The following is a 72,089-nucleotide window of genomic DNA, read 5'->3' on the forward strand; positions in this document are numbered from 1 at the left end:
TTAGACATACTATACTATGACTTTTTTCGACATACTATACTATGACTTTTTAATGACTTTTTTAGACATACTATACTATGACTTTTTTCGACATACTATATACTATGACTTTTTTCCAAATACCATACTATGACTTTTTTATGATTTTATGTCGACATACTATACTATGACTTTTCATGACTTTTTTCAACTTACTATAATATGACTTTTATCATTTTTTTGACGTATTATACTATGACTTTTTCATGATTTTTTTTGACATACCATACTATGACTTTTTTTTGACATACTATACTATGACTTTTTATGACTTTTTTCAACATACTATACTATGACTTTTTTTTGACATACTATACTATGACTTTTTATGACTTTTTTCAACATACTATACTATGACTTATTTATGACTTTTTTCAACATACTATACTATGATTTTTTTATGACTTTTTTTGACATACTATACTATGACTTTTTTGAGACTTCTTTCGACATACTATACTATAATTTTTTTTCAACATACTATACTATGACTTTTTATGACTTTTTTCCAAATATCATACTATGACTTTTTTATGATTTTATTTCGACATACTATACTATGACTTTTCATGACTTTTTTCAACTTACTATAATATGACTTTTATAATTTTTTTGACGTACTATACTATGACTTTTTCATGATTTTTTTCGACATACCATACTATGACTTATTTATGACTTTTTTCGACATACTATACTATGACTTGTTTGAGACTTTTTTCGACATACTATACTATGACTTTTTTATGACTTTTTTTAACTTACTATACTATGACTTATTTATGACTTTTTTCGACATACTATACTATGACTTTTTTTGACATACTACACTATGACTTCTTTTTGACGTACTATACTATGACTTTTTTGACTTTTTTCAACATACTATACTATGACTTATTTATGACTTTTTTCGACATACTATACTATGACTTGTTTGAGACTTTTTTCAACATACTATACTATGATTTTTTTCAACATACTATACTATGACTTTTTAATTACTTTTTTAGACATACTGTAATATGACTTTTTTCGACATACTATACTTTGACTTTTTTATGACTTTTTTCAACATACTATACTATGATTTTTTTATGACTTTTTTTGACATACTATACTATGACTTTTTTGAGACTTCTTTCGACATACTATACTATAATTTTTTTTCAACATACTATACTATAACTTTTTATGACTTTTTTCCAAATATCATACTATGACTTTTTATGATTTTATGTCAACATACTATACTATGACTTTTCATGACTTTTTTCAACTTACTATAATATGACTTTTATAATTTTTTTGACGTACTATACTATGACTTTTTCATGATTTTTTTCGACATACCATACTATGACTTTTTTTGACATACTATACTATGACTTTGTTTTGACGTACTATACTATGACTTTTTTATAACTTTTTTTAACATACTATACTATGACTTATTTATGACTTTTTTCGACATACTATATACTATGACTTGTTTGAGACTTTTTTCGACATACTATACTATGACTTTTTTTGACATACTATACTATGACTTCTTTTTGACGTACTATACTATGACTTTTTTGACTTTTTTCAACATACTATACTATGACTTATTTATGACTTTTTTCGACATACTATACTATGACTTGTTTGAGACTTTTTTCAACATACTATACTATGATTTTTTTCGACATACTAGACTATGACTTTTTAATTACTTTTTTAGACATACTATACTATGACTTTTTCGAAATACTATACTATGACTTTTTTATGACTTTTTTCAATATACTATACTATGACTTTTTTTTTGACGTACTATACTATGACTTTTTTATGACTTTTTTCAACATACTATACTATGACTTTTTTTTTGACGTACTATACTATGACTTTTTTCTGACTTTTTTCAACATACTATACTATGACTTATTTATGACTTTTTCCGACATACTATACTATGACGTTTTTGAGACTTATATCGACATACTATACTATTTTTTTTTTCACTTTTTTCAACATACTATACTATGACTTTTTATGACTTTTTTCCAAATATCATACTATGACTTTTTTATGATTTTATGTCGACATACTATACTATGACTTTTCATGACTTTTTTCAACTTACTATAATATGACTTTTATAATTTTTTTGACGTACTATACTATGACTTTTTCATGATTTTTTTCGACATACCATACTATGACTTTTTTTGACATACTATACTATGACTTTGTTTTGACGTACTATACTATGACTTTTTTATGACTTTTTTTAACATACTATACTATGACTTATTTATGACTTTTTTCGACATACTATACTATGACTTTTTTATGACTTTTTTTAACATACTATACTATGACTTTTTTATGACTTTTTTTAACATACTATACTATGACTTATTTATGACTTTTTTCGACATACTATACTATGACTTGTTTGAGACTTTTTTCGACATACTATACTATGACTTTTTTATGACTTTTTTTAACATACTATACTATGACTTATTTATGACTTTTTTCGACATACTATACTATGACTTGTTTGAGACTTTTTTCGACATACTATACTATGACTTTTTTTGACATACTATACTAAGACTTCTTTTTGACGTACTATACTATGACTTTTTTGACTTTTTTCAACATACTATACTATGACTTATTTATGACTTTTTTCAACATACTATACTATGATTTTTTTCGACATACTATACTATGACTTTTTAATTACTTTTTTAGACATACTATACTATGACTTTTTCGAAATACTATACTATGACTTTTTTATGACTTTTTTCAATATACTATACTATGACTTTTTTTTTGACGTACTATACTATGACTTTTTTATGACTTTTTTCAACATACTATACTATGACTTTTTTATGACTTTTTTCAACATACTATACTATGACTTTTTTTTTGACGTACTATACTATGACTTTTTTCTGACTTTTTTCAACATACTATACTATGACTTATTTATGACTTTTTCCGACATACTATACTATGACGTTTTTGAGACTTATATCGACATACTATACTATTTTTTTTTCACTTTTTTCAACATGCTATACTATGACTTTTTTCCACATACTATACTATGACTTATTTATGACTTTTTTCGACATACTATACTATGACTTTTTTATGACTTTTTTTGAAATATTATACTATGACTTTTTATGACATACTATATTATGACTTTTCATGACTTTTTTCGACATACTATAATATGACTTTTTTCGACATACTATACTATTACTTTTTTATGATTTTTTTGACATACTATACTATGACTTTTTTCGACATACTATACTATGACTTTTTATGACTTTTTTTGACATACTATACTATGACTTTTTTGAGACTTCTTTCGACATACTATACTATAATTTTTTTTCAACATACTATACTATGACTTTTTATGACTTTTTTCCAAATATCATACTATGACTTTTATATGATTTTATGTTGACATACTATACTATGACTTTTCATGACTTTTTTCAACTTACTATAATATGACTTTTATAATTTTTTTGACGTACTATACTATGACTTTTTCATGATTTTTTTCGACATACCATACTATGACTTTTTTTGACATACTATACTATGACTTTTTTATGACTTTTTTTAACATACTATACTATGACTTATTTATGACTTTTTTCGACATACTATACTATGACTTTTTTATGACTTTTTTTAACATACTATACTATGACTTTTTTATGACTTTTTTTAACATACTATACTATGACTTATTTATGACTTTTTTCGACATAGTATACTATGACTTGTTTGAGACTTTTTTCGACATACTATACTATGACTTTTTTATGACTTTTTTTAACATACTATACTATGACTTATTTATGACTTTTTTCGACATACTATACTATGACTTATTTATGACTTTTTTCGACATGCTATACTATGACTTTTTTATGACTTTTTTTAACGTACTATACTATGACTTTTTTATGACTTTTTTTAACATACTATACTATGACTTATTTATGACTTTTTTCGACATACTATACTATGACTTGTTTGAGACTTTTTTCGACATACTATACTATGACTTTTTTATGACTTTTTTTAACATACTATACTATGACTTATTTATGACTTTTTTCAACATACTATACTATGACTTGTTTGAGACTTTTTTCGACATACTATACTATGACTTTTTTGACTTTTTTCAACATACTATACTATGACTTATTTATGACTTTTTTCGACATACTATACTATGACTTGTTTGAGACTTTTTTCAACATACTATACTATGATTTTTTTCGACATACTATACTATGACTTTTTCATTACTTTTTTAGACATACTATACTATGACTTTTTTGACTTTTTTCAACATACTATACTATGACTTTTTATGACTTTTTTTGACATACTATACTATGACTTTTTTGAGACTTCTTTCGACATACTATACTATAATTTTTTTTCAACATACTATACTATAACTTTTTATGACTTTTTTCCAAATATCATACTATGACTTTTTATGATTTTATGTCGACATACTATACTATGACTTTTCATGACTTTTTTCAACTTACTATAATATGACTTTTATAATTTTTTTGACGTACTATACTATGACTTTTTCATGATTTTTTTCGACATACCATACTATGACTTTTTTTGACATACTATACTATGACTTTGTTTTGACGTACTATACTATAACTTTTTTATAACTTTTTTTTAACATACTATACTATGACTTATTTATGACTTTTTTCGACATACTATACTATGACTTTTTTATGACTTTTTTTAACATACTATACTATGACTTTTTTATGACTTTTTTTAACATACTATACTATGACTTATTTATGACTTTTTTCGACATACTATACTATGACTTGTTTGAGACTTTTTTCGACATACTATACTATGACTTTTTTATGACTTTTTTTAACATACTATACTATGACTTATTTATGACTTTTTTCGACATACTATACTATGACTTGTTTGAGACTTTTTTCGACATACTATACTATGACTTTTTTTGACATACTATACTATGACTTCTTTTTGACGTACTATACTATGACTTTTTTGACTTTTTTCAACATACTATACTATGACTTGTTTGAGACTTTTTTCAACATACTATACTATGATTTTTTTCGACATACTATACTATGACTTTTTAGTTACTTTTTTCGACATACTATACTATGACTTTTTTCGACATACTATACTATGACTTCTTTTTGACGTACTATACTATGACTTCTTTTTGACGTACTATACTATGACTTTTTTGACTTTTTTCAACATACTATACTATGACTTTTTTATGACTTTTTTCAACATACTATACTATGACTTTTTTTTTGACGTACTATACTTTGACTTTTTTGACTTTTTTAAACATACTATACTATGACTTTTTTATGACTTTTTTCAACATACTATACTATGACTTTTTTTTTGACGTACTATACTTTGACTTTTTTATGACTTTTTTAAACATACTATACTATGACTTTTTTATGACTTTTTTCAACATACTATACTATGACTTTTTTTTTGACGTACTATACTTTGACTTTTTTCTGACTTTTTTCAACATACTATACTATGACTTATTTATGACTTTTTTCGACATACTATACTATGACGTTTTTGAGACTTATATCGACATACTATACTATTTGTTTTTTCACTTTTTTCCACATACTATACTATGACTTATTTATGACTTTTTTCGACATACTATACTATGACTTTTTTATGACTTTTTTTTAACATACTATACTATGACTTTTTATGACATACTATATTATGACTTTTCATGACTTTTTTCGACATACTATAATATGACTTTTTTCGACATACTATACTATTACTTTTTTGAGACTTTTTACGACATCCTATACTATGACTTTTTTTCGACATACTATACTATGACTTTTTTATGATTTTTTTGACATACTATACTATGACTTTTTTCGACATACTATAGTATGACTATGATTTTTTTCTACTAAAGAACATGCTGCTCATTACTGTCTTCATCTGCATTATAAAAGAAGACATGTTTGGCATCTGTTATAATGTTGACATGTCATTTTTGTGTTTAGTTTTTATTTTGCACCACTCAGATTGTGATTTTTGACTCCTCAGTATGTCCGCAGCAGCATGAGTCCTCCATGTTGTTTTATTTTGTGTGTTGCAGTTAAATGTCATAAGTTGTGTAATGAATTATAAATAACCTGAAATAATAAAGCTCCCAAACAAAGTGCAGATTGTAAAGTTTTTATTTTATTTTGAAACAACAACAAGCTGTAAAATCCCAATGTACACTTCCTGCTCAGCAGCAAACAGCAGACGGACTAGCTGGTGAACATAGTGGGGCATTTAGGAGGAGAAGGCCACTAGGTAAGGGGCCGGGCTGCTCCTCGGAGACATGAAAGCGAAAGGGCTGCCGTTGTCCCACCTGTAAAGAGGACAATCCTTTTGCTGAAAGGAGAGGCGGAACAGCAACAGCTGGAAGATGGACGAAATTGTCCCCCTCTTTCTGAAGTTGAGAGTACCTGGAAGACAAACAGGCTGGTTTTAGGCTCCTCATCAAAAGATAAATAACAGTACAGATTACAACACACCTTCATGTTAAACTCTTACCACTGCGACAGGGTTCTCTGGTTGGATGAGAGACCACTGTCCTTGTGATGAGTCGGTCTACTCTTTTGTCAGAAAGTCCCTGAATGCTCCTTGTTTCCTGCAGGACCTGGGTCAGCTTCAGGACATGCTGACATCCTTGCTTTTCAACATACTATACTATGACATTTTTCTGACTTTTTTCGATATACTATACTATGACTTTTTATTACTTTTTTCGACGTACTATACTATGACTTTTTAATGACATTTTTAGACATACTATACTATGACTTTTTTATGATTTTATGTCGACATACTATACTATGACTTTTCATGACTTTTTTCAACTTACTATAATATGACTTTTATCATTTTTTTGACGTATTATACTATGACTTTTACATGATTTTTTTTGACATACTATACTATGACTTTTTTTTGACATACTATACTATGACTTTTTATGACTTTTTTCAACATACTATACTATGACTTTTTATGACTTTTTTCAACATACTATACTATAACTTATTTATGACTTTTTTCAACATACTATACTATGATTTTTTTATGACTTTTTTTGACATACTATACTATGACTTTTTTGTGACTTCTTTCGACATACTATACTATAATTTTTTTTCAACATACTATACTATGACTTTTTATGACTTTTTTCCAAATATCATACTATGACTTTTTTATGATTTTATGTCAACATACTATACTATGACTTTTCATGACTTTTTTCAACTTACTATAATATGACTTTTATAATTTTTTTGACGTACTATACTATGACTTTTTCATGAATTTTTTCGACATACCATACTATGACTTTTTTTTACATACTATACTATGACTTTGTTTTGACGTACTATACTATGACTTTTTTATGACTTTTTTTAACATACTATACTATGACTTATTTATGACTTTTTTCGACATACTATACTATGACTTTTTTATGACTTTTTTTAACATACTATACTATGACTTTTTTCGACATACTATACTATGACTTCTTTTTGACGTACTATACTATGACTTTTTTATGACTTTTTTCAACATACTATACTATGACTTATTTATGACTTTTTTCGACATACTATACTATGACTTGTTTGAGACTTTTTTCAACATACTATACTATGATTTTTTTCGACATACTATACTATGACTTTTTAATTACTTTTTTAGACATACTATACTATGACTTTTTTCGACATACTATACTATGACTTTTTTGACTTTTTTTCGACATACTATAAAATGACTTTATGACTTTTTTAAATATTATACTATGACTTTTTATGACATAATATACTATGACTTTTCATGACTTTTCGACATACTATGCTATGACTTTTTATGACTTTCGTCGACATTCTAATTTTCTAACATATTATACTATGATTTTTCAAATTTGTTTCGACATACAATACTATGACTTTTTTTCGACATACTGTACTATGACTTTTTTTGATTTTCTTCGCCATACTATACTATGACTTTTTTATGACTTTTGTCAACGTACTATACTATGACTTTTTTCTACATACTATACTATGACTGTTTATGACTTTTTTCTACATACTATACTATGATTTTTTTCCAAATACTATACCATTACTTTTTTAAGATTTTCTTCCGACTCACTATACTATGACTATATTCAACATACTATACTGTGACTTTTTCGACATACTATAGTATGACCTGTTATGACGTTTTTCGATATATTATACTATGACTTTTATAATTTTGTTCGACATAATATACTATTACTTTTTTCATAATACCATACTATGATATTTTTTAGACTTTTTTCGACATACTATACTAATTTATGACTTTTTAGATATACTATACTATGACTGGTGTTTTCATGACTTTTTTTTTGACATTCTGTACTATATTTTGACTTTTTATGACATACTATACTAAGACTTTTTTGACATACTATACTATGACTTTTTTTTCGATATACTATGACTTTTTTCAACATACTATACTATGACTTTTTAAAGATTGTTTTCCGACATACTATACTATGACTATTTTCGAAATACTATACTGTGACTTTTTCGACATACTTTACTATGACTTTTTTATGAATTTTTTCGATATACCACACTATAATTTTTTTGTCATACTATACTATTACTTTATTCGACATACTATACTTTGATTTTTTAATGAATTTGTTTTACATACTATATAATTACTTTTTCGACAATCTATTCTATTACTTTTTTCAACATTCTATACTATGACTTTTTTCGACATACTATACTATGACTTTTTTCATGATTTTCTTCGACACACTATACTATGACTTATGATTTTTTTTTACATAATATACTATTATTTTTTCAACATACTATGACTTTTTTAGACATACTATGATTTTTTACATACTATAACTTTCGACATTATATACTATGTATATTTTCGACATACTATACTATGACCTCTTATGACTTTTTTCGATATACTATACTATGACTTTTATAATTTTTTTCGACATAATATACTATTACTTTTTTCATAATACCATACTATGATATTTTTTAGACTTTTTTCGACATACTATACTATGACTTTTTTATGACTTTTTTCGACATACTATACTGTGACTATTTCATGTTTTTTTTCCCGACATACTATACTGATTTTTTCATGACTTTTTTCGACATTCTGTACTATACTTTGACTTTTTATGACATACTATACTAAGACTTTTTTTACATACTATACTATGACTTTTTCATTAACATAAATTTTAAAGTAAAGTTATTTAATTGAATTGAATTCCAAAACGGTTTAATCTTGCAGCAGTGATAGCAACCCGTCTGAATAATTAAACTCAGCACCAAGTCTAGCCTTTATAGTAAATAGCTGAGTATATAGAGTCGGAGTCCACTCCAATCACCTTGGATTGTCAATAAATATAGAACAGAACTCTGTCAAACAAAGATTTATTTACAACCATTTGCAAACAGAAGAAGTGGAAGCCCTTAGGCATCATTTAGAAACAAAGGTTTGTGATCAAAAACACAGTTGTGGATATGAGATAAATATCTGTAAGAGAATGACTGCTGTCTTATATTGTATGTTTTTAAAGTAAAAATCCACATTTTCATACAAATAAATATCTTTCCTTTGCTCCTCTCCATCTGGTTTATAATACAGTAGGGGATAAAAACAATTGGCAGGTGTCATGCAGGTGTTCCTTAGTCTTTATACAGTATGTGTATATCTCTTTTTGCAGGAGTGTCCTGGCTCCATGTTCATACTGTACCTTACAGTTTGAATGTTCTTGGTCTGAATTTGGCTGGGTGCATTCGTCACATACATACATACATACATTCTGCATCTGATGGGAACTTGAGTCCAACAAATCAGGACGGTTCTCCTTTAGAAGTTTGTGCTTTCTGCCGTCATTGTACTCCTCCTGCTCCCATGAAGACAGTGTTAATGGGAGGCAGCGAAGACACCAGGTCCTGCACCTCTGACGATGATGGCACACGCTGCTGAGAGAGCAATGCATCCTGGGAAGTGAACAGAGAGGAAACTCCAAACATGCATGGAGCAGATCCTGACGTGGGGAGGGAATGATCTGAGGAGGAAAAAAACAGAAATGTATTTAATTCCTTTAAAATTCAAGATGTATTTTACATCTCTGGTCCTTTTACGGACTATTTTTACTTTTGCCCTTATTAATGTGTTGAGAAATTTAAACCTGACCTGCTCCGGTTTCGGCCTCCGTGAAATACGCTCCTGTTGTTTTCCTTCCCGGTTCATCCAGGATGTTGAGCGGATCGTGGACCTCAGAGTACGTTGAAGGAAACGGGCGCAGACTGCCGACGGTGCTGATGACGGACACATGCTGATCAACCAGTGATGTCATGCGCTGGGTGTCCAGGTAACTGCTGTTGCCATAGTAACCTGCCACAGGAGGAAAGTTTGACATTGAGTTCCTGTTACAGTTTTTGCCGATTGCTTACACACTGAAATGTAGTAGAAAGTATTACACAATTATCAAAACCTAACATTCAAAGAGCAAAACATTGGCCCAGATGTGCACCACTATAAGCACAATGTCAGCCTCACACTTTCTGCAAAAAGATACACACAGTGATTTGCAAAACACTAAACACACTTGTATACATTAGACACAGAAGTATGTCATGATGTCACTTCCTTGCAATTCTAAAGCGCAGTGCTTTCAAATGACCACACCTATGAGCCAATCTGTGAAACACAGCCATCAGGTGCACATGAGTGCTTAATTGTAGACACACCAATCAGGTTTAAGCACTATACAAATGCAGCAGGTAGGTATAGTATTTTCTGTACTGTATTTTCAGATATATTTTTTTTGTTTTTGTTGTTGTTTTTTTACTGTAATTGTAACCTGTACTGGATACAGTATTTAATGTTTGTCTGTTGTTTGCTGAGCTGACAGTGTACTACTGTAGCATGAAAACTGGGACATGTTTTGTTGGGATTCTCCATGTTGACATGTTAACTGATTTGGGTATATGGAGAGAAATAAATTATATTTTCCTCAGTCTGCAGCATTGGTTATTGTGTAGTGTTTGGTGAACTTATCGTATATTTGCACTTTCTCTGTGTACTTTATTTACAGTGTTTCATATGGTAACAAAATATGTTTTTTATAAATTAGTGTATAGTTTTTGCAAGAGTGTTTCATTTTGCAAAGGGTCTCTGAGGTGTTCTGCTGATTTTGTGTAGTGTTTAGAAAAATAGTGCTTAAGCAATTGAAAAAAAACTAATAATTTGGTGGGGATTGGGACCCCTAAATGTTTCACAAGAAAAGTTTGATGAGTCCCAAGGTGATTAAAGGAATAAAACTACACTGTATTACAACTAAGGTTGTTTGGTGTATTGCTTCATTTTAAAGGGTCACAAGTCCTTTTTCAAATGTTTTATTGGTGAAGAGAACTGTGACAAAACAAAAGCCGAGGCTGGAAACTGCTGACATAGAGTCTGGTCTCTGAGTGTCTTAGCAGTGAAAGTGTGCGTTTCGTTTGGCTGGTGACATATTTTACAGTTTAGTGTAATACTGCAACTTTTTGTATGAATATATGTATGTTTTTCTTACTTTTAGCAACACACCAACAATAGTGGTTTCGTTATCCTGAAAGGTCATTAAAGATTTTTAATTTGTTGTAACACCTTCTCAGGTCTTTCTTAGTTAATAGTCACAGGAAGTGATGTGTAATATGTTTACAATGTTACATCTTTAAGTCTAATGTGTCAATTTTATGTCAGAAGAGGTTGACTATATGCAGCTAAAAAAGCACAGAAAACTGTAATAAGTGTGTGTTAAATGTCACTTAATTAAACATTAAACACACTTTTTTTCTCTAGTACATATTCTGTATCTGCTTCTTCTGACTCTGACTGAAGCCACAACATAAGCTAAGACAGCACGTGGCACCATGACATCAAAAAGAAATATTCAACCGTCTTGTGCATAATTTCACTTTTAAAAATAAAATTCTGTGGGTGGGCAAAGTTTGAGAAGCTAATTTCCACATTAATGCCAGAGTCTGAGTCGTCCTCACCGCTGTGTCCTGCAGCAGAGTACGTCTGTCCCTGACACCCACCGCCCGCAGGGTTCAGTCCAGCCCCCACCACAAAGCCGAACCCCTCTGCTGAGTCCAGAATCTGAGCCGCTGTCTGAGCGTCCAGTCCCTGTTCAGTCTGAACTGGATCTGAGCCTGAACTGTAGCTGGATGTGGGTCGGACCGCAGAGCCGTAAGGTGCCAGGGAGCAGTTAGTGCTGTTAGATGAGTGATGAGCTGACGGGGGATGATGGCTGTAGAAGACGTCTTTAGTCAGGTGTTGGTCATTGAAGGACGGGTACCGGGACAGATGGTAGGCCAGCGATGAAGCCTGAGACTGAACCGAAGCCAGACACTGACTCTGATTCGGAGGCCTGAAACACAGATTAAACAAATCTTCATACTCGATGGTGTTTTAAGCCCCCAACGTCTCCTTCCAGGCAGCGCTGCGACCGTTGACTTCAAGGCACCTAACCCTAACCCTAACTATAACCATAACCATTGGCTAATCCTAGTGCCTTCCAGGCAGCGCTGCCTGGAAGGAGACGTTGGGGGGCTTAAAACACCGATAAACAATCTTCATACTTAATGACAACAAAACATATTTTGTGTGGCAGGAGCTCAGTCGGTGGGGACTTGTCTTGTACGACCCAAGTACAAAGTGTTAACTGGTAGATAGAGCGGTGCCAGTTCGCCCGAATGGGCACTGCCGAGGTGATGTAGGTGATGTATCCCCATCACTCTGCTCTGACATTTCTCCATTTAATGCACGTCTATAGGTCCTGTTCGCATGTGTGTGTATTTCATGCCTGTGTGTTAGTAAAGTGTACAAAAACAGATTGAACATTTAAATTTCCCTTCAGGGATTAATAAAGTATATCTTCTTCTTTTTCTTTCCATTTGACTGTCAGATATGTGTAAATTCAAACTTAGACGGGTATTTTATCTAATAAAAAAAAAAGCTCCAAGTAGCTCATAAAAGTAAAAAGGATTTGTACATTAATGTTCTAAAATGTAACTATTTTCATGAGAAAAAAAAGGAGAATCAACAAACATTACATTAGGGATTGCACGACTAAAACAACTTTTGAACGTACACATGTTCCACCAAAACAAGTTCCTTCCCGAGGCTTTTTTGCGGAGCTTAGCACCGCCCAAGACGATTGTGATTGGTTTAAAGAAATACCAATAACTCAGAGCACGTTTTTCTCCCATCCCGGAATACTATGTGGACTAGCCAGACCCTCCTCCGCAGCGCTGTGGAGGATGGTCTGGCATAGCAAGACTACAAGGAAGATAACAACAAGAAAAAGATAGATAGATAGATAGATAGATAGATAGATACTTTATTCATCCCGAAGGAAATTTTAGAAAAAAAACAGTCATCAGTCCATATTGTCCATCATATCAGAGGCAGATGACACTGACAGGACTGTATCTTATAAATGTATTAAATAAAACGTCAGTAACTGCCCTGAATTGTCTGTTAAGTAGCATAACTGACCTGAGTGCAGGCTGGTAGTTTGAGACTGAGGAGCCACTGGCTGGATGGAAGTAACTAGAGCTGGTCTGAGGTAAGCAGTGGTACAGGGTCTCCGGGTATGAAGAGCAGGGGTTGAGCTGGGTCATGGCGCTGAGAGAGGACAGACAGGAAGAAGAGGAGGAGGAGCAGGTGGAGGAGGAAGAAGTAGTAGTCAAGGGTCTCCCAGTCATGGGTCCCTGGTTGATGACAGAGCCTCGGTGCACTAACGCTGCTGGAGAGATGGGGGGCGTCATGAGGGGCCCGCTGACCTGAGAGAAGTCCATCTGACCACCTGAGTGTGAAGAGGGAAAACACACAGGGGCCGTAAGTGTTCACTTTACAAAATTGATATTTGAACTCAACTGCCAAACAAATACTACAACACCCCCCCCCCCCTTCAGAAGCTCCACCCCCCCAGATTCAGATAACTCCTGGCCGGCCGGCACAATCACATGCTACCTCCCCCTCTACCACAGAGTACCAAAAAAGACTTTTTAAGACCTTTTTAAGACCATAATGAATGAAATTTAAGACCTTTATCACAACATCAACTAAGCCCTCAGTTTTTTCTAAACAAGTATCGCTAAACTTGCACTTCCCCATAGCTGAAGAATAAAATCCGTTTTATGTCTGTGGTACAATCCAGAAAAAAACTCGCACCAATAACACGAAAGCTGATTGGCTGCAATTTAAGTTGCACGTTGGTCTCATTTGTAGTCGTAATACAGTGAAATTATATTTGGACTAGCGAAAGAAAGAACTACAACACCACGGAATAAAAATAAATAAATAAGAGCATTAGAGGTAGCGTTGCATGGACGTAGGAAAATTAAGACCTGTTTAAAATTATTTAAGACCTAGAACACAAGACTTTTTAAGGCCTAACATTTTGATTTTGAAATTTTAAACTTTTTAAGACCCCGCGGAAACCCTGCTACCATTTTGTGGCTCGTGCACTCCTTTCTGTTTGTTTTCCATTTACACAGCTATTAATAAATCTAATGAGGATGGTTGGATGTACAAGTCTCCTGTTTTCTAACAGTCAATGATGGTTTGTTTTGACCATGAAAGGTACCATAACTATGTATCTAAACCTAACCAAACCAAAGAGAGCAGGAAATAAAGATTCGTCGGTCTTTTGTAATGTTTCTAAAGGCATTGACAGACAATGTTGTCCTGTTGTTTGGGACACACATGTATCGTTTTGGAGTAGAATGAAAAACAAAACTACTTTGGTAGGCTGGGTAAACCCAGCTCGATCTGCCGCCGATTTGATTTCGCCCTGCAGCTCAGGCTGTTACAATTTTGCGGGGACCAATCACAAACTGGCTTATCCACCTGGCGCGCTATTGGTGGGTTTATCACGATGACAATAGAGAAGCGACCAAGCAGCTTCTTGTTTACATTCAACATAGCAGCCACCGCAGCACAGCAACCCGTTGATGCCGCTGTCGCTGCTACGTCACCTGGATCGTTGGTCTGATTGGTTGAAGGACTATCCAATTGCGTACAGAGGCATTTGAACTATGCCCGTTGATCACGCCTCTTGTGCAGTAGAAAATACAGAGCAGACTCCCCAGACTAATGTTCAATCTGAAAAGAATGAGCTTGGTCTGGTGATAGCCAGATTACTACTTTGGAGGACATGGTGCATTCTTTTTTTGTTGCTTTTACCTGACACTGTGAACCCAGCAGACTCTGTCCCCTGGTAGATGACGGTGCTTGTTTCCAGACTTTGCTGCTGATTGGTGGACAGAGACATGTAGGCGTGTTCCACCAGAGACTCATTCTTCACTGATTGGTCAATGGCAGCACTGGCCTTGTTGCGATTAGCTAGAAAGCAGGAACTGGGAGAGGCCGTGAACGCTGCTTTACTTGCATCTGAAAGTAATAAAGTTAACATCACGTCTTTAACAATAACAAAACTCAGTAAACCAACTGTTTGAACAGTTATGTTAATGTTCATTTACCATTATTGTAGCACCAATTATTCTGTTTGTAGGGATTTAATATAATAATGATGAAAGTAAAAGATCAATCATTCATTCAAATTATGTTAGGTTGATTATTTCCAGTAAATTCAATTACAATCAAACCCCAAATTTATTTTCCTGTGCCCTTTTCTCAACTGCACTTTAATTTCCTTTATTATATTTGAGAGCTATTTATTACTGCACCACAAATGCACAGAAATTGGATAACTTTTGTTGTTTTTTTGTCTATTTTTATGACATTTTATTCTACTCTAATTTAATTTATTTCCCTTTCTGCTGTGTTAAATTAAATGCATCTCTATTTCCTAATACAACATGTGCTCCATATATTGTATAACAAAAAATAATCATTATGATACTATGATGTAGAAGGATTTCCATTCCTAACAATTATAGTTTATTGTATTTTTTACATTATCCTATATTTAATTATATGTCCATGACTGTGCATTCTCTTGGTTTTATGTCTTTTTGTAAAGCACATGACACGACATGTTATGTCACATGACAGTGCTATAAAAATAGAATTATTATCATCCTACGATGTTTGTAACATCTGTAAAGTGGTATTACTATGTCCCTGATGGTAAAAGAAAAAACAGACTTTAGACCTGCTGGAGATTTGAGTCAAGTTCACGTATGTCAACAGCTAAACTTCAGCCTCTGTTTGATGCTTGATACCTGCATTTTTCATGTATTTGTCCAGCAGGTTCTGCAGGTCCTGCTCCTTGTCGTTGTTGAACTGAGTCTCCAAAGCCAACAGGATGTATTCGTCTAACAGCATCCTGATCAGATGGAAGGAACCTGTCAATGTCGAAAATACAAAAGAAAAAAAAGAGAGAATTATACCTAAGATTATGAGGCGAGACTGTGTTTATGCGGATATCAAATTTCCAGAGACATTTGACAACCTCACTGTATCTTCTTCTTTATCAACAGTTTGACCTTTGCGTCAAGCTGCTCTTTGTTTGACCTGCAGGGTCGCAGCTTTAAAACCGTCTGTGTGTGTTTGAGCTTCACTAGGACTCTTCAGACCAAATGGTCAGTGTTGATTCACCTACAGGTTTTCTCTGTGTGTGCGTGTGTTTGAACAGAGAGCATGCGACCCGCAGATAAGACTTTGTTTAATCAAGGCGAGTCTGGCCATTTAAATTTATGGCGCTATTGTAACAATCTGCTCCGAGCTGGCTCATATTAGCCATGTGTGTTAGAGTGTTTGTGTGTGTGTGTGTGTGTGTGTGTGTGTGTGTGTGTGTGTGTGTGTGTGTGTGTGTGTGTGTATAGACTGAATAATGTAGAAGAAAGGAACACAAAATTAATTCGCTGAGTTACAGTTAATAGTTTGGCAAACAATTTTCACCATGTTGCCATTTTGTTCAGTATGCAGCGTTTATAAATTGTGTTTTAATGTTGTCTGACTAACAGTTTCGTTAGCACCCGTTAGACCATAGTTCCCCTAAACCCTGTTGGATTCATCAGTTTATGTTATGTTTGCTCTGTTCTGAGCTGTAAAGTAATCTGACCTGATGGCATACGAGATGAAAATCAAAATCAAACGTCTTAAAATTCATTGAATAATTTGTGACGGGAGGATTACCAGTGATTGCACTGGGTAACAGTGGTGGAAGAAGTACTTAGGACTTTTAGTTAAAGTATTAATCTCCAAGATTTGCATTTAAATAAATGTCTGTTAAGTCACTACAGTATCTATCACTGAATCAGGACCACTGGGCAACTTTCATGTATGAATGTGTGTAACTGTGCGAGTGTAATTACGGTGTTCCTGCAAAAGAGAGCATGTCTCTCTCAGTGAAACGGACCTGAATACATGAAGGCTAATGATTTGTTACTTTAAAGATTTTCTTACCAAAGCTGGAGGCATTGTTGAGCGTGAGGTTGTGCATCACTCTGGCACCAAAGAAACTCCACCTGAGGAGGAAATCCTGAGCTCGCTTCTTCACAGATCGACCGCTCTGCTTCCCGGGCTGATCAGAGACAGAAAAGAAAAGACTGCTTGGTTGCACAACAGGACATTAAGCAGGACAAATATGAGTCCGCGGCCCGCACAACGCCAGGTGGAACAGCTGTTACCTTGATGACTTTATGCTCCACGACAGAGTCCAGCCACTCGATGAAGGACTCCACTGTGGCGTTCTTTCTCAGCAGCTCCTTCAGCTCCTGAAAGACGGTGATGGAGTCATCTGGAATAAAAAAGAAGAGACAAGTTGCTTTACTATCTATACAACAGAGTCTCACCTGTCTAGTAGAACAACAGAAACAGCTGCTGGTTGTTTCTTTAAAAAAATAAATAAATAAAAGCTTGATGAATGCATCCTTTTAGAGACGGATCGGTCTATGGATTTGCTGACGTGAATCTTCTAATATTATTATATAGCCTACCTTAATTAGAAACTAATATTATTTTCTAGCTCAGTTATCATATATGATTAATGTAAATATATAAATATTACATTTTCCTAAGGTTGATTTGAGAAAATATGAATTAAATGATCATCAGTGATGGAATGTGGTAAATGTGAAGTACAATTTTGAGGCACTTCATTTCATGCTAGTTTATACTTACACTCCACACATTTTTACTCCACTACATTTATCTGCCATTAGTTATTAGTTACCTTTTATTAATACAAAATAAAAAATGCCTAATAATTTATGATGTATTATTACACAGTATGTTAAGCTACCTGACAGTATACAAAAAAATATTAAAATTAGCTCCACTTTTACCAGCTGCAACATTAAAGTGATAAACACATTAATGCATTACTGTTTATAATCCAGTGATGCATATTATTCTGAATGTTCTGCATAATTACAACACTGTCTTAAAATGAACTCAATTGTGCCTCTTGGACAATTTAGAAATCTGGGTTTAAACAACTGCAAACATCTACTTGTTACTTCTTTACATAGTTGTACTTTCTTTTGCATACTTATTATCTTTATTTGGTAATATAAAATAATTTTCCAATTCAGAATGTTTTATTGTCTTTATATATTTCTTATGATTGTATTTTCTGTGTTGTTCTGTTTTTGTCTTTGTAATCTGACTCGATGACACTGAAAATGAGGGTAGCCCCTCAATGATCTCTCGAGGATAAATAAAGGTGTAATGAATGAATGAATTAATGGATAATAAATACTTTTACTTTTAGTACTTGAAGTATATTTTGATGCTAATACTTTTGTGCAGTTACATACAATTTTAATTGCAGGACTTTTACTTTTACTACTTTTTACTTATTCTCACATTGCAGTGTTCCTATTTTTTTACTTAAGTATGATCGGAGTACTTCTTCCACCACTGATCAGTAGCTGTCTTACACTCAGAGTAGATGTCTGGATCCTGGTCTCCAGTAGCGTTTATGCTGAGCAGAGGCTGCGAGCTGATGCTGCTAAGATCCACACTGTCGATATCCAACACCATGCTGGTGACTACTGCCTGGTCAAACAGCGCCGGACGGGCTATCTGGAAAAAAGGCCTCAGAAATCATTATCACGTTTATTTTGTGACGCTAAAGTAGAATATAATCTCTGTAATCTATTCTGTTGTTCAGTAAACATACCTGTGCCAGATGTAGGAACGATGTCTGTCTCCTCAGGGAGGAAACAAAGTGGCGTGCTATAGGGAGCTTCTTGGCTGCAAGGCATTCTGGGAGGTTCTCCAGGGAGGAGGCAAGCCAGTGCTCCCAGTGTTTGGCAAAGTTGCGGATATCTGCCAACAGACTGATGAACAACATTTATACAGATGTATTCTCAATTCCCAATTAAATAATTAATCAAAGCTTTTCTCTCTCTTTTTATATCACTGTAGTTCAAAAAAACTGCTTTTGTGTTAGACAAGACTCATCTCTACAGTGAAGAAAGTGGGTGAAATTGTATCATAACTGATGGGAATGATGGCCAAAATGGGGCTAAAATTATTCGACAATAGGGAAAATTCCTTCCAACATGCTTATCTTTTTCCAGGGGAGGGGAGGGTTTTATGGGAGTTTATTTTATTTTTATTACTTTTTTGCACCAGCAATTCATTTGACAATAATACATGGAGTGCAGATGAAGTAACAAACCTTTCAGGCATCTCCTGCATTGTAGCCGGAATCAGAACATCTGTTAAAACCTGAGACAATAAGAAATACATTATTAGAATATACACTGTTAATCCAGATAGTTATCTTATCAGTAGTCTCGCTTTGCCAGACCCTCCTACAAAGCGCGCTGGAGGTTATCAGCTATCTTATCAGTGAGTCAGAGAGGATCTCTCTCTCTTCTAACAGTAAGAGGTTACAGAAGTTACCTCAGTGCTGGTAAAAAAATGATTTTTCTTGCTTAAGACACATGGCTCAGGGAGAGGGGGAATTGAACCTGCACCTTTACACTTGCAAAATAGTGTCTCCAATTACTAGGTCAGTCTGCATGACATTTCTTTTTACTAATATGTTGTAAGCTCCAGGAGGCAGAATTAAAAAAAAAAAAAAAAAAAACACCAGAATTTTAATTTTGAGACCTTCTTCTTGCAGCTTTCCCTCTCCCCTCCCATCAATTGAGCATGGGCATGCAGCGGCTTCATACAGTAACATTTACGAGTAGCCAACTAATTATTCATTTCATCCAGATGGTGTTTTATAGCGGCAATTCTATGTTAAGCCCTTTGAGATGACATACTGTGATTCGACGCTCTAGTTTTCTACAGAAACATGAACTTGAACTAGCCGCAGCCGTGAGCTAGGGTTAGCAGAAGGCTAAACTACCGGCTCGTCTACCGCGTTTACATTTCATCTCACACCGCCTCCGGCGTGTCCTCGTTCGGATGGCAGCAGTAGGCAGTGCCGCGGTTTCGGCCTCTGGTCCTCGTAGCAGGCTGCTGCCATTCGAACGAGGAATCGCCGCAGGAAGCGAGGAAGCATACCCACAACGACCCCGGCGTTCATGCTAGGCTAAATACTAACCCCAGCAGACCAGCTTTCCTGACTGTTTTCACACAGCAATTGCCCGCTCCCTGGACAGTAAACTGGACTACTTTTTACACAACTTCGTTTCTATTTGTACTGTATATAGATTGCTCACAATAAAGTCTCTTATTTTATAGTTTAGCCTTGAATTAGCTGCAGCCTTGAGCCGGCCATGGTATGGAAAACAACTTTCACCGAAGGAACCTGAACGCGCATATGGCAGAACAGCCAATAGGAACGCTCTATCTCTCTAAAAGGACCTGTGATTGGCCAAAGTCTCCCGCGACGGGCTAGATTGACTTAACCTGGAAAAGTCTTTTTTTCTCTCAGACCACTTGAATTACAATTTGCTGAAAGCTTATTGTGAATGTTTGTGCCCAATGACGCCAAAAATAAAAAATAGCTTTAAAGCTTCAAAGCAAACTTCACAATTAACCAAAATATATGCCATGTGATGAACTGAAAAAAGTGAAAGATTTCAAGTCTCATGACCATCAACAAGGACAAGACTTAGTGCAAAAAAACAACAACATTACTATCTTTCAATTTTGTATTAATAATGTGCTCATTAAATCATACCTGACACAAAAAAACAGGATCTTATGATATACATGTCTGCGTTTGGGACACATTTGGAACTGTGCATTCCTGCCATTATACTGCAGAAATAAAAATCCTGAAACAGTTTTTCCTAACAACCTTATAGAGGATTGAGTCACAGAAGCAGATGATGTCAACTATAACAGGGTTTTCCAGCAGTGGCAGCAGATGGTCGGGCATTCCCTGCCAGAAGTGGAGCAGAAAATTCTGGATCTGAAACAAAACATTTGAAGAGTCATATCTAGTTTTAGCGGAGGCTGATTTTACTCTCTTCAGTAAGAACAATAAAATTCTCTCGTGTGACAGTAATCATCACCTCCTCAAAGTTGACATTAATGGCATTGTCCAGGATGCACTGGCAGTGTGTTTTATACATCATGATCAGAGTGTCCACCTGCGAAGAGACAGTGAAGATCTGACATTAAATTAATTCACACAAAAAACTATAATGAAATCAGTAGCAGCCAGCTAAAACAACTAGCCTACTGTCAATGTAATTTTGTTAAGAGTAAAATACATTTGCAACATCTAGCATTTTATGTATGTCAAAATTAAGATTATGCCTATTTAACAACAATGCAGCAGGTAGATCGACACTGCCAAGCCTCTTGTTTGTTTACGCTAAATACAGAATATACTGATACCTCAAAATTAATTCATATGTATCACCAACCTTTTCTCTAGAGACATTTCCCTGCAGCAGAAGATGCTGAGCGTTGGGGAAGTCTGGGAGCAACGTTCCAGTTTTAGAGCTCAAAGAATATTTCCTGGTGAAACCTCCCTGAAAGAAATAACAATGTCATCATGTCCCTTTTTCCTTTAGTTGATCTTGACACTATTGTTTTTTTTTAAAGAATTAACTTAGCACGCCTCTGAAGAACAGTTTTTTGCAGACCTCCGGTGGCTTAATGGCCCTGACACACCAACCTGATAATCGGCCGTCGGACAGTCTGGCGAGGTCAGTGACTCGAGTCTGTTCGGTGTGTTCCGTGCCGTCGTCCGTTGGAGGAGCTGTCGGCCTTTATTTTGGCCGACCTTACTTGCTGGGTCGGAGGGTGGACAGTCAGACTCAATGACCATTCTGATTGGTGGAGTGCTAACCCAGAAACGACGAGCGAGATGAGCGTGACTAAGCCTCTCAAAATCTGACGAAAAATCTTTTAAACTGACCTTTGTCGATCTGAAATGAAGACAGATTCAGCAACTGCACGGCCTATTTCTCACTAAAAATGTTTTCAGAAACACGTTTTGGTGAACTATCTTTGTAAAATATGAGATCGTATTCCAAACAAAGCCGCAATTATGCCCGGTTGAAAAATCCGGGAGCAGCCAGACCCACATGATGCGTTCGTCCAATCAGCTGCTGGTTTTAATTTTTTTCTGCCAACAGTCGGCCGTCGGGTTGGTGTGTCAGGGGCTTAACTTGTCGCAGTGATGTACAAGTGTAACCCAAGACTCTGTGACATCGTTGTTGAGTGCGGTTACAGGTGTAACAGAGCATATTTCTAAAATAAGACTAAAAATTATATATGTGAAAAAACTATATCTTACAGCAGATCAAAAACTATATTTTAAAGCAGATCAAAAACTATATTGTTCTCTCATTTTTTTTTTGGGATGAATGTTGTTTATTTGGGAAAAATTTAACACTCACAATTCACGAATTCCCATTGACAAACTTTCAACCAGAGAGAGCAGCAAAACACTGCTTTTCAGCCTGGTGTTAAGTTACTCCTTAAGTAAGAGTTACCCTTTTCTCTTACCTCATTCTTGAGCTTGCTTCCAGAAAATCTGCAATTAAAAAAGAAACAGATTTATTATTTGAAAATATAAATACATTATGTTTGACATGAGATCTTTAAAAGTAAAAAAAAAAAAAAAAAAAAAAAAAAAGTACAAATACATATATTTAGAGTATCAATACTACAGTAAAAATGATTTTGAGTTGACAATTTTCATATTAATATGGGTTTTACATTCAAGGTTGCATGTAATTTGTATAATACATTTTGGTATTTATTCTAGATGGACCAAACACACGGACTGAGTATTTAACATGAGTTGTAAAACTTCAACAGACAATTTGTGTGTCATCTGCAAAGACTGAGACCAAACAGACAAAATACAACCACTGTGCAATAATGCTGCAAACAATAAGATACTACAAAATCATCAACAAGCAAAAAACATGGAGGTACAGTATAACGTGCAAGAATTAAAACTGTTAAATGTTTTGTTACCTAGTCAAACCTTTTCCAGAATACACAGAGTGATAGTAAGCGCTGCTCTCTTTGATGCCAATTCCATAGTAATGATATCTGTATAATGCCAAGATATTAATATCAAATAAGTTCGACAACATTTTGGAATTCTTGGGTACATGAAAAACGTTTTGCAAAAATTCAGAAAGTTTTCTGCAATTTCTGCAATTACTTGGAGTGTCCTCTGGTGCCCAGTCTTCTTGTTGTTAGAAGAGGAAACTTCTGCCGAATCGTCTGATGAGAAAAGGAAGTATAAAGTTCTGGTTAGATCAATCGGTCATCAGATCATTGTCATTGGATCAATATTAGGATTCTACAGTACCCTCATAATGAACAGTATGTAATGTTTGTAACTGTACTGTCACTTTTTAGGGTATCTGCAGGTATTAGAAAGCCAAAGTATAGACTTTTGGGACATTTTTAAAACTACATGAATTACACTCTCATAATAATAAAGAGACATGAGACATGTAACTGAAAGCACTGTATCTTTAACACGTGCAAGGAAAATGAAAATAAATGTTCACGATGTCTAAAGTTTGTCATATTTTATTATTATGTAATCTATAAAAAAAATTATTTGTTCCCTAAAACTAACATACTATGATGAAAGAAGTCTGCAGATAGATATCTGTTTCTGATATTTCTGACGTTTTCTGGCTTTCTATTCAAACACACACGCACACACACACACACACACACCTTTCCAAATGTAGCAGCACAGGCCGGCTCTAGTTTCTCCTTCCTGCAGAAGTCCAGGTAATGAGCATAGAGGATACATCGAGGCAGACACACTCCTTCACACACAATATAATTCTCCTCCAGCCTGTTGAGATATAGATCAGTTAGAAAAAACATGTAAGTATCACAGCAACATGGCAGTTGTACACTGAATACAGTAAAAGCAAAGACCAGCAACAAAGATGAAACCAATGGACAGACCCACTTTTTTACATATTAGAGGGGAAAAACAAACAAACATAATTGAAATCGGGCAAATTGGAATCAGGTGTACTGAAAAGACGAGAATACAGCTTTAAAAAACCAAAAACGTTATTCTTATCTGTCACATACACATAGTACAATGTAGTGAAGGTGTATAAAATAACCATCTGGTTACCAACAATCGTGGCAACAAGGAGGCGGAAGTCACTATCGGTTGTCATTTTTGTTTGCTTTAGTAATCAGTAGCGATGAGGGAAGCTTAAAGGTGCTCTAAGTGATGTTGGGTGACGTCACTTCTTGTTGACATTCAAAGTATTTTCAAACAAAACGAGGCTAGCTCGCCCCTCCCTCCTCCTCATCCCGTCCCCTCCCCCTCCCTTCCATGCTTCCGCACACTAACCCCCCAACCCCCACCCCTAAATCCTTCTTGTCGGTTATTGGCTGGAACGCTGAAAGACTGTTTGTTTTTGTGTTTCGTGGTGCAGGTTGGCGCAGTTTGTTTTTGTTGTGGTTTGTGGAGCCTGGGCTGTCTACAGAGACCGCGTTTTTTTACAGTGTGTTCAGGGGACAGGCAGCTCACGGGTCGTGAGGAGATGTTTGCTGTATGTGAGAAAAAACTGCAGTAGCCTATAAAACGCGTGACATCGCTTAGAGCCCCTTTAACATTGCAGCCAACATAATAACTTTTGTTATGATGAGAAAGAGCAGTCTTTGCGGAGTCTGGAAATGTCTTCAAAACTGCTTTAAGTGTTAACAAATAACCTCAACTCAGACTGCCCAATAGTTCTTCTACCACCCACCAGCATTTTGTAGGATGGACGAAGGAAGGTTTTTTGTAATGCAAAACAATGCTATCAAGTAGCTATGGAGATGCTATTCATGTATGTCACCCCACACTAGGGCTTTACAATATATATATATATATATATATAAATTTATCGTTATCACGATAACAACTGCATGGCGCAATAGACACATCGCAAGTTGTGTTAGTTAAAAGAAAATATCCGTTGAAAACTGCACTTTATAATGCAACTTTTTTTTTTTTAGTGGTGCCTTTTTCAGTTGTACTATGCTGGAAGAAGAATGCTGGGAATGTTTTCCATCATTTGTTTTAAATTCAACAAGCAGTTTTTGTATTTTAGCAGAATACTGAGAACAGCAGAAATGCGGAACTGAGTACATTTTAATATCTGTTTATTTATCGCAAGTAATATTGTTATCACTGTATTCAACAACGTTATCGCATATTTTCTTCATATCGTGCAGCCGTACCCCACACACACCTATAAATATGGATATTGGTGCTTTTACCACTGCAGAGTGAGTTGTGTCTGTTTCTTCTTGTCCTTGATGATCTGACTGATGGTCTTCCTGGAGGACGAGATGCTCTGTTTGATGGTCAGATCCGAGTTAAAGTCCACCAGGTCCTGGTCTTCCTCAGAGGACGGCGTCTCATTACTGTCCTCTGCTTCTGAGAAAACACACAGACAAATATAGTAGCTCACGAGAGGGGTGTATTTTCGACATAACTTGACTTTTTTCAGTATGGTTTACACAGATAGTGGTCTTTCCATATCATGTCTAAAAGAGAATGAAACTGTACTTCTTCTCCTCTAGCATACTTTCAGTCAATACCCTCCAGAGCAGTGGTTCTCAAGCTTTTTTCAATATTGTACCGCCTTTGAACAGTTTTTTTAAGCCGTGTACCCCCTAACCAGTGCAAATAATTTTTGGTAGAAAAAAGAGTCTCTATAAAGAGGAACAATACAGCAATGTCAGCGATAGATTTACTAAACAACAGCTTTGGAAAACATTTAAATGCTGATGAAAAAAGCCGACAAAAACGTAAAAAAACCCCGACAAAACATTGGAAAAAGACGCTAGAAAGAAGGAAGTAAGGCAAGAATAGGTCGACAATAGTAATAAAAACTTTGAAAACAAACAGTAGAAAGAAGGAAGGCAACAATTGGGGCGACAAAAAAATTAAAATAAGCAACAAAAAAACTTTGAAAAAAGAGACAAAAACTTAGAAGAAAAAAAGACAGTACAAAAAAAGTAAGGAAGAAAGGCAAGAATAGGTCAAAACAGCAAGAAAAACTTTGAAAAATGCGACTAACTGGGGGAAGTGGACTGAAAATAAAGCAACGTGTAAGGTGTAGCTAGGGAGGGGGAAACAGCACTGAAAAAACAAACAAACAATAGGACAGTGAACTACTTTAATCCTAATACTGCTAATAATTGACACGAGGTGTTGATGAAACATTTGATCCATCGTTGTTATGTCTGCCTTTTTGTGTGTGCAAATCTTTAATTGAGGATTGTTAAAACCTGAGGAAAAATTAATATTTTGCAAGATAAATTAAATTCAGAATTTTAAAAAAGCATGGTGAAAACTGTACAAATGAGGATTTATGTTGAGTCACAAAATATATCGAAATAATTGTTACTTGTTCTACATTTTACATCGGAATTTAAAGACGATCGTGATATAGGACGGATTTTTTTTTTTTTACTGATTGCTCATATTTTACTTACTTTTTGGTCATGTACAAAATACATCTTTCCTAGTGTTTATGTATCTTCATCATCCTCCTTATTCACAAAAAAGTATGTGAAGAAAATAAATGGGATCTTGTTGTTGTAGCACCACCATGTGGTCAATCTGTGTCAATTTATTTTTCAACTAAGCAGCATTTGAAATGTAACCACAGAAAAAAAAACTCACATTTAAAGTGAAGATTGAGTGGAGATTACGTTGAGAAAACAGGAGAAGTTAACGGTGAAGAAGACATTAATATAAAACAGCAACATTTCAGCCGTATTGATCTGACCTTCCAGCAGCAATAATATCGAAAATTGTTGTTTCATTACCTGATTTAATCCCAGAATCATCCTCTTGATGAAAATGTGTCTGTCCGTTAAAGTCTGTGTGTGTTTCTTCTGGTGAGCTGCACAAAGTCTTGGTTAGAGAGTGAATAAGAAACACTTCATGCCTGGCTGAACTCTCACTGCTGCGTTTCATCGGCATAGTCACAAAAAAGTAAATGTCGATAAACAAATCAACCAAAGATGAAAACTTAAGTCAGCATGCTGTAAAAAAACACAAAACCAAAAAGTCCACTGCAGCTCATTTATCTTTAAGACCGTGAATCTTTAAACACTGTTTGCCAATCCCACCTTCACACAAGTCCAGGAAAAGATTAAAAAAAAAGATTACAAACACCACGTCCAGCATTTTTCATCCAACCAAATGAGAAACCAAAGAAAAGTGGAAACAACTGCAGTTGATGAACCTGACACGTTGAGCAACCTCAGACTAATAAAGCCGTGCTGTGGGAAGGCAGAGGTAATGAAGCCGTGGATGCATTCATCATATTTACAGAAGACTGGGGCTAATCCAAGTTATTAATGATTAACAGAAAAGCCCTGATCCATCTGTCCATCCATCCATCCTGCCTCCCACACTCAGTTGGCCTTTTATACAGTAGCCTACCACGTTATATCGAGCCTAAACCAACCAACTGTTAAGTTTGCTTTCACTTATTTAGATAGTTTTGAAAACTCAAATATGTCCAGTTTAAATTAAGCTAGACTGGATATTATTGTGTGGCAGTTGTGTTGTTATGTTATGTTTACAGGTTCATTTTAAACTCAATGGACATTTTACCTGCTTAAAGGAAAGAAAAGAAAGAGGTTTTTGTTTTAGCTGCATCCACCACACTAGAGCTGCAACTAATGAACCTCTTAAATGAATAATCTCTTGATTGTTTTCTTGGTTAATCGACTAATTGTTTGGTTTATAAAATGCCAGATAATAGACCTTTTTCACAGCAGACATGTTGACATGTCATAGTAGTAAAAGCACAGGCGTATTCAAAACCATTAATGATGGCTGCATTCCACTTAGGAGAGACCCTGGTATTGTGCATGCTGACTCACTGAAATAGCTTAGGGACCGTTCGGTATTTATGGAATGGACCACCGGAGGAAAATAGGGGAGGGTCTAGGGTATTTTTTGCTGAGGGGAGGGTCATCCAACATTTTTTAGTCTGGGTGGGGGGGTCACCCAACTTTTTTTATTCATGAAAAGAGCAAAATTTCAAAGTGGCTTGTTTGGTGCATATTTATCCATGTAGCTCTCAGTCTCGGCCCCCTAGCAGATGGTTCTGACCGCATACGTGGAGTTTGCTGGGGCAGGAGGAGCACTGCCCCCCTGGTGGCTCAAACGGGTAATTGCATTGTTTAAAAAATTTGTGGAATAATTAGATCTGGCATGACCAGATATTAAATAAATATCTTAAATAACACAAAACAACTAAATGGTGATAGGTAATACATCAGAGTTCATATACTGCTTTAGTAAAAAAAATATTACCTGGCTGACGATGGGAGCAGCAGGACACAAAAAACGAAAATTACTGTTGCACTAGTCTGGACATCTTGCCGTGCCAACCTTGCAATAAAGGTTTCCTAAATGCCATGTATATAAATGTGATGTCAGCTTACTAATTGATTGCGGGTTTTGTGTAGATTTGGACTTTTATACGTTTATTCCACTTTGTTTAAACGGCGAAGTGGAGAGGCCTCGTATGTGACGCTCGTATCGGCCTTGCTGGATACACCGTATCATTTACCTTTTTGTGGATCTACTGATCGCTGTGGATTACTTTTTTTTCATGTCATTGGATTACGGCAAAATACAGATCTTTTTTCTCAACGTGTCTTAACGTTTTATGGTGTGACTGTGCTTGGTTTCTGCATTTGGAGAGGCATCTCAACAGAATGTAGGTCCAACACTGATTGTTCACTGTTACATTTTAGTTGAATTTAAGCGTCTGTCTATTGCGTTACAAAACAGCCGTGCCGCGATTGGATTTCATAAGGACGAATTGTTAAATTGTTACAATGTAACTTAAAAACTTTAAAAATAAACATATGTGTTTTGGAATATAATGTTCAGCTTCGGCAGCTTTACCTATGTGCCAAATATACAATGACGAAGCCTAGTGACAAGTCCATAGCAACCAGTGTTGAATTGGTTATATCCCAGCGTCCTTTGCTGAATGGTCTCAATGTTTTATTGTTTTATTTCATATGAATACTAGTTTACTAGAGGAGTAACTTAGTATTTGAAGTAATGCAGTAATGCATTTAGTTTCCATGCTTATTGTGTTTCCACAACAATGTTTGTGAGTAAATCTACTGAAATGGCCACCACACCATAACAGAGGAGTGGGATGTGTAAGATGAGAATGCAGAGGTTAACTCCTGTACATCATGGCTGTATAAATCAAACGGTATCTGTCCTTCTTTGCTAAGTCCAAACTTGTATGCAAGGGGAGGGTCATGCCTTTTTTTCAAGTCGTTTTGGAGGGTCATAGGAAAATTAATACTGATGAGGGGAGGATCACGTCTTTTTAGGTTAGAGGCCACAAAACTCCTCCGGTGGCCCCTTAATTAAATAACGAACAGTCCCTTACTGGGACACTTGATAGAATTGAGCCATCGTTAAGGTTATCAATTTCAGCTGTGCTTTTCCTACTATGACAAGTCAAAATGTCTGCTGTGAAAAAGGTCCATAGTCCATTAATACCAATTTCCTAAAGCCAAAGATGACATTATTAAGAAATCACATTTGTCCAAAAAAAACAACAACAAAAAAACAACTCATATAAACAGATCAAAGCCGCTGGAACTAGTTAATGTTTGACAGTTTTGTTGATGAATCTGAAAAGTAACTAGAAAAGAGTTATCAGGCAAATGTAGTGGTGTGAAAAGTACAATATTTCCCTCTGAAATGTTATGGAGTAGAGGTACAAAGTAGCAGAAAATGGAAATACTTGTATGAATTGTAAATAGCCTATAGGCCTAATTTCCACAGTGTAAACCTGTAATGTAAATGTAATGTTATTTTGGGGTTTCTGTATAAGAGAAAAATGCTATTTGGAAATCAGCATAAACCTTGAGGGGAATACATTTTAAATGCCCCAGCATGTATCATATTTGCATAACAGATCATTTCCAGACTGCCAATATTTCTATTTTAAAGCTTTAACCTCGGTACCTTAATTAATGGAGGCGAAACCGGAAGTGGGATCAGACCAGGACAAGACACGTTTTGCAGGTAGATGGATCGCACCCATAGACTGTAACTATTAACAGTGTATGATCGCACCCATAGACTGATAATCGCACCTGAAACACGTGTAGGCGTAAACACCATTCAACAGACGTTAATAAAGTGTTTATACACTCTTGGTTGCTGATGTTGTTAATAATATCTCCCAAATTTCGTCTCACATTCCTGTTGGAACATGTTCGATTGTGTAGTTTTGCTTTAGAAGCCTGATGATTTTTTTCAGGTCACGCCTGCGCAGTATGCTCGTGTTGACGTCGACACGTGTATCGGTATTTTGCGAGCAGCATCCTGAGTAACGTCGTTAAATTGAAAGATGGCAGACACGAGGCTGGACAAATGGTAGGAATACAGTCGTAAATATTAGGGAGGAAACTTTAGTCTTTAGTCTTGTCACTGACGGCAATTTGAAATAAAACCGACCATGATGTAGCTAATGTTAGGCTGACCCAACTATGAAATTTAGCTTCAGTATCGTTTAGCGTTAGCAGCGTGATGGTGTAGCGTTAGCAACGTTAGCCTCTGCTTAATTTCAACTTGACTGCTATATTCAGTATTGTTTAGCGTTAGCAACGTTAGCTCCTGCTGAATGTCAATTTACACTGCCATGAACAACTCTGCTGAGTCACTTTTGGTTAGTCCGGACATCATTTTGTACTCTGTGTATTTAGCAAAACAGAAATTTGTACATTTAAAGTTATATTTTTGTCGCGGTAATATTTACTTAAATTAAATACCTAATGTTACCTATGTTAGCTAGCATAGCTACCTACATTGTTAAAATTCCGTCCAAGATCAGCAATAAAATAACGTTAGCCCAAGTTTGTATTTAGCCTTACCAAAATGAATAAAATATGATTTGGATATTTATTGTTAACTTGTGGAGACTTGCTAGATGTGCATGATGTCACAGTTACATAACTATTTAATGCATTGTCCAAAAAAGCCTGAAATAAACATATCTTTGCTGACAGGAAATGCCAGTAATGTAGCTTTTTAGTGTAGTTTGGTGTCCATTGTGGGTTATTAATATAATTGTTTTTTACAAGTTTTCTCTATGCACTGGCCGACCAGTGATGTATCCTACACCTTGCACAGCTTGCTTTCATCTAGGTGTTGGCACTGTGTAAAGTCAAAGACAGTTTTATTTATATAGCCCAAAATTACATTTGTCTCAAAGGGGTTTACAGTCTGTTGAATATGACATCCTCTAACCTTAGACCCTATATTAAGATAGGTAATAATGTGTCAAAGTTTAAGCTTTTCTTAGTTTATAAAGGCTTATTAGTATGTAAAGGTCAAGATCCATGCTAGTTTTGTTCTTGTATTTTTTTTTATTTTTTATTATTATTATTATAGTAATAACCAACATTTTTTTTCAGGTTGTGTTTAAGATGTGACCGTTACTAATGGCTGCAGCCATGCAATCAGAACATCAAAAGTAAGTAAATCAATGTGACAAAAATGAATTTTTGCTTATAGTATAATGTAAAAATTTTAGGCAAAATTGTGTTTTAGTGACTGGATTAGAAGTTGACAGCTAAGCTATTAGAAAACGATGTTAAGATTTCTTAGTTATTTACTTTAAAGATTTTTAAATTAGGAGTCAGTGGCATACAGTTTAGTAGAGAACCTACCTCGCATTTAAATGTGAAATTAATATCGCATGTTAGTTTTATTTTCCTCTTTTAAATTGTTTTAGGTTACATAATTATTTTTTGAGCTTTTTCCATGAATCTACTGTAGCTATAACAATAACATGTAATAACTATAACAATATTATATAATATGCGAATGAAAGTAAACTGATGCTAATGAAAATAAACCTATAAGATAAGTAGGGCTGGATCCGAATACTCGTTCGATGGGTAGGTATTCAATTTTGGGATTCAAACTTTTTTTTTTTTTTTTTAAAGAAAAATGTGCATGCAGGCTATGCAGCGCTATGTATTCCATGTCAGCCAAGAACGGAGAAATGTTGAGTTACAAGCGAGCAGTCTGATGTTTGTAGAGGTCTGTATGGTTATACAGTAGCAGCCTGGTGCCCGTTTTAAGGTGATTTGATAAAGGTAAAGATAGTACGGTGTGCATGATTCCAACGCTCTAGTGAGGCGCTGGCTGAGCTTGCATTCCCACACACTGTCGGTCGTCATTCGTCAGACAGTCCGGCAAAACACAGGTCTTTCCACGCAGCACTTTGTAACCATGGTTTTGAAAGATGCTTTATAAATAAAGTTTATTACTATTATTTATTTTCGGTTCCTGCGTCAAAAAGTGAGACGAATTCAACTTTTTGGAGAAATAGCAGCCAGACATAACCCTGCGGTGGACTCGTCAGTCTGTTTTGCAGGGTGAGAGTCCCATAATGTTACAGGAAACGGTGCCTCTATCGCTGACACACAAAAGTTTTAAACACTATGAAGGTAAAAAATGAAGCACAAGCACTGAACTGCCCAGTTCGTGTAACAATAGGGGACTGTGTCCTGCAACAACAAAGCAAAGTCGCTTCATCTCTCGCTTCATCACTTATCTATCTCTTTTTTTTCCGTTAAATAAAGCTGCCTTCAAGTGCGGCCCAAACTTTTTAACACACCGCCACCGAAGCTAGGTATTGAAGCTTTGAAGCTCAAAAAATGGTATTCGGTACAGCCCTACCTATAAGCATCTAAAAGTAAGTACCATACACAAGGAACAGGCATGGAGCTCATACTGGGGTCTGAAACACTCTACACTATATTTATTACTGTCAACCATTTTACTTAATAGTCCAGATTCTGAGTGGCAAATTGTTGCACTGCACAGTGCCCTCACAAATTCCCACAATGTAATAGAAAAAAATTGTGTCCATGGAATCCCACAATTCACTGTCACATTTTATATATGTTAAAAAAAACTCCAGATCTGCGATGATGCAAAATGCTGATTCCAGGGTTTTTCCTGCAAAGAGAGTTTTGGTGCCCCCCAAAGAGGTTTTTAGCCAGCGCCGAAGGAAAAACACAAAGTTAGAGAATTTTGTGTTTTCCTTGACATTCCTTTACCATAAATTTGTGCCTAAAAATGTATCAGAATGCAGAAAATGAAGTCTTTGACGCTAAAAAATTTTACTGGGGGAGGACCCCTAGACATCCCTCTTAAATGGCAATGAATGGCAAGGCTCATTCATTTCCAGGAAAAATCCTGGATTCATGTGTCCAAAATCTCAATCTACTGCTCACTATTTAGTAAGCAGTTGAGTGTTAATTATAAAGTGAGTAGTGACTAAGGGAGTTGATTCACACACAGCATGGGCTTCATTTTGCTCCACACACCAGGCTCTGAAATAGCCAAGGTCTTACAATGGGCAGCTGCTGGTGCCTAAATGAAAGAAGCTATAAACTTACCAAATGATTTAACACTTTAAGGTTAATAATATAACTCACTTAAATTTGCAGGTCTAGTCAATGTGCACCATGTGCCCTTTGGCCAGTGGACCTCAAGTTAACTCACTTGGACTGGAACCCCGAAGCAACCCTGATACACTTCCAGGGACAGTACCTATCCATATGTGAACTTGACTATAACATCTTGCAAGGGGAAATACAAAACATACCAAAGACCAAAGCTGGAGTGGATATCGGAGAGTTTTGCCTCGTGGAAGATTTGACTTCAGGCCGCTGGTACAGAGGAAGAGTTCAGAAAAGAAAAGAGGACTTGTTTGACGTTTTCCTCATCGATCACGGTAACGTCTTGAGTGTCGACATAGTCCACATATCTTCCTGTTCAAACGATCTGTTCATCCTTCCTCCCAAGGTAGTTTGTGGCTTTCTTGCAAATGTACTGCTGCTTCACGGTTGTTCTCATTCTGTAGTGGATGCGTACTTCTCAAACCTGATTGGAAGAAATGTCACAGGTTACATCCAAGCCTTCCTGCCCCACAAAGTGCTCTTATTGGAAGCCCCTGACATTAACGTTGACCTTGTTAGACATGGGTTTGGAAGGCACGTGGACAAAGATACTTTCATCCTCTTGGTCGAGATGCTCATAGAAGTGCCGATCAAACAAAACAAGGAGCCAGTTCCTGACTTACTCATTGAAAAGCCAAGGGGACAAGAAGTTTTCTTCAACCAGTCAGGTTTGCAGGGCTACGACATTCTGTCTTTCTGTGGGCCTAGATTGAGTTGTGGGACACGTGCTAAAGTGCGTGTAACTGCTGCTGTTAACCCTGGGCGGTTTTACTGCCAGATGACTAGTATGGAAACAGATCTTTGGGAAATGTCAAAGAAGCTGGCTGCAGCGAATGAGTACCGATCCAAAGAACACAATCAGAAGACCCCAGAAAACCTAGGGTTACTGTGCTCAGTCAAAAGCAAAGACGGGAAATGGTACAGAGGCTTTGTGCAGTTTCTCCCAGTCAACTCTCAACTTCGAGTTTTGTTAATTGACTACGGGTTCTTTGAATCTGTCAAAGTTGAGAATGTCCACAGGCTGCCACCTGACTTCTTTTCAACACCCATCATGGCATTCCCATGCTCGCTCGCCTCCCTTAGTGATCAAGATGAGGTGGTCGAAACTCAGCAATTGAGTTTCCTCAAAGCAGGCTTGCTTGGAAAAGTGTTAGATGTGGAGATCAAAAGTTTTGACAAAGAACAGCACATGTACTCTATCACAGTAATTGGTGCTGAAGATAATCATGTGAAGGAACCGGAGCCCATGCAAGCGCAGCCTAGAATGAAGATTGAGTCAGTTTTTGATACAGAAGAATTGTCACCTGAAGGTGGCTATTTATACAATGAAACAATCATGGGTGAAGCATTGGGTAAAACACTAGAAGCAGAAGAGGTGCATGTAGGCTCTGTCTTTGTGGGCTATGTTGAGCATGTCCAGAATCCAAACCGCTTCTGGATGAGAACACAAAAACGCAATGATGAGTTTGAAGAAATGATGACGAAATTGGCAGATTACTACAGTCAAGTGAAGCTGGATGAAGACGTGCTGGTGAACCCAGAGCTTGGGACACTGTGCTGTGCAGTTTATGAGAAAGACATGCATTTCTACAGGGGTATTGTGACAGACACTCTTAAGCATGGAGCTGAAGTTCTTTTTATGGATTTTGGGAACATTGAGAAAGTACCACACATGTTGATCAAGAAGATACCAGAGACATTTGCGAGCAAATCAGCATTTGCCTTCTGTTGTACTCTTGTTAATGTTGTTCCTCTGGATGAAGTCTGGACCAGCGCCAATTCTGACTTTTTCAGACAAGCTGTGTCAAACAAAGCCCTGCTAGTCCATGTTGTCCAAAAGAGAAAAAACACATTTGTTGTTGATCTCTATGAGATGGGAAGTGACAACAATCAAAGTATCACTGAGCTCCTGATCTCTTCCAAAAAAGCTGAATACTGGAACAACATTGCCATAAAGCCTGTGGTGCAAAACAACACAGATTTGACAGAAGAAACAAGGCGCCCAAGATGCAGTGTGATGTCAGACATCAATGGAAATGCAGAGCAAATGAAGGATTGGGAGGAGGAAGAGAAAACATGCAAAAATCAAACTAAAAAGGCCCAAGCCTCTGCTAGCTTCAAAGCCCTAAGCATCAAGCCTGGGTGTAATTTTGCTGTGCGTTGCTCTTACATCAGGTCTCCTTTAGATTTCTGGTGCCAGCCTCTAGATAAGATTCCAGCTTTGGAGGAACTGATGGATAAAGTGAATCAATATTACTCAACTCACACAGTTCCCCTCCAATCAGGGGATCAATGTTGTGTCACAAAGTCACCTATAGATGGAAGATGGTACAGGGCCTTCATCATAGAGAAACAGAAAGGTCATGCCAGAGTGATGATGGTTGACCATGGCTTAACCATCCAAATCAAGGAGCACAATCTTCAGGCAATAATGCCAGAATTTGTTCATTTAGAAGGACAAGGTTTCAGGTGCAGCCTTTCCAACCTGATTAAACCTGCTGACCCCAAGAACAGTGGGTATTGGAGTCCGGAGGAGTGCAAGTGGCTAACAGATTTTGTCCTTGACAGTCCCAGTGGTCTAAGATGTAAAGTTATCTTTCAGTTGAATGTAAAAAACAGAGGGCTGTGCAATGTTGTGGAACTTTACAACACCCAAACCCAACAGAGCATAACAAATTTGCTCTCGGAACAGGGCCTGGCAAGAGAAGGGACAATCTCGACAAAGCAACTGTTAACAGTGTTTCCAGAATCTTTTGTCTACTCTTCATTTGATCTAAGTCCTGGAAATGAAGAACAAGTCTACGTCACTCATGTTAGCAGTAAGTGGGAGGTCTACTGCCACCTTGAGAGAAATGTTGAAATCATTCAAGACCTTGAAAAGAAAATCTCAGATGAGAGTGAGAAAATGATGCAAGCCAGTACGAGAGCAGTTGTGAGGAAGCTGTGCCTGGCAAAATACTTTGATGGTCAATGGTACAGGGGCTTGGCACATCCTGTTCAGTCACCTCTGCATCTTAGTGTGTTTTTTGTGGATTATGGAAACACAAACATATCTGAGAAAACCCACGTCATGTTTATCCACAAAGACTCTGATTTGTTGTACACACCCATGCAAGCTTTGAAATGTCGCCTTGCTTCAGTGTCCAAAGAAGAGCTCTATGCAGATGTCAAAGAATGGCTTGATGGTGCAATACTCAACAAGCAAGTGAGAGCTGTCATAGTTGGAGAGAATGAAGATGGGTCATTTGATGTTAAACTATTTGATGGAGATGTTAACATCAATGAGAAGGTAAAGGAGCTCATTCTCAGTGTTTCACCGAAACCCAAGACTGTTGTGAGTTTTGACATGAGCCGCACAAAGACAAAAGATAAAACTCTCCACGCAAAGAGCTCAATTAAGTGCAAGAGTCAACCTAAAGGGAAGTCTTCAAATTCCCACACATTGAAAGCCAGGTGCACTCAAGTCGGATTTGCACCTCACAAAAAAGAAAACACAAAAAACTATGTTCATGGGAAAGCTCAGAAGAACACAAAAGTAAAACGACAAAAAAAGTACCGTGATACAAACACAAAGTCAGAACAACCACAAAATACGGACACGGAAAGCCCTCAGCTCTCGTGTTTGCCGGACATGAAAGTGAGCGCAGGTTACAAGGCAAAGTGTTTTGTCTCCTACATTGACTCGGTCAACAGTTTTTTCCTTCAACTGGCGGAGGTGGAACCTGCCATCTTGCAAATGGCCGAAGATCTCAACACAAGTGTCTTCAGAGATTCCTTGAAGACTCCAACCTTTTTGAGAATCAATGACCTTGTTCTGGCTGAGTATGAAGAAGACGGCGCTCTGTATCGTTCTGTTGTGAAGGACTGTGGAGGAGGTTCCTGTTACAAAGTTGAGTTTGTGGACTATGGAAACTCGGCAGTCATCGGGAAGGAGAAGATCTACTCCATACCAAAGGAGTGTCTCTCTCAGCCAAGATTCGGCATATCCTGCTCCCTGTTGGACACAAGCACATATGAAAATGATACTTCTTTCACTGAGGCTGTAATGGAGAAGCCTCTCATGGTTGATTTTGTCCGTCATAATGAAGTTCATTGGGAAGTCAAGGTTGAGATCTTTGAAGAAGCTGTTGGTCTTTCAGCCACACTTGAAGCAGCTGTTGAAAATGGCACTGAAACCAACAAAGAAGAGGAGACAGGTTCATCTGAAATAGAAGAGAAAGTGAGATCCTGTGAGCAGAACCACTCGGATAAAGAAGTGAGCAAGATTGAAAAAACTAAATTTGAAAGAACTACCATTGATGGTGAAAACGCCGAAAGAACTGTTGATGGCAAAAACTTCATGCTGAAACCGACACCTGCCACACTGTCAAATAAACTAGAAGAACATAGAAAAGCACCCACCACAAACAAGAATAATTCTAAGGAGGATCTAAGAAAAATCGCAAAATCACCTGTCAAAACAAAAAGTGATTGTGCAGATGCAATCATACACCCGACTATTCAAGCTAAAGACACAGAGAATGGTACAGTTCTGTCGGTCCTGAGTAACAGCAATTTTTACGCCAGACTAAATAAGGCCGGTGAACTGCTTGCTGCATTGGAAAGTAGTATAGATGACAACCTATACAAGTGCCAGATCGTGGCTGAAGAGAATGTCAAACAAGGCTATAAGTGTTTAGTTCAGGTAGACAAGGACAAGCAGTGGCACAGGGCTGTTGTTCAAAATGTAGGCCAGGGAAAATGCCAGGTCTTTCTCGTGGATCAAGGAATAACAGAAGAAATCCCAAGTGGCTCAATCCGACGACAGTGTAGCGAGCTGACAAAAATCCCAGACCTTGCAGTTTTGTGCAAGGTAAACTGCTTTGGGTTCAGTGAGGGAGATGGTGCTCACGAATTGTGGTGTGAAACTCTTAAACCACTGATCGGCAAAGAAGTCAAGCTGATGTTTGTGTGTTATTCAGAAGATGATAAACTGTGGAATGTTGAAATAATCATGAATGGACTGTTCCTTGTTCGTCAACACATAACCACACTGCAGCAGAATAAAGAGGTGCTTGTGTTCACTGCTGAAACTAAAGTAGAAGGAGAATCCAACTTGGACAAAAGTCCTACTCAGCAACTTGTCTTTGCTCCTATTGATATAGACAAAGCATATTCTGGCTTTGCTGCTGCAGTGACAACTCCCTTTGAGTTTTGTGTCGTTCTGGAGGACAGGCTTCTGGTCATGAACAAAGTGTCCATCATGCTGGACGACCTCCCTGGGCAGATGTCTCCTCTTCCTGAAGCCCACCTCGTCCCTGGCACCTGCTGCCTATTGAAATCAGACACCAAGAACAAGTGGTGCAGGGCTGAAATTGTACACGCTGACACCCCAGCAGTCCTTAACCTGGTGGATTACGGCCATTGCGAATGCATCTCGTACGAAGACTGCTCCAAGCTGAAGAGGCTTCCTGAGGAGATAACGAACCTCCCAAAAGTGACGTACCCCTGCATCCTGAGAGGGGTGAAACCAGATGGAGTGGATGGACAGTGGACCGATGAAGCAGCAGTCTTCTTCCAGCAGTGTTTGTACCACAAGAACCTCCAGATCTTCTTCAGAGAGTTTGTGTCAAACACACACTGGAAGGTGGACATTCTGGCAGGTGGCGTCCATGTTGCCAAGGAGCTGGTGGATGCCGGACACGCCAATTATATGGACATCATGCTAGGACTGAGGTATGCCCTTTGCATTGTCCTTTCCATTACTTTGTATTTGTCTTTTATTTAAACTTTTATTGAAGGAAGTTTAAGTCAGCCCTTCAGGTCACATTTCACAATTAAGTTAAGTGACGTAATATAAAATGAAGACAAATTTGAATTAGTTATACACATTGCTTTGGCTCATTGTTTTAAGAAAAGTCTTGAATATGTAATCATTTAAAAGCAGGATCAAATCTGAGAACAAATTGGTTAGAATGAATGAAAAAAGCATGTTACCCTCCATTTTTCCAAAATCATAATCAGCTGTCTTCAACATCAAGACACTGTCAACTGTAAACTTAAAAATTCACTTCTTGCAACGCTTTTTTTTTTTTTTTTTTATGCTTGGTGATCATTTTAATCTCTTTTTTTAAAATCAGGGTATTTTTCAGCAAAATCTGAAAATAATATCAGAGAAACGGTCACGTTTGCTGCCAAGACAGGAAAAAAGTATAAAGGGTGCACATTTTCAAGCAAAATACATCAAACTTAACCTTATTTCTGACACATTCAGGTTCCAGGAACAGAGCTCAGATAAAGCTGCTCCTCCTGACAGTGAGGAAGAGTGGGCTCAGGAAGATGAAGGCTGTGATGGGGTCGAGTCATCTGATGAAGAAGAGGGGAAGATGCAACTCAGCATTGTGTCCGAATCTAGGCGATGTAAGAGAATATTTTAAATACATTTTGTTTATTGGCATAAACAAACAGGGCAAAACAGCTGATCACTGATCTGTTTTTACAGAATGTTCTCCGGTGTAGCTCAGCTAAAAACACAGAATTTGTCCACACGTTAGCGTGTAGTTCACTACCATTTTCTGGAATACATCAATCCAAAACATTTAACACGCTCCTATAACGTGTATTTTATTAGACGAGCATTTCTACATGTCCTGGAAAAAGGGGTTGGCAGGTATGTAAAGTAACCTAACAGTAACGTACAGTACGGTCCTGTCACTTTTTCTCTTTTGTTACAGGTTTTCTGATGTGAAGGCAGTCCAGTTGGATCTCGTCAATACAGTGAGCAGCAATTCCCAATCACTCTGCGTAAGATTAATCCAAGTAAGATGTTGCTTGTTGGATGTTTTAGCTTTAAGTTGAGATTTAGCACTTAAAAATGACATAAATTACCTTAAAATGTTATGTAAACTTGTATTAGTTTATGGTGAAATTTATTTTGTTTTGTTGGATTAGCTGGAGTACCTTGAAAGCTTTCAGACAGCAGCATAATGTTCCTTAAAAGCACAAGAAATCTGAGTCAGTGAACAGATTTTTTTTTTAATTAAGATTTAAATGAGGTGTTCTCCTCATTCATGGACTTTTTTATTGATAATGTTGATGGATGTTCAGTTCATCTTTTTGTTTTGTTATAAAAAAAAAAGAGAAAAAAGAAAAAAAGTCAGACAGTAAGAACTGCAGTGTTTGTTTTGATGAGGTGAACTAAATATAAGGTAGCCAAGCACATATTTAGTTTATTTTAAGATAGGTCTACTTTGTTACTTTTGAGTTTTAGGGATCATTGACAGGAAATATTTTTTCCAGATTCCAAAAAAGAAAACTTTTTTTTTTTTTTTACAATTGGGGCCTTCTGTAGAATAAATTTTTGACTTGACATTTAATTTAACATTTAATCTTTGCTTATGCTTATTTCGCTCTTACATACTTTGTTCTCTAAACTAGTAGTGGGACAAAGGTTATTTTAAGGGTGTGGGAAAACGGAGAAGTCCTGAACCTTCCAGTTCATGCTCCACCACTAGAGTGTGCTGTTGAGCCAGGATTGTTCATAGTAAGTCATGAATCCGGCACTGTTGGACGCTGTTGCGTGCATCCCTAAACAATAATCAAAATGTCATCAATGTATTAAAGGAATTATTTAAAAATAAAATTTGAATGCAGAGAAATGGCAGATGTTTGTCTGGCTCAGTGTTTCAGGTTTCTGTGGAAGAAAAGGTTGTTGTCAGAAGTGGGATTCGAACCCACGCCTCCAGGGGAGACTGCGACCTGAACGCAGCGCCTTAGACCGCTCGGCCATCCTGACATCTGAATACACAAAAACATGGATATAGTTTTTATTGCTCATTTACACCAGAAAGAGCGACCAGGATTGGGCAGATGTTATTTCCAACTGCACTTAAAGGCAGCTTTATTTCACGGAGAAAGAAAAGAGACGGGACTGTGCCTGTTGTTGCAGGACAGTCAGCTATGTGACACAATCTCCTGGGCAGTTCAGTGCTGTGTTTCGTTTTTTACCCACATAGTGTTTTAAAACTTTCTTGTGTCAGCGATAGAGGGAGTGATGTTTCCTGTTTACTGAACGGGACTTTCACATCGCCTCAAAACGGACCGCCAAGTCCGATAGCCGGGATTGGCAACCAGCAAGAGAGAAAACAATCCCCGCTCAATTTACCTTCTATCAATTGAGAGTAAGAAATTATATTGATTAAATATTACATTATTAACATTTGCATTTTTTTGTAGGCTATTGTTTACTTCTTGGGGAAAATGTAGCTTGTATACAATGCTTGACACATTGAATGTGGTGTGTTTAAGTGCCCACTAGATGGCAGTATTACAGCACAAATGGCAATGTGTTGAATTTTTTTTTTTTTTTGTAGATTGGAGGAAAAGGAAGAATTTAATGTTCTGCAAAGCCATTGATTTTAATGTGAACTAGTTAAGATCCTTTAATTCATGGCAACATTTTTTGTGCAGCAAAGGGACATTTTTTTTTAATGTAATGATGGTGTGAATTATATTTTACATAGACTATTATGTAAACTTATTTGTCCTTTCATGAACAGACTGATTAGGAATCAGTTCAAACACATTTTTATATAATTAGAACTGGACGAAAACACATCTGCTGGATAGGAATTAGAACCTGTAATTTTATTTTTCATATACTACTGTTTTCGCCTCCGTGGGCTAACTGTTCCTAACAAGTATTTTGTTGCACTGTATTTAAATGTAAGAGAGACGTTCCATAGTTTGATTATAATCCCTTTGTTGGATATTGGTAAACATTGCATTCTTTTAGGCTATCATATTTTCTTGTTGTGGTGAATAAATAGAATGAGTTGTCCAGATTTTAGAAACAAGTTGTAATTGTTTGGCAAGTTTTTTTCCTCTTGGGAGCAGGGTAGGGGAGCGAGGGAGCTGGAATATCAAATGTTGGGATGTGTTAATTAAATCCATGATTAGAGTCCCTTCTTTTTATATGCGGCAAGTTCTTTGTGAAATGACCATGTAGTTGGCCAACGTTGATAATGTAATACACTAACCAAAAAGGGCCGGAGCACCGTCTCTCTTCTCTCGGAGTAGAGCAGTTGTCCTTGAACCACAAAGTCGGCGGTTCGACCCCCGGCTCTTTCTGTCCGCATGTAGAAATGTTATTGAGCGAGACATCGAATTCCAAGTTTCTCCCCCCGGGTGAAAAGTTGAGCCCGATTTCAAGTTTTGGAGAAACGCAACCTGGTGTCATCCTGCGGTAGCCAGTCATGTAACAATCAGACTTCAGTGTTTTGGTTTTGAGGCAGTGTAAAAGTCTCTTACAGTAAACATCACTCCATCTATCGCTGCCACAAGACCATTTAAAATATGAGGGTAAAAAAAAGCGAAACAAATCACTGAACTGCCCAGGAGTTTGTGTAACAGCTGACTGTTTCCTGCAACAACAAAGCACAGTCCCTCCGTCTGTTTTCTTTTGTGCGGTTGAAAATGAGATCTAAAGGAAAACAATAATTGTCAAAGTAGAATTAAAATCTACTTGTGCTACATTGGGGGGTTAAACAACAACAGGATCAGCAGCTCCACTGCTCCTAAAAAGCTTAGGGTGGGTTAAAAGCAGAGGTCGAATTTCACTACGTTGCGCTGTTTACAGTTAGCCGGTCATTGTGGTATATTCTTGGGTTTTCTCCAGTCAAAGCTTTACCGGTCCAATCAGCGAACAGAGGGAGTGGCTGAGAACAATGACGTTGAGGCCGTGCGCTAGTTTGAGTCGTTGTTCCATAATGGTGGCGGAGAAAGATGCGAGCGAAGCCATTCAGTCCGTTGTGGCAACGCTGCCGAATATCCAGAAGTTAAAGCCCGAGCATGAACAATCTTTGCTGAGTTGTGTTGGTGGCCATGATGTTGTGGCCCTCCTCCCCACGGGGTTCGGGAACAGTTAGATTTTCCAGCTCGCTTTGTTAGTGGTGAAGGAGTTGGCTAAGGCTAGCGATGCTAATGCTAAATATAAGCAGATAGTTGTCGGTCTCCCCTCTTGTTGCACATGCGCATGACATACGTCACAACCAAATGTTAGCGATTGGTTATGGCAGATCCAGAGTGGCTCTGGGCAGATCCAATAGTTTTAAACTTCAACAGAGTACCCGCCTTCAAGGAAGTTAATGCTTGTCAATGGAGAGAGGCCAGACTCTCTGTACAAATGAAATGTACGAGAGTCTGGTAGGACCAGGCTAGCGTACAGTTGCATGTGACAAACAAAGTCAAGTCTGTCTTTCTCTAAACTGTCAGAGCTGAACACACCACAAAGAAATAGAGCAACATATAGCAATAAGCAGGACAGGATTAATATAATTGTTAATAATTGGCATCATAAATGGCCAGACTGTTTCTGGAGGCCATTCTTTTCCCTCCCCAGCCAACTCTGGTGGCTGAGGAGATTGATTGATTGATTGATTGATTGATTGATTGATCCATCCCACACAAATGGACTCTCCCAAATACTATATCAGTTGTGGAAAAGACGTGATGGGTTGCCCCAGAGACGGTTTAGAACACGTGTCAAACTCAAGGCCCAGGGGCCAAATCCGGCCCCATGCAAATTTTGATCCGGCCCGCATTTCAATTTAGGTTCACAGCAAATTTTGGCCCTACTAGTTGTGCACCATACCAACAAAAAAATATCAGGAAACTGTTTTTCATACTGTAATTATGCGACACTGCCGTGCAGAATTTGACAAATTTGCCGACTTTGAGACTCCAAATTCCCCACAGAAGCAGAGTTCTTTAATATTCAGGCTGTGAAACCAGTTGTTGGGAGTTGGCTGGGTGGTAGCTGCTTTTAAAAATGTAATGTTTGTTTTTCATGATTTGCTAACTTCTACGATGACTAAGAAACTTTTTTGCTGACTTTTTTTAGGGTTTTACGTCGACCAAACTGTATGGGAGAAAGCTATATGAGACATGTAATAATACAAAGTTAATTGACTTTTTTTTGCTAAATAAAAGCATGTCAATAAACTCAATGTCTGGCCCTTATTGTGATCGTCATTTCCAGTGTGGCCCTTAGTGAAATGGAGTTTGACACCCCTGGTTTAGAACATAGGGGACAGAGAACACCAGTCCTTAATCCAGTTTGTCATTCCCACGCAACTAGCAAACCAGTATTTTCTGTTCTCTTATAACATACACATTTGAAGTATTAATGTAGACGCCAAACTAGACGTAAAGCTGGATAATTACCAGCTTTTTAACCACGCGTTCGTGTAGACAACTGGCTGCGACCGGAGAACAATATGTATGGTAGTTAATGGCAAGGGACAATTAGGTCGTGCCATGAATTACACACTTGTAAATTTGAAGTGGTAGTAGTAGAAGTATTAGTGTTATAACACTAATACTTCCATTTTATAACTTATAAAATGGAAAATACTCAAGAAAAGTACAAGCAACCAGTGTTGGGAGTAACGCGTTACAAAAGTAACGCAATTACAGTAATGTATTCCTGTAACGCAGTAATATAACGCATTACTAATTAAATTTCGGTAATATTATACTCGTTACAATCTCAGTAACGCGAGTTACAACGCATTTTAACGCAACATTTAGTGGTGCATTGTTTTTTTTAAGAATTCACCGACACCGCGACACATTTCTTCACAGGAAAAAAAAAAGCCGTATTATTTTCCTGTCGCTGTATTCGATGGTTGAGATGACTGCAGAGACAGATACATTTGCGAGATGGATATTATTTTCAGGAGTTATTACGCTGCGTTGAAGTGAGCTGTCCTGTTTCTGTTCCCGTGGTCAGAACCAGAGACGGTACGGACAGCATGTATGTCCCAACAGGTGACGGTACGTCAGCGGCTGACAGATATAAACATGTCGGGAATTAATGCTGAGGCTTGCTACACGTAAATATCATTGCATTTTATCAGCCGTGGAGAGTAACTCTGCCTGTAGTGGAATGGCTTCGAATGACGACCAAAAGCGCTTGTCTTTTACTGTGACCATTTACTGTTCAATATGTTGCAGTTTTACAAACAAGAAAGTGAACAACTTCAGCCTGACGGACATGTTGCATCTCAGTAAGCTAGCAAGAGTAGCTACACAACAGACAACTTCCGTGTAGCCTACTTCAAAATAAAAGCACTTCCTGTGACGGTTCGCAGTAAAACTAAATTACTGTTAAATAAGGTTGTGTAGGCTACCTTTTCACAAATCAGCTGTAAATCAAGTACTGTAAATAATGTTAATAGTGAGTTTTAATCACACTATAATTGAACATTTCCTTTAGTGTTTTAACCTAAACATGAATTTCTTATTCAAGTGCTATAAACAAACATTTTACAACAATGCCGTACTTTTAATTGAGTATTTTCATTTTCTCCTAATTGCCTATTGTGTTTTACTTATCTATTTTGTATAGCTTTAGTTACTTTGCATATTTATATTAATTATACAAAATATAAATAATCTATGATGTATTAAAGTGGATAAAGACGAGACTTTATTGAGCCGGTGGTGAAATTCACAAGCTAGCTGCCAAATCAAACTTCCCGTTATTTTGGTGAAAGTAACTGAAAAGTAATGCAAAAGTAGTGTAGCGCATTACAATTCAGAGACAGTAATATTGTAATATAACTAATTACTCTCAAATGACTAACTAGTAATCTATAATGTATTACATTTTGGAAGTAACTTGCCCAACACTGCAAGCAACTATTTTTGACAATGACAAAAGACCACACTTTCAGCCTGCACTGTTGAAAAATCTGTATTTATTAATGATTTACAAAAGGCTAAACATGAAACCATTTAAATGATTCTGTTCATTTTGAAACCTAAAAAGGAGTTGCTGTTGGTGTGGGAGGAGAGGAGACAGTGTGGTCTGTAGTGTTTTTACAGGTCAGTAATTAGAACAGCATCCTTATCTCATGTAGAATCTGTTTCAGTGGAGGCTCCTGAAGAGAGAGAATTAAATAAATCCACACAGGATGGAGTCAAACTGCAGAAGAGAGATACATTTGAAACATCGCTGTTTTATCTTTTTATTTTGAAACTGGGGGGGACACACACCGGGGTTAGAAGTGCGCTCCTTTTCAACATCAGCAGTATTGGTGAAAGTGACTATGGTAACTGCGTGTATATATATTTGTACAATCACAATTCTGTCAACTTGACTCCAGTCCTTAAAAAAAAAAAAATACATCTGGATCTCCCCGAACTACGGCTGGTGTAAAAACGAAAACACAGATTACCACAGTACGAGAGGTCCCAAATGTAATCCACTTGTTAAAACAGTTTGCAGATACATAGTTAATATTAAAAAAAACAAGTTTTTGTGCAAGTATGTTTTTTTTTTTTCCCACGTTTGAAATAAATATCTGTAAAGCAAACGAGGACTTAAAAGAATAAGAGAGTGAAAACCAACAATCACATTGAGTGAAAAAAACAAATCCTTTTCTGGCTTGAATTTCGGGTACAATCGATCAAATTAATCTCACACAACTCTGCAAAGAATGCCTATTTGATTTCAACTAAAATAAAAATGAGTTACCTCAGATTGGGGCGAAACATTTAAAACTTAAACTCCACTGACAGTGAGGAGCAGCAGGGAGACGGTCCAGTTTTAGCAGTACTTCCTGTTGGGATTTTCTGTCACCAAAATGCTGTTAAATCACATTAATTTTGCAGTTTTTAGTAAGTAGCCTGGCAGCTTTCTACAGTAGTAAAAGAGTGAGACACTTGTGGACCCAGATATTTACAGTAATGTTGTGCACTTAAAGATCCTTCTCTGGACTGGTAACGATCCTCCTCTGGAGAATCATTCAGAGTTTATCTAAAACATCACCAAAAAAAAAAAAAATCCCATGCTCTTGCTACGGAATGAAATAGCAGTTCCACTCACTGAGAATTTAATTAAAAAAAAACAAGAAAATAACAATTGGTCTTGAGCTCAACTGTGGGCATTTCTGCTGGCAATTAAAAGTGTGAAAACATGATGCCGAAAAAGAGCATTAAAATAACAATTAAAAAAAGCTAATTTAAAATGAGAATAAACCTCTTCATCCCCTCGCCCCAAGAACCATTTTATAAACAAAAATATATCCCCCTTTGTCGTGTGATTCTCAATTGTTACAATTACAACTTTTTTTACAGTGCTTTATCATTATATATCTTTGACAGACCTTAATGAGGGGAGGAAATATTTTAAGCCATAAATGTCTCTCCTATTGCAACGATATAGCTATGTCAAAAAAGTGAGTGGTCCAGTTATTCGATGATTAAAATAAAAAAAACAAAGGGGGGAAAACACAAATGGGAGGAGGCGGTCAGTGGTCGGGAAGCGAGCGCCCGTTTTTGTTGTCCCAGGATCACCTTAACGTTACCGTGGCGATGCCCTTGTTAAGGTGGCGCTGGGAGGTGAAAGGCTCGGGTCTACTACTTGGTGTTGAGCTCGTTCTCCAGCTCCATGAGTTTGCGTGAAGCCTTGACCTTGTTGGACACCTCCTTCCCCTGAGAGAAGAGACGCTGGCGCTCCTTAAAGGTGAGACTCTCCGGAGCGCCGCTGGGGTTAGAGTTCTCCTGCTCCTGACTGCCGCTGCAGCACACACACGCACACACACACAATGTAGTAAGTACATCTACTCAAGTGCTGTATTTGAGTACAAATTTGAGGTACTTGTACTTTACTGAAGTCTTTTCATGCCACTTTCTACATTCCCTTTAAGAGGAAAATATTGTACATTTTACTGTAGTACAATTATCTGACAGCTTTCATTACTTTACAAATCAAAATTTTTTGCACATGTATTCTTTCAAGTTTTACAAATGTGAAAATTTGGTGATTTTCTTTATAATAATTTTTGGATAAATAAATGGTTGGATAAAACCTTTGTAATTGTGATGACATTTCTCACTATTTTTAGACGTTTTCTAAATCGATCAATTAATGAATGGAGAAAATAATCAGCAGATGAATCCATAATGAAAATCATCATGAGCGGTTCAAAAGGAGCTCCACCTCAGCTCAAAGTCAACCAACTTGTATCCTAATGAATTAATAAACCAGAGAACAGAAAAAAACAAAGTGTCTCACCTCTTCGGCCATTTGTCTCGCGGGTCATTGTAGACTTCTCCCGATCCTACAACTCCTGCTGAGTTTCCAGTGTACGAGTTAAATCCTGTCCGAGGTTCAGGAGTCACACGGCAGACAGACAGAGCAGTGAGACAAGAGTCAGCATCGTTCATATTACAGCTTTTTTTTTTTTTTTTTTTTAAATATGAAAACGTGATACAAAAGCTGCTGGCTGATGGCTGTCGAGGTCTCTGGTACCCGCCTCCCTTTACTCCCATCATTTATAAGGAATTCCAGGCATTTTTGCATTTTAAATCACAAAAAAAGTGGAAAACTCATATTCCCATAACAGTTTTGATTATTGAGCAGAGACCCAGGTCGCCTTAACCAGCAGCTTCTCCAGTTGACATCACTTTATTTCCCACAGACCAGCCTGAGCAGAAGGAAGGAAGAGAGGGAAAGTTCTGGAGAAGCGTTAAGGCAGAAACAATCAGATCTCAGCGAGCCGAGAAAAGAGACAGAGCGTTAAAAAGCTGTTAAAGTGCCATTCCAAAGCAGTGGAGATGGTCTGTGGAAGTGTCGGTGCGATCCGAGGCCGAGGTCACCGTCCAACATGTCTGACTGCTGAAGATCTGGACCCCCGTTTGTCCTGAAACATCTACATCTGACACATTTACTTTTTGTCATTTAGATCCAATATTGAACTCATAAATCAAATCAAGCCAAGTTGTGAAGGAAAAAGGTGCCTGTTCAAGCATAAAAATAATATCCTGGGCTCGGTTAAAGGCCGGTGGATCTTACACGAGGAGGTGACTGCGACCTGTGACCCCGAAGGAGACATTAATCAGTTGGCTCGTGTGTCCCTGTGTCTTTCCCAACACCCCCCCAGTTACGTCCAGCCTAAAGCCAGACGCAGCCAGAGCCAGATCTGCCTGAGTGGTTCACAACTATGTGACCCACTGGGAGTCCTGCAGAGGTTTATTCCCAAATAAATACTACAGCAGGAAAGAAACCCGATTAGTTCGATTTTGTAATCGTTATAAGTACAAGTCGACCAATATTCTATATTTTCCTGTCAATAAATCCCATGAAAAGACTCAAACCTATGATGAACCTATAGAGGATAATAAATGGATGTAAATTCTGTGTCTGCGTCCATAGAGCATGCTCAGTAGGCCTGCATGATAAATCGCGAGCTCGATTCACCCCTGTTCATGATTTAACTTTTTAAATGACTTCGATTTTTTTTTTTAACTTGTTCTCCTTCAATTAATTTATTGAAAGCATTTGACATTGACACATTTTAATTATGTAAAGACATGTTCAAGGTCTCAGGGCCATATTTAGTTCAATGTGTTATATGTCACTATTTTTGGTAGCCTACTGTACTTAAATGGCCAGTGTGTACTTTATTTTCTGTATTCATTGAAGCCTCTATGTTTACAGGCTTGTGGTGATGCGCAATGTGCTATAGGTGCCCCCAAAAAATATATATGTTTGGTACTGCCAATTTGTTTTGTTTTGTCATGGTTCATGTGTGCAATAAACATTACACTTCGTGAGAAAAAAAATCATGGCAGAGAATCGTGAAATCAATTCGAAGCAAAAAAATCGTGATTCATATTTTTCCCCGAATCGTGCAGGCCTAATGCTCTGTAGAACATTCTGATAATACTGTACAAAAAGCTGAGTGAATGTCAAAAAATAAATTAAAAAAAATAAATAAAAGCTGCTCCTTTTATCACTATCATTATGTTTAGAAGAAAGTATTTTGGGGCCAATGTGAGTCACATGCAGTATAGAGTGTGGCCACTAGGTCTAAACACAGCTTTCAGCTGTTCCCGAGTAGAGCAACAAATGCGTAATAATCCGCAGCTAAAAATAGTCAAATCAACCATTTACTCTTGTCTGAGTAACGTTTGCTGAAAGCTACAGTGCCAGCTATTTTAGGAAATTACCAACAATTTTTTGTAAGAATATACATATGTATATATTTGTGAGCTTATAAAAGATTGACATCCTCAGTTTGAAGAAATGGGATGAGGGCTGCATGCCACAGACAGGATGGCAGAGCTGCAAAGATTAATCGATTAGTTGTCGACTATTCAAGAAAGAAGAAAGAACTATTTTGATAATCGATCAGTTTGAGTAATCTTTTTAAGAAAGGATATTACAGCTTTTTAAATGTGAATATGTACTGGTTTCTTTATTCCTCTATAAATATTTGAGTTGTAGACAAAATGAGCATTTCAGGATGTCATTGTTGGACTTTTGGAAACACTGATCAACGTTTTCTAGACCAAACGACTTATCAGTTGATCGAGAAAATAATCGACCGATGGATCGACAATGAAAATGATCGTTGGCTGCAGCCCGACAGGGATAGTGAAGTCAGACGGTACTGAGGGACAGACTACAGATTCTCCATTTTTTTTTTTTTCTTTTTCATGGGATTTGTTGACAGGCAAAAAAAGAAAGAAAAAAAGAATAATGCCAGTTATGTGTTTGAATTGAGAGATTAAACCCTGCAGACTCTGTTCAAGGCACACCACAGGCCGAGAGTAAACGCTGGATACAAACAGTGAAGAAGAGTTCTTCTCTGTTGTGCTTGAACCCTACCAGGTGACCGCAGGTATCGGACCCAGGAACAACCCAGGACTTTAGATATCAAAACATGTTGACTCCACTTGGTTGCGTTTCAAAAAACACAACTCGGGAGTCTAAATGCATGTTGCTCTTGTGTTTCAGATGAGATGGAAATGGGGATGGGGGGGTACAGTTCAGATGCAGACACAGTGACAGGGTGTGAACCCAGATGGATTCATCCGGCTGGCAGCTCCTAAGCCCCTTTCTTTGGGTTTCATAGCGCGAAAACACAGAGAGAGATCCTATGTGCAGTTTGGGAACGGGATCAAGCCGGGTCCCACTTCAGCCTCTTAACCACAGAAACACAAACTGGCAGAGAACAAAGTAACCACAGAGAAACAACCCCTTGTTCAAGGCCGGTAACATTCCTCTGTGGAGCCAAAAGAGATTTAAATTATATTTCTGGCGCTGCGATCGAAAACTCTCCAGATTCACAAAACAAAGTCATGCGCTGGCTTTTCACGGATTCTCAAAGGTTGTGAATGTTTTTCTTTGACTCTAGTTCAGTTCTCCTGGAGGCCAGTGGAGTCTAAAAAAAAGTTTTTTGTTTTTCTGTACCAACAGTACAGTAACAATCTTCCTTTGTAGCTTTCTCCGGTTCGTGCACCATCTGAGGCAAACTGGCGTCAGTATATCTTCTTGTGGTTTGTATTCTTATTACACAAAAATATCTGTGTTTCGAGAAAAAAAGCCACATTTGATTTTTTTTTTTTTTTATTAAAGTCAGACTCAGAGCTTTTGGAGCTGCCAGCTGATCAAATCACACACATTTCAATACATTTTGGAGATTCATATGTCAGGGAAGCCAGAGACTCAGGTGCCGTTTGGTCACCTGAACCTGCCGCAATGCCCTGTGGGAGTTGTAGTAAGGTTTAGTAAAGCTGTAGCGTTAAACAGCAGAGACACAGACAGGCGAAATGAAGGACGAGCCGAAACAGGCAAGACAACAAAAGCACATACAAGGAGTGGAATTATTGGGAAGGCAGAGTAACAGACAGTCCAACAGACGGGCAAAGTAGGCAAAGACGTAAATAAAGAATAAATAAAGACAGCAGCCTGATGGAAGCTACGCACAGGCAGTAAAAAGCAATAGACATCAAGCCGGTTACTGGAGTGAGCTGCTGGCAGCCAGAGTACAGTGTTGTGTGTTTATGATGCGTGTTTGTGGTGAGAGGGGGTGACATGCAGATTTTTATTTCTGAGGGAGGTTGGGGGTAGGGGTGGGGTGGGGGGTGGGTAGGTAGTGGGACATTAGTGGGATGTTTTTCTGATTTGAGTGGAAATGCAACACGTTTTCCACGAGGTCCTGGGTATGTTTTAGTGTTCAATAAGCAGCAGGGGTGGAGGAGGTTTATTTTGAAGGTGCAGGCAGCCGTTTCCTGGACCTCAGGTAGTGATGACATTCAGACTGTGCTGCATTCGTAGCTCTGTTTGTCTGTGGATGTTCAAATAGCTTCACCAAGTCTTGATATGAAGTCAAGTCTGCTTGTGACTGTACGTTACGTTTTTTTCTGTACCTTACCTAAACACTTATGAACATTTTCTTTTATCAAAATAAGCTAAAGGTCTAAAATGGCTTGTTAAAAACAAAGCAATGGCTTCTTGTCTTGCAACCTCTTTGTCTACCAGTTGTGACTAAGAGTGATTCTTTTCATCGTCTTATTTGAATAACTTAAAGAAGTAAAATGAACCAATAATTTATTAAAAAAGAAGAAAATATTACAGGAAAATAAGCCTAATTTTGTGTAGTAGAAATATGTTCACTGATTATCTCTTCTGTTAATCATCAACTCCTTAGATTTATTTTGGGACCCTTTGTAGGGGTCCCATCCCCCAGGTTGATAACTAATGAGCTAGACCTAAGGATTGAAAAAAAAACAACCTTTGAATCTTCTTCATACTAAAGAAGAGTTTGAGTTTTTTTGGCTCAAATCTAAAAACAAAGGCCAAAGCAAACCATAACAATACCGGTTTGCCCAGGAAGTGTCTGAGGTAAAATCATGGGAGCAAAGCTTTCTAGACGGCTGCCAACTGACTGCAGCGTGACCCCTCTTCTGTTAGATATCACTTTCCGTCGACGAGGCCTTTTGAAGAAAAGCAACGACACATAACTTTGACAAGGATAAACCAAGAAAAACAGCTGTTTAATATTTGATCTATGTTAAAAAGACTGCTCGATTTCTTTTTTAGAGGGAACTAGTGCTGCGTTCCAGACACAATTTTTAGCCCGTAAGTTACGACTTCAAGTCACGGCTCAAGACTTGGTAGCGTTCCAGGCAAAGTCACGACAAACCCTTCTAGCTAGCGTTAGCGTTAGCTAGCGCTAGCTGATACTAGCGATTTCAAGTCAGCGACATATTTTGGGCTTCATCTAATAAACATAACCTGTAGAAGTACACAATACTGTAGTATGTGTATTGTTTTGATTACAATGTGTGGAATTACTTTACGTTGCCTATTTATTTCTATTTCTCACCCTTAATCACCGGCGTCTGTACAGCATCAACAGGGATCGCCATTGTTGTTTATGTGTGTGTGTGACGTCAAAAACTGTAACTGGGAGTACAACGATCTGGTACGAGTTCACGAGTAGTAACTACGGGTTTGACTGCCGTTCCAGGGCACTTTCACAGGTAGAAGGTTGTGAAAACACGAGTTACGGGGGTTGCCTGGAACGCAGCATATGGCCCGAGCCTGGCCTTTAAAATCCTTACTATAAGCAGCCGTAATGGATTAACTGCCACTAGGAGGCACTGTGGTTTGAGCAGACTGAGTTATACCGAAGCTCAGAGTTGATCCAGCTCAATGACAAGAAGATTATAAAAACAGCCACAGACAAAGAAGAGGCCTTTCACTCAACACACTGCTGCTGTGTGCATTTTGGTGTGTTTATGAAATGAAAGCGGATTTTAATCGCGTGATTGATGGATTGTGTGAAGCCAATGGTGTGTCTCCTTCCCTTTAAAGCCAACACCGCTAAGCAGAGCCACGGGGCAGGAAGGGGTAAGGCAGGCCTCGCCCCCTCATCCCAAGCAGCGACAAACCAGACACAAAGGAGGCGGCGAGCGACAACACCAACAGTACTATGATTGGCTCTGATGGGTCTCAATCTGCAGCAAGAAGTGATGGCGTGATTATCGATTGCTTTTTCTGTTCGCTAGTGCTGATCGAGGAAGGGGAGTTTGATTGGAGGAAATAAAATGACTGGGGGACAGGAGGTGTTTGAACAAACCAACATAAAAATAAATAAATACAAATACAATCCGATTTGCCCGAAGAGAGGGAGGGAAATTTCCACATATATAAAATAACAAACAAAGTGATGAACGGAGGGACTGATTGACGACAAAAAAATTTGGACAAACATAAAAAGGAGGGAAAAAGTAGACGGTGGAAATGAAAAGGCAAAACACCTTTCTACTGAAGGTAAAAAATAAAGACACAGGAGCACTAAACTATAAAAGGAGTGGGTAGTAAATAAAGAGGTGAGTGAATGAGAGGGAGGTATGGGAGCTGCAGGGGGCGCTGTGGCGAGCCTGACTCCTGACTCCTCTCTCTGGGTCTACCTTTAAAGCCTCCGGGGGGCATGGAGCTGGGTTTGGCAGGAAGGGGGGGACCTGTACTGTTGGAGTTGTTGTCTGGCAGCTGGAACGAGCTAGACAGGAAGATGCCGTCTGAAAGAGGGCGGGGCTTGCGCGCAGTGGGCGGCGGCCGGTGCCTGGTGTGATTGGGTGAGGCGGAGGCCTGGAGGTCGCCGTACGACTTCCTGGTCGCCGACAGCTTCACCTGACCTGATTGGTTGCCGCCGCCACTCCCTGCTTTGGTGGCTTCCTCCTCGTCTTCCTCATCGCCCTCGTAGGAGACAAACTTGGCGGTGTAGAGCGTGTCGGGGGAGGTGACCTGGGTTTTGAGGTAGGAGGTGTTTCTCTGTGGGGGGGGCGGGGGGGTGTTAGTAGGGGTGTGGGGGGCGGGGGGTTGGTAATCCCGGGGCAGCGGGGGCCGATACAGACCGGCCGGCTCGTCAGGCGTCAGCAGCTTTCTCTCGGCCTCCTCGTGCTGCCGGCGCCGCTCGGCCTCCAGGCGAGTGTAGTACTCCTCCTCCTGTCTCCTCTATGGGAGGGACAACCCGTTAGTAAGCTCCACTCTCATTGGCTCTCCCCTCACCATGGACACTCAACTAGCTAATCAGATACAGAGATATTCAACTAGACAAAAAAACGCTCCACTACCCTTCTTCAACCACAGGTAAAACCACATCTGTCTATTACTCCAGACTCTTCTGGGCCAAACTACACCTGCTGTAACTGTTACTACGGTAACTACGACACACAAAGATCTGGTACAGTACAAACATCAAGTCCAACATGTTTACCAATTTGACAAAAACTAAAGCATGTAACTGAAGCACGCCGTACCTAGATCAGGGGCCTCATTTATAAAATGGTCTAACGATCAATCTATCTGAAGCGATGCCTTTAGAGGCAGAAATATACAATAAAGCAACTTTATAAACACTTATTTTGATGTAGAAATGATCTTGTATTCATAAAACATCTGCACCATGAATGTTTTGTTGGTGATATTGAGGTTTTGAAGTACATTTGGGAAATATGCGGTGTGTGAGAAACACAGCTGCTTTGCAATACTGGAAGACTGGAGGGGCTGCATTATTTTTATTTAAAGATGTATCTGTTGATTATTTATTCAAATCAACCTAATCAATTTTAATAAATGAATCATTTGGTCTGTAAAGTGTGGGAATATTATGAAAGAACGTTTAGAGATACAAAGATATTCAATCATCATGGATACAAAAACAGAGAAAAGCAGCAAATCCTCACACTTGACATAATTGATAAGTTACTTAAAGAATTCACCAATTATCAATATTAATACTTTTTTTTGTGGAACGATTAATCAGCTAGTGATTTCAGCACAAATATTGTCAAGTCACTTTCCATCTTTTTATGTTCATGATTTATTTGACTTGTATGCTCTGGTTTGTGAGAGGAGGCATTCCTGTTTCAGCCTCCTCAAACTATTTTACACTGGCAAGAATCAACTAAATTCTGCCTTTTGAAAACATCTTATGATTATGCTTCAGAATAAATCCAAGAACAGTTTCATAAATGTTGCCCCTGAGCTGGACTTAACCTAACTGATTTGCCACCAATACAAACTGGTCCTCCTACATCTGACCTGATCTTGTGTAAACACCAGGGACAGCAACGTAAATATGTCGTTCTATCCCCGACAAAGTCTAATATTTTCTATCTGGTCCACACTACCTAAAAACTTAAATCTGACATTTGGCAACTGTGTCTGGACGTACAGTAAACCTGTTCCTGGACCAGCCTGTCTACCACCATCTCTCCTTGCCCTCAACACTGCGGGAGTGTATGCATATGTGCACAAACTATGTGTCCATATGTGCGTGTGTATCCTCAGTTTATACTATATGGTTTGTGGCTAGATGTTTTGATTCGAGCCCACCCTGTCTCCGCCGGCTGAGCTCTACACTTCAGGGAAACGGTCTGTGATGTTACACATGATGAATCTACGCTGCAGGAATGTGTTTGGATTTCTGGGTTTGGAGCTAGGCCAGCTGCTCCGGGTCACAAGTGGTCAATGTCGATGCTTCTGAAGTCAGATTATCTTCGTGTTTTTTTGTTTTGGGTCGTTTTATGTAGTCGAGATATTTTCTCAAAGACATAGCCTCTAGTGCTGTGGGTGCATCCAAGCTGCTTTTGATGGTTGAATCAGCCCAGTTGGAATCTGAAGAAACTGGGAGGGATTAGTGGGTGTGTGGGTTTGAATGAGTGGGTGGCTGGGTCTCTCAATATGTACAGTATGGATGGCTGAGGTTGGGAATGAGGCACATGGGTGGGTATAGATTTCTGTGTGTGTGTATGTGTGTGCATGAACTGAATATAAAGCATGTGGTTTTTGGGAAAAGTGGGAGGGTGGGCGGCATTCCCTAAACATAGTTTCTGAAGCGATGCTGGATGGAAATGGTAACAAAAAAAATACATTAAATTAAATAAACTCATAAATCACTAAAATCATAACTGCTTCCCCCCAAAAAAACTGAAATAACTGAACTTCCTGACACACACCGACAACAACAACAACAAGATGGGAGTCCCATGCTTGAGGTGGGTGGGAGCACATAACATGACACGGCAACACGTCACATTGGTTGGGGAGGGGGTAGTGGGGGTATACAAGATGAGGACATGCAATTGGACATTTTAACAACAAACAAACAGCATCAGACAGTCATAACCTCTTAAAATCAATATATCTTACTTAAAGATGGTAGTTTTAAATGTCTTAAAAAACAAACTGACTTAATTAAACAAATACTATTCACTTCTTTTTAACCTCAGCAAGTCATGAAATCAGTCCTATTAGAGTGATATTATAATATACATTTTATTTTAAATATTTGTGAGTTTTATAAACGACCAGTGGTTTGATCAGTGGTCTACAGCTCACAGGACAAATGCACCAGAATAATGGCATCAGGGTGAAGTCAGTGGACTGAATATGTTTGATTTAACACATACGACATGGATGGATGGGTGGGCACCAGATCACACTACTGGTCATTTAAAACCTCCGAAGTACAAAATAAAGTCAATTTCAAAATATGTCTACTTTACAAGACATTATATGGACACGTAGCATCGTTAAATTAGCAGAGTACCCTATATGAACAAACAGTAATGAAGTCATTACAGAATACAGTATATACTGTACAGTGGCTGCGGAAAGTATTCACTTGTTGCAGACTTTACTGTGTCATACATTTAGTTTAAGATTGGTTAAATAGATTCGTTTTGACAATTTAGACAGCTTGCAAAGTTAATGGGCCAAAAAAAGTCAATCTAATGCACACATACATTTATAACACAATACAGTGTGCACAAAGTGAAGGTGTTTGAATACTTTCGGAAGTCACTGTACATCCTAAGGTTGGACCAATATCTTCATATTATAATGGCCCTTTTTTATTCCATGTAAGTAGGTAAACGTCATGTACCTGTGATATAATAAAGGTGAGGATGTCATTTGGGATTTTATACACATGTGCACTGTTTGCACAACACTTTTCATGTTCGTTTTCATTACAAGGAAGTAACTAATGCATCTGCACTCTTGACAGATTTTTACCAATTTTTGTTGCCTCAGTCTTTTAAAAAGACATGCATTTTTTAGTAGAATTAACACGACATTTTGGGAAATAAACGTATTTGCTTTCTTGCCGAGAGAAGAACGATAAGATTGATACCACTCTCATGTCTCTCCTGTAAATATGAAGCTACATCCAGCAGCTGGTTAGCTTAGCTTAGCACAAAGACTAAGAAACAGGGGGAAACGGCTAGCCTGGCTCTGTCTGACAGAAACAAAACCTAACTCCCAGCACATCTAAAGCTCACGTATTAAGACATTATATTTGTTTGTTTTATCCGTACAAAAACCAAAGAGGAATCAGGGTTTTTCGGAGGGGTTAATAAGTGGATTTCCCAAAATATTGAACTAGTCCTTTAAACGCAATTTCCTGGTTGTTTTATCATGACAAACTTGTCTAAACTCTTTGAGAGTACGGTCGTGTTCCATCATGGTCTAAATACTATTTTGGGGGGCTTTTCCAGCCTGACAAAAAGAAAACTAATCAAGAAAGGAGATTTTGAAGATGCTGAAAGATGCAAAAACTCAGTGGTCCAACCTTGATAGATTTCTGTGCTTTCTTGTCCTATGATATGGATCGACTGACTCACAGTATCACAACAAAACATCCTACAAAAATGAATGTTCAATAACTCCTATAGTTTCACAGACAGACAAACCGACCTTCTCCCCTGCCTCTCGTTTGGCCTCCTCCCTCCACCTTCTCTCCTCCTCCTGTTTTGCTCGCTCCTCCGCTTCCCGCTTACGAATCTCCTCCAGCTGCTGCTTACGCCGTCGCTCTTCGTCCTGCAACTGATCACGCACACACACACACACACACACACACACACACGCGCAAACAGAGCAACATGCCAAAAGGCATGCATGCAAACAAGGAAACAATTAGTACAACATCGATCGTGTGTCATTCATACGCAAACTCTGAGAACATTTCCACATCAAATGACTCCGTTTAAGTGCTTGGACACTAACGTACACGGACATGTTGTGTGTAATGTGAGGTAGGTTGGATTGTCTCAAAGGACTGCTCCAGAGGGGAGGAGCAGTGTGCACTGCAAACACACAGCACAGGCAGACACACACAACAACGTGCAGCAACAACAACGACGACGACAGGGCAAAAACAAAAGACAGCTCCTCTTTTAACTACTTAAGGTGCGTTTGATTTTGTTTCATCATGTGCGTATAAACACATTAAAAGGTCCCGCTGAGCAGGAGCGGAAGAGTAAATCAAGCGTACCTGAAGTAACTGCAAGCTTCGTGGGCTGCTGCCGAAATGTTCTGATAACCGTCCCAAGGCAAACCCAGTGGAATACACTGACACACACAAAACAAACAAACCCTTTCTCTGGACTGGGTGATGTTAAAGGGTCAGTTCAACCAAGTTACAAAACAACATATTTTCACTCAAGCCTAGAGGTATCTATCTAGGATATATCACATAACTACATCATCATAGTATATTGTTTGTAGAGATCTTAGGTTGTGTTTTAGTTTGTTTTTCTATTTGTATGTGTATAGTATAAGACTTGATGTTGTGTTTTATTTTTTAAATGTATTTTTCATATTATTTCATTTATTCTACATATTTTTTATTTATTTTAACTTTTATTTTGTTTAGACTTGTTTTTATATTTTCTTTTACTTCTTTATATATCTGTTCAATTCTAATTGCTGTTTTACTTTTATTATTTGTATTTCTATTTGTAATCCTTTATTTTTTATTATTAGATGTCAAAAGAATTCAAATAAAAGGCAACGATTAGAGCCTGTTCCTTTCTTTGTTTTGCTTGAGATATTTTCCTAAATATAATTTTTTAATTCAACTCTGCTGTATTGTGGTACAGGCTGAAATCTCAGAGATGGATACTTAAATCCAAATCCATCGGACGATAGAGAACACAAGAACTAAGTGAGGAAATGCGTGTTTTGGTTGAACAGACTCTTTAAAACGAGAACATAAAGAGGCTCAGCTGGTCACACACAGATGGATGGATGGATACAACAACATTATGATGTGGCCCTGTGCAGGCAGCGCGGGGGGCCCACAGGACTATCATGCATTGATCTCCACCTGGACGCCCCCTGTGATGCATTCAGCCATGCAGGCGCCACCTCCATATGCACTCAAAACATCGCTGCTGACAAGAACCACAACGACCCCGGCTCTGCTACTCCGTAAGCCTGTCAAAGTTTGGTTTTAAGTTTTGGAAACACCAGTATTTCATCATTGGTTAGCGGCAGCTTCACTCGCCGTTGCCCCAGCAGTTGTTTTGAGTGGACAAAGAGATGGACAGCTTCCCCCAGCCAAACAACACCAAGCGTCCCAGAACGGCCTCTCCATGATGGGCTGCTCTTTAGCTAACCACGGCACAAACCCTGCCTCCAACCCCAAACACCACCCCCAATGACACGACGACAGTAGTCCAGATGGGTGGGGAGAGACAGATAGGAAACACGGGCAGGTGGGCAGCCCAGACAGAAAACAGGAAGTGATGTAAGGGCAGGGAGAGGATACTCGTCATTAACAGGAAGAACATACCAAGTCTAGAACAGAGATAGCTGGGACAGCATTCTGCTGCTGAAGAAGAAGAAGACAATAGAGTGTGAGAGAGGGGGCATATAGGGAGGGAGGGAGGAAAAGGAGAGTACCCAAATACTGGATAGAAAGGTGTGGAGAAGATATCAATAAAACTAAGTTAGAAAAAAGAGGAGGGGGAGGTAGAAGGAGAAAATGAGGAGTTAAATAGAAATTAAAGAAGGGAGGGGGAGGATATACAGCAAAGTGAAAACATTGTTTTTCTCCACTGTGCTGATTAGTGGCTGTTCAAGAGCTCCTAAATTCACCACCATCCAAAACCGCATAACCACTGCACCACATCTTAAAATATTACTCATTATTCCACTTTTTTTCCTTTTTTTTTTTTTTATATGTACAACATTTGGAATAAATATGTATTGATTTGGAATAAGTAAGAGTAAAGACCAAGGCGAAAAAATTATTTGCGTCACAAATATTCATTAGTTTAGCCAATTCATGTTTTTTTAATTATGGACATCAAGTGACTCTGGCAGCTCCTTTTTTCTACCATTTACTCTTCCTGAAGTTTCTACTTTTTGTTTTCCAAATTAAGTGCCATTCTGGCATTGTGTACATTTAGTTTTTGCACCTTATTGATAAGCCTTTTGTTTATATGTTGTTGCATTTGTACTCTATTTGCTCTCTATTTGTACTGCAACTGCTGCAAGACAATTTCTCTCGGGATAAATAGTTTTATCTTTCTCTCATCTTATCATAATAAAAGGGTCTTGGCTGGAGTAACTTGGACCCATTTTTACCCTCATTTCTATCAGTTTATAGGGATTTAATTTAACACAACTCTATTCAGAAAAAAGGACCACCTAAGAAAAAATATAAACAAACAATTAAGGACCAAATTTGTATTAATCCAATCACGAAAACCAAGGACTGTATGATGTACATGTTGAAGCCCTCTGGGACAGTTGTGATTTTGGTATAAATAAACTTGACCTTCTCTTCTGATCAATCATTGTAAGTCACTTGCAGCCAGAGAGAAAAAAATACGATACCGAACCAACCGATACACAACAACCCACCCGCATTCACCACATCCCGCCACACAGAAAAAATAATGCTGCACAAGGAAAAAAAAGTGTATCAACCGATCAGGAATATGCCAGAAACTTTTTTGAATATTTGACAGATATTTTAGTGCTAGAACAGGAGCATAAAGGCTGCCGTCATGATAACAATGATAACTACATTGTTAGCATGTGTCGATGCTTTATGGCTTCAGCGTCTATAGAATACAGTCAAGATGGGCTTTAATTATCATCCAAATCTACCTTGGCATTATCCAGAATTATTCAATCAAATAATGAAGTCATCAAAATTCATTCAGGATGCAGAAAAACCTTGCTGAAATGGGACCAGTGACACTACGGTCATGTTTCATTCTTTCTGTGCAACAAGGCGCGTACAGTATGCTGCATTATATAGGAAAGATGCCAGATACAAGTAAGTGAAGTAAAGTCCACTTTAAACTTGTGACACAAGTTTGTTGTTGTGTTTTCACAGCAGGACGCAGCTGTTTGCTATAAATCATGAACTCCTCTCACTCTCTAAGCACGTGTTGAGCGTAGGAACCAAAATCTACAGGAAACTTAAATCCCGACCTGTGATACTAAAAGTCACACAGTTATAGCTATAGCAGCTTTAACATCTACGCCTACCTGCCCGTACCCCCCATCCACCCCTCCAGCCAATCAGATTTAAGCAGCTCAGCATGGCAAAGCGATGACAGAAGCATGTTGCAGATGCACATTGCAGGACATTCATAGTGGGAGCCACTAAGGAATTCATTTACCAGTTTAGCATTTGAAAGACGGCTCTGTTTTCTCCCCCATCACCCTTATTTTGTGGCTCGCCCTTCCTTGTGTGATGAACTACAGACTTGTTTCTAAACTGTGAGCTCATGGACATTATTACTTGAAGTCAGAATGTCTAATATCTGACAATCTACCACTTCCTTTAGCCCTTTCTGTTAAGTCTACTGTTCTCCTTTATTCTCATCTCTCCTTGGCTTCCTTGTCATTTAAGTTGCTGCATGCTTGGTCTCTAAGCTTAATCTCTCCTCTCCTTCATTTTTTTTTTCTCTCTCTCTTTCCTCCGCCCTTACCATTTACTGTCTTCCAGTCTCTCTATCCTTTCCCATCCTGCCACCACCACAACACCTCCATCTCACCCTGGCTCTCTTTTCGGCCTCCAGCCTCTGCATGATCATCAAGGTGTCCACGTCCTCGTCATCCTCCTCCTCCTCGTCCTCGTCGCTTTGCTTGGACTCCTGCAGTCGTTTCTGGAATTGCCACTCTAGCATCAGCTTCCTCAAGCGGTCGCTTTCCTCCGCAGTTCGCTCTGGCTTTGACTGGAAAATAAAGATCGCTCAGAATTGGAGTGGGTTGCACCAGCTATTTGTAAATCCATCACTAAGAGTGTGTGTGTGTGTGTGTGTGTGTGTGTGTGTGTGTTATGTCCTTCCTCCCTCTGAATGGAGCTGGAACTGTGCCTACCTGGAGGTCCTGGATCTCCTTGTCCAGCAGGTCGACGATGTGAAGCTGCTGCTGTTTCTCGGCCTTCTCCCGGGCGTCTCGTTTCCAGGGGTCTGGAGACAGACTGTCGCTGGACGTTAGCTCCTCCTTACTGATGGTGATGTACTGCAGGTCTCGCCTCTCAATGGTCCGTGGCTGCTGCTGTGGCAACAGCTCCCTGATCACTGTGTCCATGCCTACATCACAGTTTATTTATAAAATAATTGTAAATATTGTTCTAGTTTGCAGTTTGGGAGTCACTATGTTTGAGATAAGACATTATTAAGTTTTGACTTGAATGTGTTACCAGGGTTGGAGGCGTTAGCAGGGGGAGGAACAGCCGATCGTGGCAGGCTGGCCAGCTTCTCGGGTCTGGATGGGGGAGGCTGTGGCTGAGGCTGTGGGGGGAGGTAGGGCTGGGGCGGGGCCGCAGAGGGCAGAGGGGGCTGGTGGTGAGGAGGAGGCATGGATCCTCCGTTGTTGTGAGGTTGGACAGGCATGACGGGGTTGGCCCGGATCTGACCCAGCTTCCTCTCTTGCTCTCTCCTCTTCCTCTCCCTGGGAAATTAATCGTCGTTATTGTTAGCAATTATTATCATCAACATCATCATCATCAATTTTATGGCGCAGACGACCTTTTCTATTACTTTGTATGTTATATATTGTCTATTCTAAAGTGCTGTTGCCTGTTTAACCGTCTTTCTTTCACTTTTTTTTAATGTTTTTTGTAAACGGCCTACAGTTAAATCAAATGTTCCTTTGTGTGTAACATTGAAATTTTTTTTAATAATCAAATAAAAGATCATTAAAACAAAACAAAATAAACCCCACCTCTCTTCCTCCAGACGAGCTTTCTCCTTCTCATACCAGCGTTGCTGCTCCTCGCGTTTCTTGCGGTCAGCAGCCTGCTGGGCTGTTGCGGGAGAGACGGCGGAGGGAGGAGGCGGGAGCGGTAGCTCAGGCTGGGGTTCGTAGGGGTCGTAGGCTTCAGGGTAAGGGGCCGGTGGTGGGGGCGGCGGAGGGGGCAGGTCGGAGCGCGAAGGCGCCTGTGCCGAATGTGGCGGCGCAGCGTGAGGGGCGTTGGGCGTCTTCCATCGGCCCGGCCCGGTCTTCTGGTTCTTCTGGGACGAGGAGGAGGAGGCGGCTGAGAAGTTGAGGTGCTCTTGGCTGGATGTGGATGACTCCAACGAGGAGGACACCTGCGGCTGTGGGGCCCAGTGGTCAGGACCTCCTACACCCACAGACACACAGAAATACAGTCAGTGGGTCAAAGGGTCAATTCTTTCCACAACTCTGTTTTTTGGGGTCTTTTGCCCCGTTTGTGACCTCCGTACTTTGTATGTAAATCTGTGATTTGGTCACATGGTGTTCCCTAAACAGTCAACAGTAATTTATTTTTACCTGTTATACAGCAGTAAGTTGTATCATTAAAAAGGTATTTTTGTGATCACACAAATCTCTATAACTATTGTTTAAATAAAATATCTCCAAAGACTGCAACTGGCTCTGCATCGGCCTGCACAGTGGCTTTAACATACGCTCAAGAGCAGAAGAAGAGAGTCGGTGGGAACTCTGGATGTAAACGCTGGTTTCGCCTCAGGTAAACATTTTACAAAAGACAAAAGATTTCTATGGGATCACAAAAATAAATTTGAAGATGCAACCTTCTTCTAGAAAACAGGCAAAAGTGCTGCGGTCACAAATGGGGCTAGGGTCCATGATGGAATGAAAACCTAATATTTCCCATCAGAGCTGTAGGTTTGGTGGTATTTTCTCAGGTGGCTTCACCAGTCTGACCTCAGCACTCAAGGTTTCCATGTAGCATTTATTTAGAGCCACTAGAGATTGTTAAAAATACTGAGACAGAGGTAAAAGGGTTAATAGTAGGTTGACTTTTGCTTGTAAATCCAAACTAATGAAGGTCAACTGACCGCAACATCGTCACAGAATGAACTGACTACAAGTGACTGACAGTGTGCAGGATTTCTCATTTTACAGATTAAAGGGCAAACGGCACAATGTGTTGCTTTGTCATTGTGACTGAAATATAGTGATTATTATATATTACATAATCGTAAGCAATAATATCATTACATTTTAGAGGAACATTTGGTGCTGAAACCCACTAAGCGGTTTCATAAATCTGGCAGTAAACACAATCAGGTGCTACAGTCCTCTTTTAGTCCGCCTCTCTTGTCTGAGGTCTCTGGTTTTCCTTCTTCTTACCTCCCGGTGGACCTCTCTGGTAGTCAAGATCTCGGTGTTGGTAGTCCAGGTCCCGGTGCTGGTAGTCCTGCTGGTAGTGCTGCTGCATGCGCTCGTCTGGCCTCATACCTCCTGGTGAGGGGTACAACTCCTCCTGGGAATGGTTAATCCGCTGGGAAGAGATGAAGACAGTGAGTAAGAGATGAGAGAAAGGGGGCAGACGTTGAGAGGAAAGAAGAGAGGGCAGGGCAGGAGGGAAAAAAAAGGGGGGGGGGGGGGGGAGATGGAAATAGATGAAGAAAAAGAAAAACGCGAGGATGAGGAGGGAGCATTGTGGGGAAAAGACATTAAGTAAAGAGAAGTAGAAGACGATGCAAAGACATCAGTTGTTCAGTGGAAGGACTCAAACATTCCCTGACATTTTCAAGACCAGTTTTGTTATGCTTTACAGTTAAGTACTGTACATTTAATTTCTATACATTTGTAGAGGAAAAACAAACAAAACCTACTGACTTAAGCCGCCTATACATGATAGGCGGCAAAACCGCTCTGCGCCGGCTGTTCCATTGATTTCCTATGGGGAGAGCAGTGCAGCCCAAGTACGCGACCCCTGGCATCGCGCACCGCTCGGAATTGCCGCTGTGCTCAAAGTTCAAATTATTTCAAATTTGACCTAGTTGCTGCTGACCTTTCAAGGTGCAACCATGGGCGCAATCAATTCCAGAACGTTCCTGTGCTGCACTTTGCCTCTTTGCTCTGCGCCCTACCTCGCTGTTTTGCCGCAGATCATGTGTAGGCAGCTTTATACAATGAATGAAGCAAACAAGTTAAAAAAAACAGATGTAAATGCCTGCTACTGCCTACTTATATATAGTATGTTTATAAAATGGCCTGCTGTTCCCAGACTGTCCCAGAGAAGTTACTGAATGATTACCTAAAACATTTATCTATTTGAGGTATTTTTCTGATAATAAAGTTGGATGCTGCTCTACCTGCATGCTGTTGTGGATGTTGTCGACCAAAGGGAGGCGTTCTCTGTCCTCCATGCCCTGCCAGTGTTGTGAGGGCCCCTGCCCAGGACCAACGACCCGATCCTGGCTCTTCGAGGCCGGGATGGTGAAGTACTCCCTGGGGTAGGTCTGGGTGGGGATGGGGTAGGCCTCTGGACGGGGAGGGGAGGGCTCATCCTGATGGGAAAAAAAAATAAAAAATATTATATATATATATATACATATAATAATAATCATAAGTAATCATATATTACTGAACAAACAGATATGACTGTGTGAAAAAAAAATATTTGGGACACCTTCCCAATACTAAACAGGCAACACATTGACAGGAAAAATAATTTCTCATCTCTGTTCTAGATATTTTGTATCTCAACTAGTCTGGTGGCACATTCCACATAAAGACGACACCAGCTTCAATCCGACAGTTACTTACGTCTGCACACAGGTTGCCGGTGGAGACGGAGGTGATCTTAGTGCCAGGTCCTCCGGGGTACACCGCTTTTCCCGCAGGACTCTGGCTCTGATCTGATGAAGGGTGAGTAGAGACAGTCATTTTAGTGCAGTTAAAAGTATTCACTAACAATGCAATGCAATTAAGCAATGAATTAGGGGTGCAAAGCAGTCATCAACAAAGCCCAAATGACCCAAAATGGTTAATCAAAGTGGTTTCTGAGGTTGTTTTTTTAAAGACTTTTGCAGACACAGTGTTATTGCCCAGAAGTGCTGTGGCACTGTGTTTCCATATCAGGGTGGAGTACTTAAAGAATAACACCAGTACTTTGTTTCCCTATTTCCATTACTGCCCATGCCAAGTCTAAACCCAGTGATGTTTTTTCACCACAGATACTTTCCTTCTTTTCTTTTTTTTAACCAAAGATCATTACAATTTTCTGCTTAATTTGCTGCCTAAATTAGGTGGAAATGTTATGTGATAACATGTAACGTGTTATTACACAACGCTATCCTTGAATTGAATGAAGAAGTCCAATGCATTAAACAGGTGTAGTTAAGTCACACAACAGTTAGAAATCAATATGTAACATGGATATTTTTCTCAAAAAAATGTTTTCATGCAATGGTCAATTTTGAGATATTGGGCTATTTGTCTTCTCTCAGACCAGTGGAAAGAAAACAACCAAAATACACATTTAGGTGTTTATTTTACAACACATGGAATTTTACAATCCATATTTTTAAAAGGTTTTGTTCTCATACTCTGAGCAAGAAATCGTCACTTTAGTAGCACTTACATACACCAACATTTGCAGTTTTATTTATATCTATATTCTGAAGGATTTTACAGAGGGGTTTATTTATATATCATTCATAGCCAGATTTATATAGCATTTTATTCCTAAAAACGGGAGAAAATTGATTTTTTTTTATGGCTGTTGACAGTATTTTTTGATTACGCTACTCCGAATAGATCAATTTAAAAAAAAAAATAACATAACAAAAAGCCCTATAACAGAATCTCTCTCAATTGATATTAAATATTGAAATATCTTTGAAGGTAATATTTCTGAAGTGATTTTTTGAAACCATACTGAGTGTTTTGTTGTTTGATAGTATTTGGGAGAGAGTTCCCTTCACACATTGCTCTGAACGTTGAATTGATTTGGTTTTCACTATAGGTAAAATAAAACTACCTCCTACTGCATGCCTCGTTGGACAATGATGTGTATCAGTACTAAAGGATAGTTTTGTATATAAAGTAAAAGGTGTTTTTGTAACATTATGTAAAAAACAACATTAGTGAATACACAAATCTATTTTTAACTTTAAACCATGAGAGGCTTTCATGCATTTTATCAACATTTGATCTAAACCCACATGAGAGAGCCACACGTGCTGCGTTATTCTGAAATACTTGTAGTGTTTTGGTAAGTGCTTGACCAAACCGCATGAAGTACTTGTTTAACGGTGTGTGGTGTTAAGTTTTTTGCACACCTTTTAATAACAGACAAGGTGTTGCCCATTTTAGTTACCAGTTTCTGAACATGTCTGTCCCAACACAATCTATTGTCAATCATCACTCCCAAAAGTTTAGCCTCTTCTCTTTGCTCTACAGAATGTTGCTCTATGCTGAGTTCAAGTTTCGGTTTGGAACATAAAGAAAAAGGAGTTCCCATCACTAAACAGGTAGTTTAAGGGCGTTTTCACACATGAAAGTCCGGACCAAGGGTCATGTTTTTGTTACATTGTATACATTTGATCCGGTAAGTTTTGGTTTCACACTGCAGTTATGCAAGCGCACTAAAGATCTATACGTGACAAAACTACGTCCTGTCATCATCACATACGTGAGCTGCGTCTCCAGATACTTTTAATTGATTGGTTTGTAGACGGGCTTCCCCGTCCTCTCGTATCTTCTCTCTGTGTCGGAGTTTTTTCAGCTGACTGCTGCTCTCCTCTACTGCCGCGGCTCTTTTTGTTTTGTTGTGATGTTGAGAAGCAAGACACTGGAACTTTCTGGAGAATTTATTCAGAGACAAACGGAAACCTGCACTGTACATTTACTACCACTTAACAAATAAACTGCTGATGTATTCACTGCTCTGATAGCCGACAGCTGTATGCTCTGAGCGCATTCACCGTCACTCTCTCATGTAGCCTACACACTAAGCACCGAGCTATTCCTTAAAGGAGCTTCCCCAGTCTTGTAACACAAGGAGAGCCTGCCAGAGCTTCTTCTATTTGGTCCGAAAGTCCGAACCATCCAAAAAATGCTTTCACACTGTAAACGAACCGGACCATGGACCGAGACCACCTCTTTTGGTCGGACCAAAATTTGGTCTTTTGATCCGGACCGTGGTCCGGGGGAGGTTTCACACCTGTAATTTTGGTTCGGATCAAACTGAAAAGTCCGAAAGTCCGGACCAAATGAGGTATGTGTGAAAACGCCCTTAGATACATTGAGAATCAATTTGTTACTCCTTATTGAGTCCATCACTGACTGTAGCTCTCTCTGTAGTTTTGTATTTAAATCACCAATATCAGTTCCTGCTAAACATATAGTGGAATCATCAGCAAACATTGAAATGCTTGCTTTATCTAAAACAGATGGAAGATAAGTGCACCATGTGTAGTAAACCGCTTACTGGCTACGTTGGGGCTGGAGCGGTGGTCGGCTCGGTTCTTGAGAAGTCGATCTTCATTGCTCATCTTCTTTGGTTCGGGGTAAGAATCCCAGCCGGCCTGCGGACTCTCCGGAGAGCCGTTCTGCACCGAGTTGTTGTACAACTCGAAGCCTTCGCTCTTTGGTCGCAGTTTCCCGTTCTTGTCGCGGCCTCGGTCTGATGCTGGAGAGATGAGAGAGAGAGAATGGGTGGGTGACACGATTAGACTTCTGAATTTGTTGTTTAAGTGGTTGAGCCTTTGGCAATGCAGTTTTTACATGACACCTCCTTGACTTAAAATAATTCCGCAGTTTTGGTAATTAAAAAGCAATCAAGTGACGTAGAGTTGGGACTCGCTCACATGAGGTATGTTAATCCTTTAGCTGAATATTCATAATTTTTATCCGTGACATTGAGTTTTCTTTTTACTTCTTTTTCCCTGTACTACGAGGGAAAAAAAATACATTTTTAACGACATGAGAAGAATTTCCTCAAAAACCTTGTGATTCTTCACGATGTTCGTTGTTTTATTAAATTCATTTGACAACTTACAATTCAGATTTGTGCAGAGTTAGTACATAATAAAAATAGCTTCTGTGAATTTTGCATAAAAGTGACATGGAACATATTCAGAGATGAGACAGACATGAAAAAGCCATCACATTTTCATTACGAGGTCTTAAAGGGACTCAAATTGTCTCAATAAATCAAAATGTTTACTGGCAGATTTCCCTGTATGTACTGTATGCATATAGTATGAAGTGCTTTTCTATGTGTTACATTCATCTTTAGCTATTTTAATTGGTCATTTATAATTGCAAATGTAGGTTTATCTAAAATATTAAAAAGAGTCTTAAGTGTACCACTTTCTTTCCCTTTTTTCCATCTAGGTTTCCTTAGTCTGTGAGAATCTACACTCTGACTTGTCCAGTTTCCTTACATTAACTTTACTAAAGAAAGACCAGCGTCCTTCACAGCCTGGTTGTTAAATTTCACTGTCTGCACTGGAAAACACACTGTGGTTGAGGGAATTCGGGAGGAGAAACACCCGTTTAGCGTCATCCTGGACCACCGGTCGGCCCGGCCAGAAGACTGAATCTCGGGTCACATTCCAGCAGACAAAGACCAGCACACAGCCAGACAGCCCAGTAAACTCAATGCCGAGTGTGTGAGTGTGTGTGGACACACATGAAGCTTGTCTCACACACACACACACACACACATATCTGGCTGTGGCCACAAACACTCATTATATCCTTTAGTCTGCAAGCTGGTTTTTTACAGCGCTACAGAGAAGACAACAAGGACACACTGTCTGGACAAGTCTGCTTCTCTTTTTTCATTCACAACACCAAATTACAGCCATTAACTACTGGCTGAACTGACAAGAGTCCATTCATTACAACTATTAAACAGCATAATATGCAGGTTTTAGGATGCCAAACTTATGATTTATGTGTGATCTTTTCAAATGGCTTTTAATTTAAGACTTTCATAATGTTCATGATTGTTTAAGGCTTGAAAAACAGCTGGAATACATATTGTACTTCCCTTGTTCTGTATTAAAAGTAGACCTGCAGATTC

The 72,089-nt window shown here is 38.3% G+C and overlaps 3 protein-coding genes and 1 non-coding gene across 38 annotated transcripts in view; 1 reads left to right on the forward strand and 3 right to left on the reverse strand.

The window, feature by feature from the left end:
- Nucleotides 1-9,670: 9,670 nt before the first annotated feature.
- Nucleotides 9,671-27,643, reverse strand: rfx6 (regulatory factor X, 6). The gene is made up of 20 exons (XM_031322587.2): nt 27,472-27,643; nt 25,912-26,071; nt 24,355-24,478; nt 23,825-23,886; nt 23,632-23,709; nt 23,155-23,182; nt 22,065-22,172; nt 21,708-21,785; nt 21,491-21,604; nt 19,910-19,959; nt 19,406-19,565; nt 19,164-19,308; nt 17,910-18,019; nt 17,686-17,803; nt 16,500-16,622; nt 15,499-15,705; nt 13,807-14,116; nt 12,303-12,676; nt 10,456-10,656; nt 9,671-10,327 (listed from the first exon to the last, which is right to left on the reverse strand). Exons 1-20 carry the CDS (start codon nt 27,626-27,628, stop codon nt 10,149-10,151), a joined length of 2,886 nt encoding a protein of 961 aa, XP_031178447.1. The 5' UTR covers nt 27,629-27,643; the 3' UTR covers nt 9,671-10,148.
- A 3,341-nt stretch (nt 27,644-30,984) lies between these two features.
- On the forward strand, nt 30,985-41,152 carry tdrd15 (tudor domain containing 15). Of its 3 annotated transcripts, none has more exons than XM_035995565.1 (6): nt 30,985-31,078; nt 32,119-32,177; nt 34,168-38,587; nt 38,633-39,894; nt 40,433-40,578; nt 40,893-41,152. In XM_035995565.1, exons 2-6 carry the CDS (start codon nt 32,146-32,148, stop codon nt 40,904-40,906), a joined length of 5,874 nt encoding a protein of 1,957 aa, XP_035851458.1. In that variant the 5' UTR covers nt 30,985-31,078; nt 32,119-32,145; the 3' UTR covers nt 40,907-41,152. The 3 variants fall into 3 exon arrangements, with proteins under 3 accessions (XP_035851458.1, XP_035851457.1, XP_031178135.1); XM_035995564.1 differs by having other exon boundaries at nt 34,168-37,502; nt 37,536-39,894; XM_031322275.2 differs by having other exon boundaries at nt 34,168-39,894.
- A 718-nt stretch (nt 41,153-41,870) lies between these two features.
- Nucleotides 41,871-41,953, reverse strand: trnal-cag. Its single transcript has one exon. It is a non-coding gene; the product is annotated as a tRNA-Leu (tRNA).
- Nucleotides 41,954-46,902: 4,949 nt separating this feature from the next.
- afdna (afadin, adherens junction formation factor a) overlaps nt 46,903-72,089 on the reverse strand; it is a 111,367-nt gene continuing 86,180 nt past the window's right edge. For 6 of the 33 annotated variants that reach the window (XM_035995572.1, XM_035995570.1, XM_035995568.1 and 3 more), the window contains 13 exons: nt 70,488-70,688; nt 67,820-67,911; nt 67,366-67,560; nt 66,395-66,545; nt 65,000-65,399; nt 64,476-64,726; nt 64,151-64,365; nt 63,826-64,005; nt 61,602-61,640; nt 59,723-59,851; nt 55,432-55,975; nt 49,241-49,325; nt 46,903-48,751 (listed from right to left, as the gene is read on the reverse strand). In XM_035995572.1, coding sequence (XP_035851465.1) covers nt 48,583-48,751; nt 49,241-49,325; nt 55,432-55,975; nt 59,723-59,851; nt 61,602-61,640; nt 63,826-64,005; nt 64,151-64,365; nt 64,476-64,726; nt 65,000-65,399; nt 66,395-66,545; nt 67,366-67,560; nt 67,820-67,911; nt 70,488-70,688 — 2,651 coding nt within the window. In that variant the 3' untranslated portion in view covers nt 46,903-48,582. Of the gene's footprint in view, nt 48,752-49,240; nt 49,326-55,431; nt 55,976-59,722; nt 59,852-61,601; nt 61,641-63,394; nt 63,710-63,753; nt 64,006-64,150; nt 64,366-64,475; nt 64,727-64,999; nt 65,400-66,394; nt 66,546-67,365; nt 67,561-67,819; nt 67,912-70,487; nt 70,689-72,089 lie in introns of those variants that run through there. The other 27 variants (XM_035995596.1, XM_035995569.1, XM_035995594.1 and 24 more) reach the window with 23 other exon arrangements.

Source organism: Sander lucioperca, chromosome 19, assembly GCF_008315115.2.
Source record: "Sander lucioperca isolate FBNREF2018 chromosome 19, SLUC_FBN_1.2, whole genome shotgun sequence".
NCBI lineage: Eukaryota > Metazoa > Chordata > Actinopteri > Perciformes > Percidae > Sander > Sander lucioperca.

What these genes read in the sequence shown, in the direction of transcription:
- tdrd15 (XM_031322275.2), top strand. Translation starts at nt 32,146, where the DNA reads ATGGCTGCAGCCATGCAATCAGAACATCAAAA. An exon ending in ATGCAATCAGAACATCAAAA is followed by an intron (nt 32,178 to 34,167) that starts GTAAGTAAATCA and finishes TTAAATTTGCAG; the next exon opens with GTCTAGTCAATGTGCACCAT. An exon ending in GACATCATGCTAGGACTGAG is followed by an intron (nt 39,895 to 40,432) that starts GTATGCCCTTTG and finishes TGACACATTCAG; the next exon opens with GTTCCAGGAACAGAGCTCAG.
- rfx6 (XM_031322587.2), bottom strand. Translation starts at nt 27,628, where the DNA reads ATGCCGATGAAACGCAGCAGTGAGAGTTCAGCCAGGCATGAAGTGTTT. An exon ending in GTGCTGCTACATTTGGAAAG is followed by an intron (nt 23,887 to 24,354) that starts GTGTGTGTGTGT and finishes TTTTCTCATCAG; the next exon opens with ACGATTCGGCAGAAGTTTCC. An exon ending in GAAGCAAGCTCAAGAATGAG is followed by an intron (nt 22,173 to 23,154) that starts GTAAGAGAAAAG and finishes TATTTCTTTCAG; the next exon opens with GGAGGTTTCACCAGGAAATA.